Source organism: Homalodisca vitripennis, chromosome 5 (genome assembly GCF_021130785.1).
Source record: "Homalodisca vitripennis isolate AUS2020 chromosome 5, UT_GWSS_2.1, whole genome shotgun sequence".
NCBI lineage: Eukaryota > Metazoa > Arthropoda > Insecta > Hemiptera > Cicadellidae > Homalodisca > Homalodisca vitripennis.
In genome coordinates, this window is record NC_060211.1 from 85,969,386 (window position 1) to 86,041,474 (window position 72,089).

At 32.8% G+C, this 72,089-nt stretch overlaps 4 protein-coding genes across 8 annotated transcripts; all 4 read right to left on the reverse strand.

The window, feature by feature from the left end:
• Nucleotides 1-2,450: 2,450 nt before the first annotated feature.
• On the reverse strand, nt 2,451-17,882 carry LOC124362465 (rhodanese domain-containing protein CG4456-like). Of its 3 annotated transcripts, none has more exons than XM_046816988.1 (4): nt 17,734-17,882; nt 13,391-13,564; nt 8,836-8,995; nt 2,451-2,751 (listed from the first exon to the last, which is right to left on the reverse strand). In XM_046816988.1, exons 2-4 carry the CDS (start codon nt 13,536-13,538, stop codon nt 2,691-2,693), a joined length of 369 nt encoding a protein of 122 aa, XP_046672944.1. In that variant the 5' UTR covers nt 13,539-13,564; nt 17,734-17,882; the 3' UTR covers nt 2,451-2,690. The 3 variants fall into 3 exon arrangements, with proteins under 3 accessions (XP_046672944.1, XP_046672945.1, XP_046672943.1); XM_046816989.1 differs by having other exon boundaries at nt 17,663-17,824; XM_046816987.1 differs by having other exon boundaries at nt 17,500-17,823.
• A 5,597-nt stretch (nt 17,883-23,479) lies between these two features.
• On the reverse strand, nt 23,480-28,232 carry LOC124362464 (thiosulfate sulfurtransferase/rhodanese-like domain-containing protein 3). 3 transcript variants are annotated; one of them, XM_046816984.1, is made up of 4 exons: nt 27,894-28,232; nt 26,299-26,490; nt 25,241-25,400; nt 23,480-23,650 (listed from the first exon to the last, which is right to left on the reverse strand). In XM_046816984.1, exons 1-4 carry the CDS (start codon nt 28,069-28,071, stop codon nt 23,533-23,535), a joined length of 648 nt encoding a protein of 215 aa, XP_046672940.1. In that variant the 5' UTR covers nt 28,072-28,232; the 3' UTR covers nt 23,480-23,532. The 3 variants fall into 3 exon arrangements, with proteins under 3 accessions (XP_046672940.1, XP_046672941.1, XP_046672942.1); XM_046816985.1 differs by having other exon boundaries at nt 26,317-26,490; nt 27,894-28,227; XM_046816986.1 differs by lacking the exon at nt 25,241-25,400 and having other exon boundaries at nt 26,317-26,490; nt 27,894-28,230.
• Nucleotides 28,233-37,144: 8,912 nt separating this feature from the next.
• On the reverse strand, nt 37,145-44,503 carry LOC124363541. Its single transcript, XM_046818790.1, has 4 exons — nt 44,345-44,503; nt 40,065-40,261; nt 39,189-39,296; nt 37,145-37,316 (listed from the first exon to the last, which is right to left on the reverse strand). The coding sequence occupies exons 1-4, from the start codon at nt 44,501-44,503 to the stop codon at nt 37,145-37,147; spliced, it is 636 nt and encodes a 211-aa protein (XP_046674746.1).
• A 1,215-nt stretch (nt 44,504-45,718) lies between these two features.
• On the reverse strand, nt 45,719-52,382 carry LOC124363542. Its single transcript, XM_046818791.1, has 4 exons — nt 52,251-52,382; nt 50,061-50,257; nt 48,293-48,400; nt 45,719-45,890 (listed from the first exon to the last, which is right to left on the reverse strand). The coding sequence occupies exons 1-4, from the start codon at nt 52,380-52,382 to the stop codon at nt 45,719-45,721; spliced, it is 609 nt and encodes a 202-aa protein (XP_046674747.1).
• Nucleotides 52,383-72,089: the final 19,707 nt, after the last annotated feature.

Sequence of the window (72,089 nt, forward strand, 5' to 3'; positions counted from 1 at the left end):
ATTAGTACACTGGCTTGAATCCAACAACATGAAAGCTGCAGGGATGAGACGCTTAAAATACTGACAGTAGCTGGTCTTTATATTTGTGAGAGTTCTTGTCTCAACCAAGCAACAACAAAGATTTTACAACATACATAACCACAACACCAGAAATGTACCGTCTTCTGAGACATCATCTCAACACTGTATGAAAAAACCAACATTAATCAGATATACAATATGCAACTGCCTCCCCGGATTTGAGATCCAAGAAAGAATTAGGACTAAAGACAACACTGAATTCTTGGCTGTTGATTATCCCTTTTATAAAATTCGTGAATTCCTGCAAGGGACAATATAATAAATGTACTTATATCATTTTACAATTTGTATTTTGTAAATTATACAGTTTGTTCTTATGATTGAAACTATAACTATTCATAATGAATAAGTCAATAGTGATGGTTTTACTTTGAATCTATTTCCATTATATGGGGAAGGGCGAAAAATCTTTAGGCTAAGTTCATGCAATATTTCAAAATGATAGTTAATAATAAGTTTTGTATCATGAAAGTCTTGTTTTATTTTCTTTCTATAGTCTGGAAAAGAATGGTTCATAAGAACATGTTAGTGTCCATTCCACTGTTTTATTTCTCTTAAGACGCTAAAAATACTATATCACAATGTTAAGGAAGCCAACCAGTTTCAAGTACCTTATGTGCTAACACTCACAGCTTTGTTAGCAGGTGAGTTTATAACAGTGTTTAAATAGTACCAATGTATTTAATGGTTTAAATTCGTCTTTAGCGCAATCCATAGTAAAAGTTATATTAGTAACTTTGTCTTTAGTATCAGCATTACATACTTAATATTTTTTTAAATTTAAATGTAAACAAAAGTTTTAGCTTCTTTCACAAACTTTAGCGGAAAATGTAAACAGCTGTTTAGTGCCAGTTAAACTTGGATTATGTTTCATGAATATTACCGCTATTCATCCTAATTCAAAAATATTACAGGAAATTTTTCTCTCTAAAATTATTTTCCTTGAACTTCAAAAAAATTATCAAAAAAAGGATTAGCCAAATCGGTCCAGCCGTTTTTGAGATTAGTACTTAGAAAGCCATTTAGTGGTTCATTTTTATTATATAAATAGCCTTTATATAATGATATAATGTAAAGACCTAAGTGTAGTAATTAATTTTGTACTATTAATCATTATTTGCGTTATGGCCATAATTCATCTATTATTTCTAGATACGATTTAATGATGACAGTTTTTCACAGTGCTACATTACGTAAGTTTTAAGAAAGTTATCAGATTCAAAGATCTAGGTCACCTCTTGAAAAAAGGGGTCTCTTTGTTTATTTCACAGAATAACTTTTTATAGTGTTTAGTTACATTTCTTTGTAAAAATGTAACTTATACACTTTACAAAAATTTAAACTAGGGTTAAAAAATAATACTTAAATTTTGTCTGCACAATTATAAATGGCCAATTTGAAAATAATTTTACTGAGAAAATTGTATTCTACTGTCATTTTTAATTTTCCCCCATTTTTATACACTAAAATCTGTGAACCTTCTATATATATATATTTCAATAATTTTTAACATGTTGATGTGCTACACCTATTCCTTTAATTATATTTTGTCACATTTTAAAGTAATAAAAAAACTTATTTTTCACACATTAATAATTAATTTGAAAACTTTTTAATATTTAAACATAATAAAAATAGAATAAATATATGAATATAAATTTATGTTTTCCATTTCCACGTTTAAAATATTTTTATATAATTATATGATCATAATGATTAATGAATATTATCACTACTTTTCAAATTCAGAAATATATTGGCAAAATAGCCAAAGAGTGTTAAGACCTTGGGCTTAGGGTTAAGCAAATGCTCAAGCACAGAGCCATGTGTCTGAGATGCTTTAAAAGCTCTATTTAATCTATTTGTATCTTTGTGTTCAAAAAGTGATCAAGAAGATCAAAATTCTGTTACTCAGGAAATAATTTATTAGCCATTAAAAACTATCAATAACAAACTGTCATATATTTAGTTTTGATAGGAGATAAATAAATTATATAAACAATAACAAATATAAATATATTTCACACTTATTCTCATTACAATAAATCTACATAACAAATCTGTTCTTTATAAACAAAGCTATCATTCATTTTCATTTTGGTAAAAGTAATAACCTTCCATTAAAAATATTTATCATTCAAATAATTAAATATAACACGTATACATTTTTAGAGGATTTGTTTAAATATTATTTAAATATCAAACAAACGAAATTGCTGAACTAGTGAAGTCTCAACATAACAAAAGAATTTTTTTAAGTTCATTATTAACAATAGATAATTTGAAAGATAAGTTAAAACTCATATATATATATATATATATATATATATATATATATATATATATATATATATATATATATATATATTTGTTGCTTTTGATAGAAAGTTGCATTACACAGACAGTGAAATGCCCTTTAACACTTCTGTAACACATTTTATTAAAAAATGTTCAAAAGACTTAAAACAATATAATACCTTATAATATTGTTTATAAGGTATTATGAGGTATACACAGTAAAAATAATAAAATTATAATGATACAATTTTTAACCTTTTTGAATGCTTGCTTTTCCTTTTTATCCCACATTACCTTTAAATAAATAACGATTAGTTGGTCCCAGATGTATTTTTCTCCCAGTCAAGGAAACCTCCTTTGTAATGCCTCGCACTAAACAAAAAAGCATAAAAATTGTAATGGATCAAAAATGTAAATGACACCATAACACCAAATAAAACTAACTGACACACTTACCTAATCAAAGTTACAAACAATATGAACGAATTTTAAATAATATGAATTAGGCAGTCATAATTTAAAAAAATTAAATCAAATATAATTATCCCAGAATTAGATTAGTTTTATATCTAATTCTTAGGTAATTAATAGTGTTCTCTAAATAAAATACTGATTTAAGAGTTAGTGGTTTAGCTTCGTGGTTGGAGGTAACGTAGGCTGATGCATTAGACTAAGTTATGGTAGTGGCTTGCCAGCCTGTCTCTAAAGCTCATTTTATCAATCAGTGCTTATTAGGGTGAAAGATATAACAATTTGGAGGTGCCCTCATAGGAAATTTGGGTTCCTCCACCATCTTATTCTCTCACTGATTATCCCCTACAGCAGGTTAGGGTTAATGGTGGGTTAGGTTGGTTTAACTGTTCACATCCCCACAGCTTACTCGTATAACAAGTTAAATACAGTAGAACCTCTCATATCCGACCTTCCCACATCCAACTCCTCCCGATATCCAACCTAGTGTCCGACTGTCTGTGTGTTTCGGCCATACTCCGTTGACGAGCCTGTTCAGACTTGAAAGAGTGACTCATCTACACTACAATATTCTTTGTTTTCGTACAACAAACGTCATTTTAGTCGTGGTTGTTGATGTAGAATAGTATTCTGACTGCAATCTTGTACTGTTCTATATTTGTTAACATCAATACTATTTGTGTTTTTCCCCATTATACTGTTTGTGTTTTTCCCCGTTTATACTGTTTGTGTTTTTCCCCAATTCATGACTATGGATTATGAAGTATTTATGTGAGATTGTGTGTGTGTGTGTGACAATGGCAACTCAAAACGTAACCGTGTTTGTGTTTCCCTGCAACAAAAACTTAAAGTGTTGCAAAGATTAGACAATGGGGAGTCTGTTATTAAGCTAGCTTCTGAGTTGGGTGTAGGGGTGACTACGGTAAAGGACTGGAAGAAAAGCTGTAAAGGTTTGGAAGCATATCCAAAGACAGTTGAGACAGATGATGCGTTAACATATTCACTGCAGGTGATGAGCATGCTCGTCATGCGAAAATGGTGCACCGGGCAGTGGACGAACGAGCTCGGCATATGGCAGCTGCTTTCAAATTGCCTCAGTGTGAGCTGAGCAGTTGCCCGGGAAGGCTGTAACACTCATAGCGAGGTGTGCCTGTTTTGGTGAGTCAGTTGGTGCGATTCATCACTGGTTCACCATTTTCGTTTGTTGTGTATGCTTTGCGATATTGTGTGAGTGGATTATAGTGTCTGTTGACTGTGTAAGTGTATGTACTCATAATGGAGGAAGACGATAATGTTATTGACGATAATTTTTCATCTGACGAAGACAATGGGTAGAGTTCGAACAGTTCTAGGGACGGTGAAGGCGGCGTCCCCCACCCCCAGTGAGCCAACCCACCCCAATACGTGTAATTGATGTACTATCTACATGTCATTCATGTACTATATACGTGTAATTCGGCCAACGAAGCTTCCGGGATACCTTGGACAACCCTTTCGGCTATCCTGACTCAGTTTTGGGTAATAAAAAACCAAAAAATTTCCCAAATTTCCCGCATTTTCTGTCGCCCGCAGTGAATGTGTTAAAAAGAAAAAAAATGTTGAAAAAACCAAAACTGGAACTTGTTTATGATGCCTTATGGATTTGGTTTTGTCTGGAAAGGTGCAAAGGAACACCATTGTCAGGCCCTATTGTAAAAGAAAAAGCCATAAAATTGCGTCACAAGTTGGGAGATGGTCTACAAAGGTTTAGTGCTAGTGAAGGGTGGCTACATAAATGGAAATTGCGTCATGGCAAACAACATTGTTATAATTGCGGGAAAAAAACTTTCAGCTAATGATAATACTGCTAGATAATTTAAAGAAAAATTTGAAAAGTTGGTCATAGAACAGAAACTTGTACCTGAAGTCTACAATGTAGATGACACTGGCCTAAATTACAAAATGCTTCCAAAAACCACTCTTGCTGCTAAAAATGAGCCTGTGTTAGGAATAAAACTTGCTAAAGATAGACTCACAATTACAACTTGTAGCAATGCTGCAGCAAGTCACAAAATGCCGTTGTTCGTCATAGGAAAATCTAAGAAGCCAAGAGCGTTTAAAAAGCTAAACATGGCAACACTTCCAGTTTTATATTGTAATTAATCATCTGCTTGGATGGATAATCATTTATTTAAGGAATGGTTTTTTTGACAAATTTGTAAAAAAAACCCTCAATAAAAAAAAACATTTAAAGTCTAAAAACTTAACTGCTCATGCTGTTTTGCTCTTAGATAAGGCTCTCAGTCACCCCTCTGAATCTGAACTAAAAAAAAAGAAACATCAAGGCCTCATTTCTACCGCTCCACGTTACACCTTTAATACAACCTATGGATCAGGCGTCATTGAGTGACTAAAGAGAAGATACAGAAGAAAATATGTCGGCTCGCTCATGGAAAAAAACAGAAGAAGGAACCTTTTTGAGGCAATGAAAAGTTTAAATATATTAGATGCTATCTATATCGTTGCTACAGCTTGGGATGAAATTTAACAAACCACCCTTCAGAAGGCTTGGAAAAAGATTTGGCCATAATTGAAACAAGAAGAACCTGAGCTGAGACTGAACATGAGCCAACTTTGACAGAAGCAGATGTTGAAACAGACAAAACAGATACATTACAAAATCTACAATTCTTTGTTTGAAGTTTATTTTTGACAATGGAGGGATTGTGAAGGAAACAGGATTTTTCCGGACATTTGCCATCGTTCAGTGAAACAAAAAAATCAGTAACACTACGTTTTGAGATCTGCAATCTGATCTCTTCTTCAGGTAAATAACTAACCTAATACATAATATTACAAACTAGGTTAAAATAAACAAATCATACCAAAGCGTTGTGGCATGCCTAATGGTGGTTGTCATTCCTGACTTACCACCTGGGAAAGTTGTTCTTTGCTCCTTCCAATATCCGAACTTTTGGGGTCATTCCAACCATGGCTCGGTCCGGTCATGGTCTGATATGAGAGGTTCTACTGTATCTAAATTGCCCAAGAATCACACGATTACTAAAGCGCATCCAGATGAGATGTAAAAGGTCTGTGCCAAAAGTTCTAAAGTCTCAATGTTTTATGGAAGTTATGTTTTACGGTATTGGAAGAGCCTATTACTGCACTGAACAACCGGTTCAGATTAACATGTAACAACCAAAGAATCAAAATGTAACTGTAGAATATAGTCAGAGGTTTCATCACACAATTTGTAGGATTATGTATACCCACTTTAAGGACATCAAACAAATTAGAACACCTTACACCACCAAAAATAGCCTTAAACCAGATATGATGATTGAAACTGGAGTGTATTAGTAGCCAGATGGTCATTAAAGAGCAGCTGGTAAAGTAGTTAAATAATCTAAAAATAATGCTTGACAAATATTACTAATATTTAATTTGATTTAACACAAGGTTGTTTAATTTATAAGCTCTTGCTTTCATAATGTGTTAACAATCATAAAAATGTTCAGTTCTCACAAATAACTTTCAATGAAATTGTTGTTTACTGTGATATTAAGTTAGATTTAAAGTTGTTATGTGACTCTGCCTATTGTATCTCATGTTAAATGGCAATAAAGAATGTCTATGTCTGTCTAAGAATAATGTTCTTAATATATTTAACCAAACGGGTAAACATGAACAACACTAATAAACTCAAATAAGATGTTGATTTAAAAACCACATACTTCTCTGGGCAACCATTAACTCTTCCCTTTACAGATTAACATCAATCTTAGATCTTCCAAAGTTCAAGCTCGTTTTGGTCCTTCGTACCTGGGAATGAATTTGAATATTTTTATTCCTCTCATCAGGACACACTCTTCGTAAATCTTGTGGAAATTATTCAATTGAATTTCAGACATTAAACTTGTTAAGAGCTATGGAGACATGAGCAGAATTAGCTATAGTGAGTATAACAGGTGGAGGGATCCAAATTCATGATGAAGATATCTTCAAAATGTTATTTTCTTTTATCTTACAATAGAACTGACTGATTAAAGAAGATGACTGCCCTCACTAGGCTCTTCAATGAGGTGGAAACTATCTGCGGCTTATACACTATCTGCTACACAACCACAGTGGCCAAGGGACCTCAGCAAACAACCAGACATTGTAATTGACAGATTCTGCTAGAAGATGAGGAGGGGAATTCATGCAGCTTTCTCAGCCATCAGGCAGCCACAGCTGGCAAACTACTACTGACCCACGCATTAAGTGCATTTCAGTTGAATATGCACTGAAAGTCTAACGCAGTCTGAACTTTTGACTCTATCAACGATACAGAGTACATTACAACATGGTTGTACTATACTTAATTTTTATAGTATGGTTGTAATACTGATGTTACTTAATTTTTATCCGCAAAGATGTAAATTGGATTTGACATATACTTTAGGTTTTTGTTCCAAACCTTTAGCAGCAGTGTGGCAAACCAAACCTCGCTTTTTACCTCTACTACCAACGTTCATCTACAAACAGCATATTATTCCTAGCTCAAACACATCTTGATCTGGACTTTGTGTAATAATGTAGCTATTGTAGGATGCCAAAATCGGACTTTTGCTTGCCAAACATCCAGATACAGATTCTTACTCACACACATACTTCATTCAGAATAAAAGTTAATATGTATTGAGTAAGATTCTTGTCTGCTGTAACATAGTGTGCACTGGTGTTTTAGTTCAATCATTACATAATATGAGGGGAAGTTTGTTGCCTGCTCCTATCTTGTGCTTTAAATGTCTTTCTTAAGATTGATTATAACTTTCTAAAATGACAAGTAAACTGGTTTTGAATTTCTATGGTTCATTACTTATCCAATCTGATTTAATTAGAACTGTGAGAATTCTTCAAACTACTTCATTTTAAAAATAATTCCATTGGTGTGCCATAGATAAGAGACATACCGTTAAAGATATGTGCTTGATACAAAAGATTTAAGATATTTGAAAAATATATTCACTCTCTAAAAAAAACAATCTTTTTAATGATGCTCTCATTTTTAGAACCTATATCCAAGATTACATAAGTTTAAGAGGAAAAACACCACTTTTTCTGCAAACAATCATTCTCTTACATTTCTCAGCAGTTTGCTTGATTCTGAAAAAGGATTGTCATGGCCTATAAAGAACCCAATTATGTTTTGGGTATCCTGCAAGTCTTTTTAAACTCAATTGTCATACCATCTCAGTACTGATTAAATCTAAATGAATTAGATTTTGATTCATCTCAAAGAAGTTTAAAAGGGCTCACAAGACATCTACCCTGTGGTGATAAAGCGACAAACCCTTTGCACTGTTGCCTCACTTAAGGATATGTAATCAGAGATTACCCCAAAACATGATTCACTGCTATTATTTTGGTGGCAGTCCACTCCTGCATGTTACACCTGAAGAAGAGGGTAAATTTCAATCCTCTAAATGTAGTGTTAAATATTTTGTAACACATAATGATGGTAAAGGTCAGAAATCCTTGATAGAGGTCAAACTGCATTAAATTTTCAGTTCATGATTAACCCCCCTCTCCCTATTGTGCCCTGAATTAGCATAATGCACAAGTCTACATTGCCTGAAATCATGAAGTTCAAACACTCTACAACATGAAGTGGTTACTATGAAGTGAAAATAATGAGACAAGCACCAGAAGTGTTGTCCATGTTGCTGTAGACTATGTTTAGACAAGACTGGCCCATATCAAAACTTTTATAACTAGAAAATTCGTCATATTGTGGTTTTAATTTTATTAAGTAATCACAATATTATAACTGAACCTGATATACTGATATAAATGCTATGGTCATCCAATTTGTTAAAGCCACACACAAAGCAACAGGCTTTACTTCCATAATTTACAGTAGACTATATAAGAACATAAAAAGCGAACTTTGTGCAGGCTTGAGGCACTTCTACCTATTGTATTAATAATCATAATAAAACAAAATCCCAGAATACTTGCTTTGAATATCCATTTGCCAGAGCCACTTCTAAAGCAGCTAGACTCCGCTTTCCTGATCTACAAGAGAATATCACATTCGAGTCTTGTGCGGGCTTGGAAAATTTGTACATTTTCTTAAATTCCTCATCTGGGGTTGCTAGTGCTTTGGCCACTTCACCCACTGCAAAAACAAATAAATAAATATGACTGATTTAAAACAGAACAAATATAACCTTACTTACAACATAACTAATTAATAATGTTAAGAAAGACACCACCAAGTAGTAACAAAAATAATTTGTTTAGAAATAGATGATCTAACTGAGTGCTCCAGTATAATAAGATTGTTCTTTGGTACTTGTCAGAATTGTATTTGAAGATTCCTAAAAATCCATACAAAATATCCATGAGATACCGCAAAATTATATTTCAATCATTGCCACATAGTATTAGACAGTGTCATTGCATATGATAATGCATAACACTCATTGCTCGTGGATATATTACCAGCAATTATTTAGATTGATCAATTAATAACTGATAAGGAAAAGGTTACGAATATTAGAGTTATCCACATTCTTATAGATCCATTACCACTGGGACATTACTGATTTGAATCTCATTCATTTGAATGCTGTAATAAACAGTAATTTTCCTACAAGAAATATTTTCTTTCATGCTGTTTTATTTCTACGATTTAAAGAATTTAATAAAAATTCCTTGCAAGTTCAAACTGATTTGATCACGAGACAAACAATTAAGCATGTGCTAATACAAATTTACACAAATAATGCTGTAATCTACTTTCTGAGTGCACATGTACATTGTGAACTTGATGCAATGTATGTGCAGAGTTGTATGAGAGAGTGCCATTTGAAGTTTTGGGAACGAATATCCAGGATAAAGATAGAATTGAAAAATGAATGAATATTCTACAAAACACTAAATTGACTAAAATTGCTTCTTGGGAAAGAAAAGTAGTACTAAAGTAGTAAGTGTCTCTCATGCCAAAACGGATGCCTCACTTAGCTCCATTTCTAAAGAATGTCAAAATATATGAACTTAAAATTTGGCCAAGTGGTTCCATCAGCTCTACATGTCCAATTCAAATGGATTTAAAAACAATTGCATTAAACGTATTAAGAAGGTAAAATGGAATAAAAATGCAAGAGGCTCATCTTAAAGACCAACTTGAGGCACAGGAATTTACTGACTTACTTCTTAAAATAGGAGATGGAAGAGTGTCAGCAAAGACAATGGTTAAGTAAACATTCCAAACACTATTCCAACATTAAGCACATTAAAAGAAAATATTCTTGAATAGCTAAAAGAAAGAGCTATTTCTACTAAAAAAAGCACATGGTGGCAAGAATTAATGATTCTTCATAGGGTTAATTTCCAACTGAGATAGTAAAATATTAATCTGTGAACTCTGTTGAGGAGATGGAGGACACAGTTAACTACCTTGTAGAGTTTCTCCATACATTGCATCCACTGGAGATTTCACCTTACAATCCACAGTTCATAGTTGGGTGTTCCAATAATGCTTCTGTATAATGTAGTGTGCTGCTTCTTTGAAATTCAGTAGTGGTATTTAACTGTAAGTTAAAGCCTTACACATAAACTTTATTGAAGCAACCATCTCCACAAGTTGTGAACACATTTTTCTATCTAGAATCCCCTTGATTCAATCTAACTACCACTTTCAGATTATAACGGCTGCAGTCTCCTATTAACCCTTTCCACTCGGAGCGGTAATGTTAGAATATCCACAGAGATCGGATGGGCAGCAGTGTTGGCCACCGCCATTTCCTCTAGCGTGCGCATTTATTTTTAGAGTTGCCGTCCTCAGAGATCGGATGGTCAGCTGTGCTGTCCGTTGAATAATCCTACTAGCGCTCGGATGGACAGCAGCGTTGACCACAAGTTGTAAACTCTTTTTTTTTATTCTGACGTAATTTTTTATAATACAATGCATTAAGATCAATCAGCTGTTTCATTACAAAGCTTGGAAATTGATAATCTGGTCAATATTGCATTCTAGGCTTTCGTTTCAGTGCGCTTTTAACCACACTGATATACGAAAATAACGAAAATTGATATTTGATATATAATATTTTATTATTTATATATTTATTTGTTAAAACTTAATATATTTATGCTTGTTAATTTTTTACCTCGTTTTTGTGAGATGGTTCTTGTTAAAATATGGATTGTATAAGTAGTAAATTAAGTATATGTTATAGACTGATTTTAAGAATATAGTATTTATGCACCATGGTGGAAGAAAACATAAAAATAAGAAAAAAAACATTGAATTGCCAACTGCATGTATATTTTATTTAATGTATTGCATTATATTGTAATAATAAGTCACACATGCTTCCAAGCACCTGACTCTGTAAATTTATGTACATTTTTGAAATAAAGGTTATTGTAAACTCTGTAAACATTGTCACTAGTGAGTTAACCTACACGCATTATTAGAACGGATTGTTTATTATTCTTAGTATTGTGCAATTTTATTAAATATTAGTTTAAATGAAGTATTGTAGATATCAGTGTAAATATAACTGTAAATAAAAGTGTAAATATATCAGTATTAATACCTGGTTTTACTGGTATTATTATTAATGACTGGTATTAGAGTTTGTTGGCGATGTAAGGAACACAAATAAAAAAGGAAGACCATGGTGGGGACGCAACAATGACATGGCTGCTGTGTGCATGCAGACGCTATAGTGGACAGCACCGCTGCCCATCCGATCTGAATGGACAGTACGCGCTAAAATAATACGAGCCTATGAGAAGCCATATTTGGTCAGCACTGCTGCCCATCCGAGCCGAAAGGGTTAAGATATGTTTCACCATGACAAGAAACAAAGGTTAAGGTCAGTGACAGGAGAGGATTTAAGAAGTAAATGTTTCTCCCATGACCAATTGTACACTGCCTGCTTATGTGTACATTGGGTACAAATGCAACTTGAGGGATGAACAAAACACATTGTTTATCAGAAAGGAGGTTCTATGAAAATCTGTGTTTTTGTTTATCATTTCACATTGCTAGAAGTTTCCTGGAGGTGTAGACAAAAGCATTATTTTATTTCCTCAAATCAAATAAATTAACTAATCAAACACATGATTTGTACATTCGTTATTACTGTAGCAAATTATAAGTACTTTCAGCTAGTTTAGCAGTACTAGTATATTTTTTTTATTAATGATTTAAGTGTTTCTAAAGACAATATCCAAAACTGCAATATTCTAAAAAAAGTTTTGTTACTGCAACAACTAAAAACTAATTGTAAACTTTTATTTTAAAACTAATTTTTTATCATTTTTTCATTCAAATTCAAACTAAGGCAGGGTGCACACTGAAGAAAGCTGTTTCAGGAAACCGTTTTCATGAAATTGGTTTCAAGAAAACCATTTAATTTAAATATGCACACAGCAGAAACGGGTTTCCATCAGTTTTGTGATGGATTCGGATGATGATGATGTGGTTATTTTGTGGTGGCTAAAGAAAAAGAAAAGAAGAAAGTATTGGGTTCACCCGTTGATCAGGGATCGTAAACACAGTACTTACGTTGTAGCTCTTCTTTTTTGCCAAAATTTAAGGGCAGTGATAACAATGTATGTCATCGTATTGTTGACAAAAATTTGAAAATAGCAAAGGCTATCAGGAATTATCTTAAAACATATATTTTGATTCCAGGGATAGCAATTCCGCCACAATGGGAGTTGACACATGAAAACAGGGATTAGGTGCAGGCCATATTGTTGTTGCATTGAAGTATGTGCAAAGGCTTAACTGCTTTATTCAATAATGTATATGTCTTTTAAAGTCGACATATTGTTTATCGTGTTATACTTAATGCCGATTGCCATGCTCCTTGTACTTTATCCCTATTGCTGTATTCCTTTAGGTGGAAATCATAGAGGCAAGGATGGTTTTCGACAGCTTCTGCTAACTTCCCTTAGAAATAAATTTCTGCCATACTAAAACAGCAAATTCTTTTCGATATATTAGGTTAGAGATGTGTCATTAAAAACGTTACACAATTTTAATGAATATAAGTATCAATGGTATTGGTACCGAAAATTGAAAAAATAAGTATCGACACTATAGTATTACTTTTATACTGTGGAAAGCACTTTTAATAATTTATTTAAGTCATACATGGTATTAAAATCACTTGAAACATGAAACTAAAGCCATTATGAAATCTGTTTTTTGGGTTGCGTGTAAACCAGTTTCAAGAAATCAATGAAACTACAGTTTCATGAAACGCAGTGTGCACAGTCCTTCGTTAATCTAACCTATCTGTTGCAAGCAACTAAAGTTTCTCGTTTCATGAAATCGGTTTCCTGAAACAGGTTTCTTCAGTGTGCACCCTGCCTTAATATAATGAAATTTTAATACCTACCTAGACCAGATATTTCTGACATACTAACTAGTCCTCATGTAAGTTTACAAGACACTCCATGTAACTAAGTTAAAGATTAAATAAACATTGTAAAAATCATTTAATTCTAAAAATTAAATTAGGCCAGTTAATTCTTAAACATTGTTCACCTGGAATATGATGAGCTCCAGGGATGGTACCAGTTTCAGCCAACTCTTCATTCTCTCTCACATCAATCAGAATAGTATCCTGTTTCTTTCTAGCCTCATTCAGCTGATCAAAGTCCAAATGGCGAAACTCTTCATTCACACTACTCATGTTTGTACTTAAATTTCGGGATGTGTCTGAAATATAAGCTAGAATTATTGAATGAAGAATGATTTATTGCTGTCCCACTTTACAAAAGTATTAACAATGTCATTATATATGCTAGGTATAGGTACTATTTAGACTACTAGTTACATCATTTTGAAGCATTTCGCTATAACTAGTTTAAAGTTTTCTTACAACTACTTTAAAATTTCCTCATTAAAGACTAGATAATATTTTCCTTATAACTAGTTCAAAATTACTTGTATTTTAAAATTAAAAATGTATTTAAAATAATTTAAGTACCCTTCTTTATTTGAATAGAAGGCTTTCATTTTTAACCACTAAAACCATGTTATCAATATAACTGTAATTATTGTTAATAAATACAACTTTCTTAGTTTAAAATTTGTTTTTAACGGCGATATCATTATGAAGGTATCAGGACTTTTTTGACGTTTGTTAAGTGCTACAAGAAATCAGTAATCACATGTTTTTCGTTTGACACCAGCAGTAAGATGCTGACTGCCTTGGTGCCCACAAGAAAATGTATCCATTACATGAGATGAATAACATTCAAGAAAGTCTTGTCACGAATGGGTCTGGAATGTGATCTAAATGAAAAAATACCTCAGGATAATAACTATCAGTTAAATAATAAACATTCTTAATGATGTGACCATGAATGCACTTATTGATATTTCATTCAAGGCCATTGGTCACATTTATAATGATTAAGGGAGATCTGATATATCTGACATCATTTCTCAATAAAACAACAGTCAAATTTCTGAAGAAAACTTTTAAGCTAAAAGATAAAATTATTCTTTTCATTCCTGCAATTAAAATATACATTTAATATTTACTAAGCTATTTAAGTAACACACTTCATCTCTTTCACTACAAACTGATGTTTTCCTGGACATCCAAAACCCAATATTATTATGTATCAACTTAATGATTGTGGACCGAATATTGAGTAGAATCTTCAATAGTCTCTTCAAAGTCAAATAAAAAAAGTATTAAAAGCTTTATTTTATGTTATAATGTATAAAACATTTTAAAATAATGTTTCTACGGTTCTTTAGAAAAACATTAAAACATTTTAGCTCTAATCATTAATAACAAAATTCATTAACTAAAACCACTGCAAAATGTCTAAAACTGGGCTGGCAGTTTTGTAACAGAGTGTAAGCAAATTGTATTGCAACAAGAAGGTTAAAGGTGATAACAAAATTATAAAGAAGTAACCTATCTACTTAAAGTAGTTATAAACTAAATTTGTATGGTTTTGTTGAAACTTATTAGAATAATTATTCAATCAAAGATGACGAGTAACACATATTAAAATACAAGATGTTCTGTGTTCCCTCCGACTAAGTAAAAAAATAAAAATAATTCATCATTTTACAGTAAGATATTAAAAATTAAACAAAGCTGACGTTGATTTAGAAAACACGTTATTGATATTGTGAGGAAGTGGCACATTTTTGTTGAAAAGTATTGTAAATTTGTATAAAAATTGTATCAGAATATTTCTTTTTAACACTTTCACTGTTTATCTTTATTGAGTGGTGTTAACTATTCTCATAAGACAAGCAAGCGCACTAGAGCGTCTGCCGCAGCCAATGTGTTAAAGGAAATAAAAATAACAAACATATTCAAATCTTAATAAGGTCAGTCATTTCTAATAGTTTTATTTTGTTCTCTTAGGACAAGAAGCTGAGAAATTGTACTTAGTCCTAAAAGGACCTTTACGTTTCTGGAGTGACAGGATATTCTGGATGGGTAAGGTTGGTGGTAGGGATATTCTGCATGAGTAAGTTTGGAGGTTGAGGCCACCTCCTGTTGAGATCCACGAGAAGGAATTTTGGGCATTAATATCAATCATGACTCCTTGGAGGAAGGGGAGACCAGCTCTGTAACAGCCTCTCTGGCCAAAGGGGGCAGGAGATGGCATGCCCTTATGTCTAGGCTAATAACAGCCTTTAACATGTAGGGAGCCCCACTAATGCCAACAGTCATCCCAGCAGTAGACTAGACCAACCTACTGTCTTGTATCTAGATCTACCCTTGTGCCCCAATATCTCGATATTTGCAGTTAATTCATACTTTAGTATGACTATCAGACACTCTTTAGAACGTTTTAAACATGAAAAATAAATGTTGAAAGCCATCACTAACGTTGTCAAGCGATAAGAAGGTTCATTTTCCATGTGCCACGATGCTTCTTATTTTGTTCAATCTGACAAGAAGTAGAGGCACTTACATCATCTGTGTTTTATCTACCAACAGTGTGGGGATGGCCAGGGAAACTTGTGATCTGTTCTTGGTTTTTTCCCGTGATCAGATCACTTGAATGATTTGTCACGAGAAAGTCTTGTTTACAAATGCCACTGGCCATCAGTGTGGATATGGTAGCAGCCTTTGACAACACCCTGCACTGCTGGCTCAAATAGAAAAATATCCCTCGAGATAGTAGCCAAATTCAACCTCAGACCACATTAGGACTCCAATCTAGGTGAGTAATGCATCGATTAATTAAATAAGACTTCTAAGGATAAAAATAAACTTAATCCATTTATAATATGTATCAGGCTCACCATCACACACACAGGACTGATTTGACTGTCTTCAACTTACCAGTGGTAACAAGTGGACTCTGACTCTTCTTATCACATAGCAATGTTAACAATGGCTTTCTAATACTTAATTTTCATGTTTCATACTTTCTAAGAACTATCTTATTGTCATATTAAAATAAGAAGTAACCATAAATTAAATTACATTCATACCTACAGTACTAAACTGGCAGGTTCTAGAGTAACCAAATTAGTTTGGTTCAGTTGAAACATAGCCTAAGTAGCATAAATCGAATAACATGATTTTCTATTTTTCTTATTCCCTACTTACAATTTGTCAGGGTAGCAGATTGTATTGATTATATTCGATTTTCAGCAATATTTTTGTTTATTACCTTTAAAGGAAGTGTAGACGAAGCTAACTCAAATTTATTTAAATTTTCCTGGGTGGAGTACGATAAGCGGACCCGGTTTTTTTATATCGAAATTATAAAACTATATTTATTTATTATACATATCGATATAATGAACCGAATTCAATGAAAAAACAACTCTTTAATTACAAAATTACAACGATTATCAATTGTTAATGGGTCAGATTCCGTTATAATTATGCCCCCAACGCTTAAACTTTTTTCAATGAACTTAGAACGTTATAAAACGATGTAGTTGAGTAACGGAACTAACATTCCATCAATCAACAAGCATTTCCAGGTATTGTAATCGGTATTGTTGTCGCTGTTATCTTATCTTTCACGAGAATCCCGATTTCGGCAGGCCGCGCGGCATCACATAATTATTTCAGTTTTTTGCACGGTACATAATTGCCTTTCCATTACAATTCAATTTATATTTCTGATCAGCCCCTCTAGAATTTGATATTTTACTGATAGGTACCTACTATCTCGAGGGATGTTTTTCTTTTGTTGACCTACCCGCTTATCGTACCCTACTTTATCGTTTGATTACTGGTTATGGTTCCTTTAGTATTTAAGACATTACAAAATTATTTAAACTATTTCTATTACACGTGACTTTAATTTAATATTATAGATTCATTGATAGTTCTGTTATTCGATATATAAGTATCGATGATTGTAATAAGCGAGATAAAAACCGGGTTCGCTTATCCTACTCTGCCCATTCTCCTTTTAAGCTCCTAGGCCTAAATAACAAGAGTACACCTAGCCTATGGGTACAAATAATAATTGACAAGAATACATAATTCCTTGGTTAAAAGAAACAAGGGTTATCATAAATTGGTAGCTTATTACAGGGACCTATCAATATCCACTAGTTTAATTTGTTAGAAGATTGAAAACGTTTTCAGTTTATCAGTAAGAAATTAGTAATAAATTAGAATAGTCTGACTCAACAAATTTTCTTACATTGAACTATTAAACTTGAGAAATTAATCTTGTCAAGATTATTCTTGTAAGATATCAACTGAGTGTGTAGATAACTCGGGTTTTTAAGGTTAGAGGCCGTCATACTTGAAAGATAGATGCGATCATACATTGGGATATGACTGGTTGAAATCGTTCTTGTCACCTTTAGAAGTCCGGACATCCAATGACTAACTCGATTATACATAATATTCATAATTGCAAATTTTCACTAACCTTAACCAACTGAAAATGGTTATAAATTGCCTAAAGTTTGTTTTCGTACCGAACTTGAAAAACAAAACAAACCCGTCAAGAAGAAGACAAGACACGATATATAGGCAGCTGTGAACAGTAAGGACAGTTAAATAAATTATTATAGGACAATCAACCATTGCTACCACTGACGCTGTTTACAGAAAAAAAATTTAGGAAATTCCTGGCATAACAATATTAATTAATTTTTATTTACGCCAAATAAAATATAAAAATATGGTAATTTGAACATTTATGCCTACTGCAACTTCAGCAAGTACAGCAAAGTAAGTTACCGCCGTTACCGGTTAGCACGTCGCAGACCTACATTTGCAAATAACAACGGCTGCTACAAATATATAAATATTACTGTTTATCACTATTTTATTGCTACTTTTTTATTAGTATTATGGTAAATATTACATTTACCAACTACCCTCTTGTATCAACAATTTTTGACGTGACAACGTCTTAAATTAGGTTGCGGCTCGGAGTCACTCATGAAAAAGTGTAACGCCCGGTAACGTTACGATGCCCGTCCAGTGGGTCCGCCGCACGGGATCCGCACGGGATCCGCACGGGATAAAGCAGATAACTGTGGGTCCGCCGCACGGGATAAAGCAGATAACTGTGGGTCCGCCGCACGGGATAAAGCAGATAACTATGTTTATTCGTGAAAATGTGGAGTGCTTAGATTCGTCATTTACAACAACTACAACAATAAAGGTAAATAATTGTACACTGATATTTCATTATCGTAAACTATGATTGATTGATTAATTGTTAGATTGACACAAAAGTTGAGAAACTGAGTTTATAGGTTATGTCATACTATTGACAAATGTTGATAGTGTTAAGTAAATTATTAGTTTAAATCACTCTGCAATCAATCGTAATTCAGTCGATTGAGAAGAAACAGCGCGTATTGCTAGTCAAACATTTAAAATAACAAATTATAACCTCTAACCTGTCATAACAGTGCGACCAAACAAACGAACTAAACCGACCAATCACCACGCGCGGAGTTAGAATTTAACTGTGTTTAGCAAGAATTTCAAGTTCCAATTTTAGTAAATGTTTTATTCAACTTTACCATTTACAATAACAAATTTTAATTAATTTCAAATTATGTACAATGTTTTAGTAAACAAAATATATTTCTATAGTTAAAATTTGTGCAATTCTTATTTTCATTCAATTCCTTGTTCCTATTGTGCAATTTAATAATATTCATATCAATAAATATTCTACTAAGAAAAAGACGTCACGTAAAATCTTCGCCCGTAAAACCGACTTTACAGGCAACCATAATTTTTTATATGAGTTCGATATACAATTTTAGGAAACTTTTTTATTGTGTTTCAACGTGGCTCTAAAATTTGTACTGGTTGTTTGGTCTTCTATCTACGAGAAGAATAATCGTCAAAATACGGGAAGAATGATACAATATTAAGGTTCGGTTTGTTTGGCTATACGAAATAAACATCATAGGTCTTAAGACGGACGAAAAATATTTCTCAAGTAATGGTATTTATCAAATTACATGTAACAATCTCAAGGGGTTTAATTTTAAGTACAACCAGCAGGGCAAGGTAAAAGTACTCCACACCATTTATCGCGTAACAGGCCTTTGTTAGAGTTGGATGCAATCTTGCTCATTTCCTTTTTGAGGTATTCTGCAGAATAAATGACATAGAGATTACAGAGTTCAGACAATCGTGGAGAAAACATGTTACGTATCGGTCCTCGCAACATACTAAACGTAATATGAAACTACTAAAACTATCGATATATCAATTTCACTAAAATAACCAAACAACACATTATTAGTTTCTTATTAAAACTCAATATTAAATGTACCGTTTACTTCTGTTTTTCAACAACTATTAAATGAAAATATCAAAATAAGTTAAATAGTTATCAAGTCACTAAACAAAATAACCACACGAATTAAAAATATTTAAATTCTAGTAGTTCTGTTCAGATTATTCAAACGTTTTAAAAATATAACAATAATTAAATAAGTTATTGTTTTCCAATAGTTATATTTAACAAATAAGAAGAATGTTTGTATATTAAATTGACGGTTTTATGTTTTGTATCGAATGTAGTCATCGATAATTATATCTCAATATTGTTCTCGATTGTTTTATTGGTCCTACATGGAAATGCAGCTCTTTTTTACTTTCTACCTGTAGACGAAAGAGAAATTTTACCAACCTAGTGAGTGTGCAGGTTTCAGTGGCATTCAGTCAATTCCTATGGAATGACATATGTTGTAATCGAACTCGATGTTTCCTATATAGAAAAGGAGATCCATGGAAAAAGTCAAGTCTATATGTAATTTTGTTCTCAAGATATCTTGCGGACAGACATACAGAAATTAAAGTTTTCCAGCTCCTTGGGTTTGCTGAGGTTACATATAAAATTTCAGGTTTATATCTCATTTCATTATGTTAGTTAATCTGCATGTGTTATTATGTTACATGAATTACGTATGATGTTTACATAAGTACATTTTTACTAATTTATTTATTCTGCAACATTCTCGTTTCCATGATGATTACCCTCTAATTAGGGTCTCTAACGCTCAGCCAAAAAACTTGTATAAATTGTAATCAAAACTTTTACCCTATGCCAGTTCATATTCCTTCTTTTCAACTCAATGCACATTTTTAGTCCATCTAAGATACAGAAAAAGTAATTTAATTACCCTAAAACCAGTTCACCCCGCAAGAATGTGTAGCTTACCTCTTTCTCTCGTTTTAATATGTCTACTACCTACATTTAAAAAATAAAGAAAATCAAGTACGATATAAGCAAATGGGCGTTTGAGAAACCACGCTATTTTCTTTTTCACAAGTAGTTTAGTTAGTATGTGAGTCTGCACCTAAAGTCAGCAGGATTCTAGCCAATTCCACTAGTTCAAATTGATTGAAATGCTCTTTCTTGATTTTCCATTCAGTTCCTTGACTTCTTTTTTATTTCTTGTTTGTTTATTTTTTTCCATCTCCTGTGTAAAAAAATAATGTATTGGTGATCGCTTAGATTGCTTCACTACTAAGAAATCACCAATCCTTGATTCTTGTAGCAGCTGTAGCACTACTCAGTGTCAGATCTATGAATGAAAACCTTGATCCCTTATAGTGAAAAGTTTTAGTGTTTCCTAACAACACTTGTGGACAAACAGAGAATCATTTGACATCCATTCCATAACAGTTTCCCCTCTCTGATTTGTTGTTTTAGGACTCTAAAGTGGAGATTTTACATTAAAATCCCCTGTTACTACGATACTTGTGTTACTATTCCGCTTAAAACTCTGCAACAATGTCTAATATAGGTAATATATTAACAAGATATTGAATGTGATGTGTAACACCAGTAGATCACCAAATCGTTAATCTCCATCCAGAAAAATCCTGAACTCTTTCCTTTTTATATGGTCACTCAACTCGCCATAGAGTGGTTTGTACCTACCATGGTTCTTTATTTGCCAGTCTCATATTTTATTCGCAGTCTTTATTTACGTAGTCACAGACTGATTTACTAACTATTTTTATTCAATATGTTCTTTATTATAGATAAACCGCTAGCAAAGAAACCTGCGCAGAAGCAAATATCAGAGCAGCAACGCGCAGGAGGCCCTCCTCTCCAGTGGTGATCGTCCAGAGATCTCATCGTCTCTGTTTTATCAGCTGTGTGGATCGTGTCTCGCTCGCGCCATTTTGTTTACACTACAGCTACTTACCATTATCTATATCTATATTGTATTATGTAAGTGTAGGCATATACAAGCGTACAATATTAATTGGACAGACTAATGTAGCCATAGACATATCCAGGGAGCTTGCGTTTTGGTGTGAGGTTAGCCACTAAGTGGCAGTGTCCAGGTCAAAGAATAGAGTGCCGAGCAGTGGTAGGATACTGAGTGAGACATGGCGGCATCACAGCGGCGGAGGGGTATTTACCCCACCCTGCGTGAACTAAAATCGCAACGGGTCTTTTTGTAAGCGGTTTACCTATAGTCAGTATCATATTATTTGGTTCTAGTGTTACAGTCATTGAAGCGGTATGTTTTGATTCATCAGATCCTTAGTAGCAGTACACCTTTTTAGGTCTAACATTATTAACTTAATTAGTATTAGTGTGATTGATAATTTACTTCTACTATCAATCCGAACAATAAGTTTGTTTTTCCCTAAGGCATTTGAGTTTGCAATACTGTTTTTCCGTACGGCCTTCATCTTTACATTTGAAGACTACTTTACTAAGGTCTGGTTCCTTACATGTGTTGGCACGATGACCAGCTTCCAACGTCTGATGCATCTTGTTTCCTTTTTCTGATAACAAACCGACCAAACTAACCGATGTGAGTTGCCTTTTCTTTTCAAGCTTTGATGTGTCAAGCATTTGTTGTATGCCCATAAGCAGGCCTCCTAGATGGCACTTTGACGTCTGTCATACTTCCAAATCTTTTGACTCCTCTAATGCTCCTCTTTAACAGCTTTGAGAACTTTTGCTTCAGTAGTATCACTGTCGATATATTTGAGATGCGCTCTTAAACTACTGACTTTCAATCTCATGACAGATCCTATTTTTATTAGTGACAGCTGATCTGAGAGCATTTTTCGCTGAATCACATCATTTAATACATACTTCTAGTTTTAATACTCATCTGAGATATGAGCATTGGTGTTATGCATTCCCATATTCATCAAATACACTCCATACTTCTAATAAGTGGTGTAATTTCTTTATATTTTCTAACGACTGCAATGTTAATTTCTTTCATTCCCTTAAAGGATTCCCAGCCTTCACTTTATCATTTATGAATGTTTATTTGGCCATTTATTCTCTGACGAATCTTGGTACCCCTATTTTAGACCTGATCCTCTTTTATATCAAAAACATCCCAGGTGGTATTTATTTCTATTTCCACAATAATCTCTCTCTGCATCTTACACACACTTCTTTAACCTCGTTCTGCCTACTTATAGGTATGGCCAGAGTATATTGTTCATGTATGCTAACATTTAAGGAATCTGTGTTAGTCTACATATAATACCTCTTGACTCTTCATCTTACTTTGTTAAGATATTCAGGAATCGTTCCTCTGCTGCTACAAGTCTTGCTTTTAAGAACATGGGGTTTTGCTGACTGATGTTTAAATTTATCTCTTTGTGTTACGATTGACTTTCAACAAAGAAAAGAGTATAGATGATTCTGATCGAATATTGTCAAGCATTTGCTTGACGCTTGTCCTCTCTTTTTGGGTTCATAGATACTAACTCGTATCCTCTTTATTGTTTGCATAGATGGATCATTCATTGTACAAACGTTTGGTTTAGGTTATATTCTGTGAGGAATTATTCGTGTTTTGAAATAGATTTTGAAGTGACTTTCATCTAATCCCCGGTCCATGCATTTGCTATGAAAACACTACCGAAAGGATTGGCCTGGTTACCCACCACCACTTTCTTCCCCATCCCCCGTGTGCAGAAGTTATCCTGTTGAAATTCAATATTTTCAACGAGTTATATGCTACATTTTAAGGGACAGGTAAAATAATGATTTATAATAGGGAAGAATGACTCTTTCGATATAAATATATATAAAATATATTCTCAATTCCATAACCATTTTATTGCGCCTTTAACACTGAAACCCAAATGATGCGTGCTATTAACAATGGCAATTAACAATATTGTTATAAATAAAATACCACTATTTTAGTTGATAAAATTTTAAGAGTTTGTCCATTTATTCAGAAAAATACAAGTTTCAATTATTTTTATTAGCTGTCTTATCACATGTTCCTGTATTTTTAGCTGCTTTGATCTCTCTCTTTATTCGTTCTTGATCAAACCAACTTATAAATCCCCCTTTGTAGGCTTTAGCACTGAAAAATAAACAACGTTTTTTTTCAAAATAGATACAACTTAATGTTTATTTTTACGTATTTTGATACATATAGCATAATATTATTTCGTTCTGAGTAAAATGTTACAACATTAGTACTGCATTAGTAGTAGTATTGCATTATTATGAAATATAGTATGTGAATTAACACCTAGCCATGTAAAAATTAAATACATAGAATTGTTTATAATTTTGAACTATATTTTGCATTATTTTGTTCTAGGTCCAATAAACGTACTCTTCCGATATAATATACAGAATGTTTCCGTGAGATGCTGTCTCAACTTTGAAAAATAAACAAAGCTACTTGAGATGTGGTATTTAAAATACCGGTACTGAACTGTCAACTCCCTCTCATGGGATGGAAAAACTGCAACTTTTCAAAAGTCCCACAGCTCTGTTGGCCTTGTATTCAACATAGAACACTTATATACCTAGCTACCTTAGCTACCTAGGGTCCTGGAGACAGCTGAATTTAGTAACAAGCGGATGTGCACAAAGAAAACGCGATGTTATTAACTGTCACTATTGTGCTTTCAATCTTGACAGTCAGCCTTATTCAAAGACTGGTTACTCCGATAATTAGCTACCTACGTGAAGTATAAACACCTTACCACATGACGTCACTCGTTCCACTACCGAACTATTATTACCCATAATACAATAATACTTTAGTTTTCACTTGCAGAAGATATCGGGTTTACAGCGGTCTCACGCAACAAAGACCAAACAGGCCGGAGTGCTGCCCCCTCCCACCGCCAGTTGCTAAGTCACACTATCCATCCGGACAAGGGCATCTATCACTCGTTACGTATTTATAACAGCTAATTAATTATAAGCGTGCTTATCATCTGTTATTACTTGCCTGATTCAAACTTCTTTGTTGTATGAAGCTTTAAAAAGTATGTATGCCACTTTAAAAACTATTGGAAAAAATATAACGTATAATAAAAACAAACTACTTTTAAAAAGTCAAAATGGCCTCTAGCAAGTATGACATTTAATTATAAAAATATCAAGAAAAAAGTATTATGAAGCCAGACGCATACTTATTCTCAGTGAATGTTGCGGAGCTGTGGGACGGGTCTTGTGACGTCAAAGTATCAAAAATCCGCCTCAACAGTGTCAAACTCTGTTCTTGTGCCACAGCTTGGGCAAAATAGAATAAACACACCTTGATATATCGCATACAGCGTTATGACAATAATGCGCCCACATTTTTTCTTTTGCGGCTTTGTAGATGTTATTGTTATGTAGATTGTTATTATGTAGGTAGCAGTCTCCAATATATCACATCTGTCACGGCAATGGATTTCAAATGTTATTTTCCCCTTTGAAGTTCCTATTTTTGTCGGGACAAATGTGATTCGAACATGGGCAAATTCCAAGGTGATCGCCTCGGAGTAGCGGTTATGAATCTTTGCCGTCGACCCCACAGCTTTTAGACAACTAGCATAGGACTTAAACTAGGGTATACTTTTTTTGAACTTTAATTATGATTTTATACTCAGATGAAAAGGTTTGGCTTGTTGAAGTTTAATCATAACTTTAAAACTTGCGATAGACTTACTTTTTAAACCCCATCTTTCTTGCTTGTAGAGTTATTTTGTAACTTCTAGGTCCTCTGCGACATATGAACACAACATTATCGAAAGTATTGGGCTTAGCTCTGCAGTAAGTTTTTTTAAACTTTTCTGGAGTCATATTGATGGCGGATTTAACTTCATTTGCTAAAGAGAGAGAGAAAAAACAAAGATCAGCCTACTTGTCCGCATTTACAGGCGAAACAGGTATCAATTGATATACGAAAAATTCTTTCTACATTGTTGGTAGAATATATTTTTCAAGTGTATTGTTTAGTATTTAGTATTATTCTGTTTGGTAAAGTATCATCATAGGGACCTTTAAAAGTACCGTATTTGCTCTATTATATGTCCTGGAATCCCATTTACAAATCAGATCTTATTTTCGTAGCATGACGAGTAATTTATCCACCTTTAAAAAGACACGTGCTAAGTAGTTAGGACAGCCCGCACCAAAAAAATCTAATGACGTTGAGGCAGTGTTGCCAAATGACTACTGTTATCAGCCGTGATCTCATATTTCCACTATGAGATTGGTATGGTTACATAAGTTTTGCTTGATTTACATGCTGTCTGCAAAACAGATGGCTGGAATCAAATGTACATTATTTTGTAAGATAACAGTTGTTGATATTTGTTTATTGCAAGAGGTGTTGAGACTTTCTCGAGAACAGATTAGTAATTTTTCATGCGGGATGCTGTTGTGACTTTTATTTCACTCTGCACTGAGCAAGTTATGTCAACGCAAAAATATAAACAAACAAATCTAAATTTGTATTGTACCTAGGCATGCTACACAGGTAAGACCTTATTTGTATAAAGGCGTTCAGGTTATATAATAGTTCAAATACGGCCTTTACATAAACCTTTTTGTTATGATTTTACCAAATAGAATAAAATACGAGCATTAGTTCATGCTCTTCAGCAGACATTATTAAAAATTAAAGTATGCTATCATACCATAAAACATTATTTCAAATATATGGTTTTAAAATATTCAAAGGACCAAATAAGATTATCTACAACACCATTATTCAGACGTTACCTAGTGTTATATGACTACCTGGGATACAAAGGCTGCCAGGAATTGTGCCTGTTCTCCATGTTTCACCATGATTTCGGACATCTATCAGTAACACTTTGTTCGATTTCCTCAGTTTCCTCAACTCATTGTAGCACACCAAAAAGTCTTTGTCACTTGAAGAAAGTCTCACAGGAAAAAGTAGTAGTTTATTTTCTGCATAACAAGAGTAGTGACATATAGGTAACAGAAGTTTCATCACTTAACAGAAATACGCATAGTTGTAACGTTGTTGATTAGCCATAATGTTAGAAAGTAACATACCGACGTCTAACACCGTGTAGGATGGCTCGTTTGAATTGCTCAGAGCAATATTGTTATATTGTATGTCTGTTGTGAAAAAATATAGTTTAAATAAAACCATTACAATATGACTCATACAATAGTGTTTATATGTTGTCAGGCGAGGAATTCCTATTTATTTGATTCATTTATTAACTCTGATACAAACATTAAATCAGATTAATTCATTATACCCCTGTTTTCTGAGCCATATTAACATGGTAATGGGCTTGTTTGTTTCCGTGGCATATCACAATTATACAGACTGGATAAATAGATAATATAGATAATGGAAATTACAGATAAATATATTTAAAGACGTGACAAGAAAGAAATTTCTGTAGTTCTTATTTTAAAGGAATGCAGGTCATGTTATGTTCGGTAAAGTAAAATTACGCTGAATTTTTCGGAAAGGGCTTATTCTTATTCTTCTATGGGGCCAACTGCCATGCACTTAAGCTTCAAGGGCCTTTTGCGCACCCCGGAAGCACACCATGAGGCCTATCAGTTTATGATTTCAGCAGTTCCACAAACCGCCGAAAACAACCTATCAGGTCCTCCTGGGGAAATTCACCACCCTTGTCCAAACTACCAAAGATGGCATACCACTCTCTTGATATTGAAGGGCGACCAAAGAGCAAGTGTTCAGCAGTTTCCTCCTGCTCATCACACACTCTACAAACTGGATTCTCGCGAAGGATACGAACTCTGTGAAAATGCTTCCTCAGGTGACCATGTTCCGTAATCATATCCATAACCCGAGAAGACACCGATCTTAGTGAGAGGTCAGATGCCACCCTAGGGGAAGGTGACTGTAGAACCACTCTGCTCATTCTCAGACCTGGATGCAGCTTCCACCTTTTCTCATATTTAGCACGAACCCATTTTGAGGAAAGGACTTCCATAAGGGCGATTGAAACAGGTTGATTTTGTTTACAAACTCTACCTAAAAGATTAAATCTCAGACTAACTTTAATAAAAATGTATCTGAATTAAATTGATGTGTTCTATGTTTCTGTATTAATTATTTACGGTGTTAACTACGTCTTTTATAGCAATGCTTCTCTAGTTAACATGGTATTAACCATTCTTTAGAACCTGTGTTAGCAGTCTATTACTAGTTATAAATTACTACTACTAGGTGCGAAAGTGAAAAGATAAAATTTACCTTTTATTTGAAATAGTGATAACTTATTTTTACGTATATTTCATATCATTTCATTTACTTGCCTGTTTTCTTCTTACCTAATATTTAATCATCATCAGTACGTTCTTACCATGGCTGTGTAGAACACTGTGTGAGGCGTTCAGATGGAGTGGAGTTTGAATTCGACTAGAAAACCCGCTTACAAGTGCGTTATGTATAGAAAAATTGGCTTTGGTACATCGGCTTGTCTTTCGAGAGAATTGATGAAAAGTATAATTTACCGACTGTTTTAATATTAGTGAATACATTGTTGTCAAATAGATGTAATAAATTTAAAAACTGACTTGATAATTTGGCATGTAAACCCATGTTATTGAACTTGATGTATAACCTTACACACTCTTTGTCAATAAATAAAGATTGTTTTATATGACACAAGAGTAGAATTATGAAGTTAACATATGACATTAATTACTGTTATTGTATGACGATGGTATTTTTTGTAATTTGTACATTTCCAATTTTTGTAAATTTACAGCTGATTATAGTAACATATACACACTGAGAATAAGTTAATAATATATTTAACAACATTTAAGATGCTTGAATTATGAAATACGGTCATATAAATCCTTAAACTCAAAAAATGTTCCGAGATACATGATAATAAAATTAACATTAAGGCATTTACTTTTCAAATAATTTTAATCGTCTAAATAAATAAAAGGCCATTATTGATATTTGTCAGTGATTTGAATGATTTGAGTGAATTGATTAAATTTTAAATCCATACAAGTATAGAATAGAATAGAATAGAATATATTTATTTTTCGAAAGTAATTACAATCCATCACAACTAAAATAATCTGGTGCAAAATTATCAAAAAAGATGGTAATAATATTAATTCACATATAGTCTTAAATTAATGACTGCAATAATTAAACTACACAATATCACAAATTATCATAATTAAACTAATAAAAATACTATATATAAGTTTAAATGCAACACACATATTCTAGTATATATCCAATATATATTTACTTTCAAAAACATAGGGCCTCTAAGGCAAAGCCTGTGTAGAGGTTCCTTCTCTAAGATTAAACATTTTGCGCTACAAAGATTTTTATATTTTTATTTAACCACATAAAGTCCCTCTACATAAATGCAATTGTGGCAAAATAACTTCAACAAACCTAGCCGATTAGAATATTGTTTGTTTCTTTACGATATAGATTTAACACAAATTAAGCTTGTATATTAATAAGGTGATCAATATTATCTTTTTTTAAAAGCCAAAACTTCAATTTTTTTGCAAACAACTTAGCATTTGTACAATTTGCAATGCTTTTCGGAATAATATTAAAAATTCTAGGACCCATAAAACAATAACTTTTTATAAAAAATGTCAAATTTGGCTTGGGTACTTACAAACGTTCTTTATACCTCAATTTTTCTTTGTAACAATTATTTAATTCATTCAAATTCCCACTTTTTATGAAAAAATTTTTAATACTTTATATACGAACATATATTTTAAAGGGAGAATTCTTAAATCTACAAATAAAGGCCAAGATGGTTCAAATTTACTTTTTCGTTTAATTAATCTAATAATTTTCTTTTGCTGTGTAAAAACTGGTTTCAAATTGTTGTCAAAAGTCCCACCCCAACAGAAAATACCATATTCCAGTCTACTGTTTACTAATGAAAAATACAACATTCTTAAGACATCTTCCGTGCACATGTTTTTCAAAAAATAGAAACATCTTAGTGTATTGTATAACTTTTTCTTTAAACTTTCAATGTGTTTCTTCCAATTTACCTCCCTGTCTAAAATTACTCCCAAATATTTCAAACTATAAGTCTGTGATACAATTGCACATCTATTATCGCAATGGGTATTTTTAAGCAAACAGTCTATACATTTATATATAATTTCATTATCAAATTCTTGCTCACTTCTTAAATTGAAATTTATGTATTTTGTTTTTTCCGGACTTAAAAGCATACAATTGCTTGTAAACCACCATTGAATAGCGTTCAAGTCTGAATTCATGGCTTGCTATATTTCAGTCCAACTATTTTTTACGTAACACAAAGCTAAAGTATCCAGACGCTGAAAACACCACAGCCACAGCGTGAAATGTTTATTAACGTGTAACAAATCTCAATTCTCAAGTAATTCATGTATTCAAACATAAAAAGAAACAAAATGGTTTGTAAATAATAAATAGTTTTATAACAAATTAAATTAAACTTCAGAAAAAACCAACAATAGCCACCGATTGTTTACGAAATATTGATAGAAGTGCCCAAATATGGCACATAAATTATTAAAATCATATGAAAATTTGCAACGGTAGTATAATTTTACAGTGTAAATAAACGTAATTCTATTTATAGTTCCTGAAGTATGAATATGCAATATAAAAAGCAATTTCCCCAGTAAACTATGGATGTGATGTGAAAAATAAGCATCACACATTTGCTCTACCTGGATAAATTTGTATGCCTTATAAACGTTAAGAAATATGATTAATTTTGTGAAGTATCACATTAATGTTTTTAAAACAGCTGCCATTATAAAACCAGGTAAGAAGTTTTTACTGTGTTTAATATTAAGATAAATCTTAATCAGAGGCAGTCATAAAATATAACTAAGCTATGATAACTACGGGAAAATACATCATTAATTATTATTTAAAGAAGCAGATTTTCAAGTTCTTTTATAACTTTGAGGATAAAAAAGGAATAATAGGAAGAGCACTGATATCCACAGTTTTGATTTCTGCACAGCTAGGAATGAGTTCTATGATGGTGCATGTCCAACCATGGAATTTGACAGAGCTGCCACTCACTAGGCGAACAGAAGTTCACTTCTGTCTGCCGGATGGATATAAAAATTCCTTTTCTGTATAAATATCTATCTGTCTGCCTGTCAGACGACATGAAAAATCGAAAGTGAAATATGCTATACACCAGAAATGTTGTATACTCCCCAGTGAAGCCTGTTACGCGACATGTGGTTTTGCGTACTCCTACCTTGTCCCTATGTTCATTGTGGCATTTAAAACACTGGGACAGCTTCCTTGAACAAGCCAAGTGATGCTTCATTTAAGCAGCCATGATTTAACTTTGATAGCATCCAAATTAATAAAACTAAAATAGGTGCTTTAAGACGACTAATTTCGTCTTCGGGTAGATGTGCACGAAGAAAAGGCTTCGAAGACCAGCTAGCTTATTTTCTTAGCGTGCTAACTATTCATCGCAGGAACCTAACTTAACAGCTGGGCATTAATAAATTACAGATAGTATCATTCTTCACAGACCATATAGGGCTTATGGCCTCCTTCTTCGTTGTCGAATAAATAATCTTGAACTACTGTCCCAGCGATATATATAGAGAAAGCGACTGCTACTGGGTGGCATCATGGTAATTAATGCTGGCATCATAGTAATTAATGCTACCATCACGCGTTCTGTGCGTGCGCAGTATCCACCGATACATGGTTTCAGATAGTAGTTATCTTTACCTTACGATTTACATGTTTGTAAGAAAACAGGTGAGTATGAAATAATCCTGACCTTGCATTTGGGTGTAGGATTCATTCTAAGATCAAAACCATCTGTCCAGTTGTGAGCATCGTGCTCTGGCACATAAATATTCCGTAGGTACTTAGAAAATAGTTGCTCTCCACTTTCCTGAGTGCACATTTCGAGCACAAGTTATTTGCTACTCAACCTGCATGGAGCAAGAAACTGCAGTAACAGTTGAGGATGGGTAATTTAAACAAGATTTGTAGTCCACCAACAGTTTTGTAGCCTTATCTTTGTGCAGTCGAACCGAAGTACAAACAGAAATATGCAACTATCTGAGCTTTCCCATCGTTACTTTACCAAACATGAAACTATTGTAAAGACAGCGAAGGAAAACCTCTGCAAAATCTTTAAGTTCTACTGAAACTTTAAACTAGTCTTGGGTAAAGATAAAAGTTCGGGTCCTTAACCACTTTCGGTGGTCACGATCTAACCCATAAGTTTGGTCTTCACAGACGTACGTCTGGGAGTTAAAATACTCTCTCTAAAATTATCGCAGTAGTTTTTAGTAGCTTAAGGTTGGTACACTTCAACACCAGTTAAAGCTAAAAATTTGTTTTTTTAGAAAAAAGACAGGCCGATTCCTTTTTAAGCCTTATTCTGCTCCTCCTCATGGGTCGCTTGTCTATACGTGGATCTTATCAAACAGGTCGATGGTACTTATAAAACGTGTTACAGTCACAGACAGGTTTTGAATATGCGCTCAGATCCTAAGTCCGTTGTCTTAGACCGCTCGGCATCGGCACTCCAATCAATCAATCAATCATATTTTTATTGCTTTCAAACATTTTACATTACATTTGCAAACGTCAATAAATAAAGCTAAAATGCCTACAGTTTACTATTCTAAGATTCATTATTGCACGCATACATACATTAAATCAAATTCTCTCTCTCTCTTTCATACATGGCTTCAGTATCGATACTAATTTACAAAAATTAGTGGTCCCAACGGAGTAACATGAACTCATCTACAGAGTAAAACACTTCTGACACTCAAAGGTCCATTAATCGAGCTTAAACAGTGTGGGGATGCTGACATTTTTTATGCTCTGAGGGAGATTTATTAATTAATCTGATACCAGGTAGTGAAGGAAGTTGTTCAAATGCAAGTGTTCTATGATGTTGCATCCTGTAGCTGTCCCCACCTCGGAATCGGAATCGGTGATACAGGGCTACATCCAAGATATAGAGGCAGGATAAAGTCAGAAAACCATGCTCCCTGAAGGCATCGCGGCACGACTCTCTTGGTTTCAAAGCCGAACAACATATGTTAAATCTTATATGTTGGTTCTTTCTATGTATACATAACTATGAAATACGTAAATATATGAATTAAGTAACATGTACACTCGTACCTTTTGAAGTTTATATTTTTTGTATTCACAGCGGAACATCATACTAGCGGAACCATCCATGACGACGGGTCACGCGCCGGCTTTCTTTGTATGTGAAATAGTTTTCATCATTGGAATTATCACCACTTTATTCATTAATAAAAACCTGAGATAAAGATTCATATGAGATATTTCCATGTGCCATTCTATTTCATCACTAATCACCAATTCCTCCATAATCATTACTAACGATCCGTAATATATTCACGTCCTTCAACTATGTAAAAATTAGTAGATTTAATTTAATTTAAAAACAAATAAGAGATTTTAGCATCAATAAAGAATCAGGTTACTGTTTTGACTGTTTCACTGTTACACGCAAATAACAAGCTGTAGTGAATCAGCAAGAACAGATAAACTGAAAAGAAATGAGAAGATACGTCACTGCACTCTATGGGGTACAACTGAAACTATGTGAAAGTGTTTTTACTATTCACCGCTAGATAGCGTATACGTTCAGTTGAACCCATGATTATTAATCCTTCTGATCGCAAATTTTCACTGATTTTAACCTTTTACGAATAGTGGTTGTTTGTTACGATCACGATCCCCACTATCGTAAATACTTAGCGATAGTGTCCGTTGTTGATACTAGAAAATATGTGATGCTGAAACGGACAAGCTTTTTCTATCCATTCGGATCCAATCAGATGAGTGTAGAACATGAGTTTAAGTTCCCACCTCTCGACAGCTTTCAGATTTTAAGGAAGCTCAAGAGAAAGGCGTTACGAGTATTAATACTTTTGACAAAATAGTTCTCCCTTTCCACCAAGAAAATTTTACTAACAAAAGTTTAATTCAAACGGATCCCCTAAATTGACCCTAAAGCATCTGTCATTATCAATTATTTGTACCCTGTAAAAATACAGGGTTTTCCTAAAAAAGAGAATCCAATATTAGACTTTAAATAATTTCAAATACAAACATGTCATGTACACAATTTTAAAGGCCTTTTGACGATGAAAACATTGTATTGCCTCTAATCGTTCGTGGCAATATAAAACACAGAAAATAGTGTTTCTTATAAACTTTAGACCTCGTTTTAAAACGGATGGATATAATAAATTAATTTCTACCGCTAAAATGTTTAGGGTTCTTAATGCATAAACCATTAAAAAATGACGTGTTTGCATTTGAAATGTTTGAGATACGAACATGGGATCCTATGTTTACATTTTACAGTTATTCGGCTGTAATTTTTATAATTAAAAGTGTAATTTAATTTCTTTTTATCAAAGTGTTTCGACTAAAAAATATTAAAAATATGTAATGCATACAATTTTATATATTCACATTTTATACACTTCAGAATAAAGTCCCAGACGTACGAAATTGGCCACATCCTGTAGTTAAAAATTCTTGAGAATATTTTAAGACTGTTCTCGAGGGTTGATTTTGTGGAATTAGTTTAGTCCACTATTCTACGATGTTAAGTTCCGTATATAAATTGTACAACTAAAATGTAATAATGAGAAACACTTATTAGGACATTTTTACAAATTTAGACACTGACCAGTTATATTTTTGGAACCGTAGTATAATTTTAACATACATTCTCAATAAAATTCTCTAAAACTGCTCAAACGCAACTGTTAAAACTACTATTTTACAGGGGGTGGAAAAGAAAAAAAATGTATAATTTAAAATAATAACTGTAGAAACTAAATAACTGACAATAATGGCACGTGTTTATCATACACACATAATTGGACTTTTATATTATCAGAATGGTGTGTTAGTATTATCATGAAATAAGTTATCATTTTTATTTATCTCCAGCTTTCTAAAGAAAGATCTTGCAGGGAATGAAGGATCAAGGAGCTGAGCTCGAGCCAGTCTTCGTTCTTCGCTAATGGCATCTTTCCCCGATACTGGCTCCATCATACTACTTACCACGTAGTAATACCTGTTGTTAATGTGGTAGAGAGTGCAGGTCTCTCTGAATCCAGGACACTTAGGAATTCTGTCCAAATTAATATTTTTCACAAACAATCATGACGCTATTAATATTTGAGGAGCGAGAGCTTTTCGCTTATAGTGGGTGCAAAGTAGACTGTAGGGCATCTGCTCAGGTCCACTTACGTTCCTTTTTCCAGTCGAAAAGAGGGAACGGGCTTAGGGAAGAGAACAAACACTTATCTGTTGCTAGCACATAGAATTGCATGTCATATATAAACTTTCAGACAACTGGTGTCTAATGTTCTACAAATTAACTTTTGTGAACAGATAAGATAACGACTAACAACGATTGCTTGTCAAAGCCTTCTGCTCTAACGCTCTGGCTGATATGGTAACAACAAACTAACTCTCCTCCTCTTCTATACAAGCATTCTTTTCTGATCTCTGCTACATACGAGATATATAATCTTATTTGACTTGTTAAGAAATGCTCAAGGTACATTATAAAAATTTAAATAAATTTAATAATCATGCTTCTTAAAAAAATTAATTTCTAAATTATCTTAAGATAGAAAAGTTACTCTTTTCGTGGTGATTAGAACTGTAACGTAATTGGGACAGTTATATTTCATAAAGGCTTTGTGATTTGAATTTTTGTACCTATTCTCTTGTCTTTAATGCCTACGAAACATATTCTTCTCTAAGTTTAAATAATTTTTATCTGAGATTTATTTAAAAGTAAGAATACAATGTTAACATTTAAGCTTTGAAATTCTGTGCTCCGGACTACACTACACAATATATATTTGCACTATATACTTGAGTATATACCGTAGAATGTTCCATACTTCAGTTTAATTTCCCAGTTTTCAGATCATGAACATGTTCTATAAACTGTAAACGCCTATTGTTTTCTGCTTATATGGTAAACTCGATTTTGGGATATTATAAGGTAAGTTACGAACGTCTGATATATAGTATTGTAACGTATTTCTTCTGGCTGGTTTATACCTTTCAGTTGAACTTACCACTGGGCACAGCAAAAACCGATGTGTCACTTAAATCTGGGCAACCTTATAGTCCAGGAGCAGCACACCACTAACCGCAAATGTCGAGATTCTGGGGTGCAAGGGCAAGGGTGGTTGATAGGTCTAGTCTACTGCGGGAGATGGCTGTTAGAGTTCGGTGGGGTTCGTTCCCTAACTATCAGCGGTTCTTGCTAGCCTCAACAAAGGTGTGCCGTGCCACCCCCTGCCTGCATTGACTGGAGAGGCTGGTTCTGAGCTGGCCTTCCCTTCTTCCGGGGGGACATGACTTTGAGATTAGTGTCCTAATTCTTTATTTGTTCTAACCTTACCCATCCTGAATATTCTGTCACTTCAGAAGCAGCACTAAGATTCATATAGGACTAAATGCAATTTATAAGCTTATTGTCTGTAAAAACGTATTTCTTTGTTTGTAAAATAAACATTTGCTATTCTCTCAATGTTTAGGAACCTCTGAATTAATATGGGATTTTATACTAAAGTGGTACTTTTCCTATGTGAGGACATTACATGGAAAACATCGAATCTTAGGTTCACTGTACATAGCATATAAAACAATAATACCCTTATTTTTTCTTCATATGTAATTTCACATCGTGGACCCCAGCTAGTTTATTTAGTTAGGTATCACTATATTAAGCTTCTTTCTTGCAGTAAAAAACTAGTCAGTCATCTGACATTACCTATAACAAATATATTGTTGAAATTATTTTCAGCTAAAATGTACCACAGAATTGCTCATATTTATATGCAAATAAAATGATATATGACATTTAGAATATATAAACTAAAGGTAAATGATCTATTATTTGTTTGAATAAACTGAGACAACAGAGTAGCGAAAGATTGTTGGGTCTACGTAACCGAAAAATTTTAAGCTCACATACAGACAGACAGAAGGACTACTCTTTGACCTTTTAAACCCAAAATCAATAATTCTTTCTTGGACGAAGAAGAACCCATGTTCAAAACTTCAAGAGTTCAGGACTTTTCTGTCAACAGTTATTGCACAGATGGGAAGACGGACAAACAAACAGACCTTTGGCTTTTTGACCCCAGAACCAATATGGCCCTTTCGTAGATCAAGAGAAATCTATTGTTAACTAGATGTTAACTAAATGTCTCTAAGACATTTATATAAACAGCTATTGCACAGCTTACTAGACGGACAGACAGACAGTCGTCTGTCATTAATCTTTTAAACCCAAAATCAATACCGTACTTTCTTGCCTAATAAGAATCAATGTACCAAGCTTAAAAGCCTAATATCTTTATATCAAGAGTTAACGTACAACAAGGCCCTGTCGGGTCCTCAATAATTTATTATCTATTTTTATAGGGTATTGGGATAAGCGAACTAACACATTGTCCATACACATCAGCCTTAAAGTATTAGAGAACAAATCACACCAGAAAAACTATACTGAATATATTTTATAATTTAATTTAACACTAAACTCGCAGGTTTCATATCCATGACAATAGAGAGAAGTGACAGGGGACATCTAGGGTAGAGTTTCTGACAGTCAAGATTGTAAGTTCCACTGCTGTAGGCTGTACTGTACTGCCAGTGTTCGTGTGGTTCGTCTCTGCTCATCTGCTCCACTGGCATCCTGCACATAAGAATATTTAATTAGGATGTATAGAAACCCAATCCGCATCCGCGTTTTTAAAGGACAATCCCGCGCTTAATATATAAGTACCACCTTTTAATTACCCCGAGCACCCCCTAGAGGTGGTTTCAACTAACGAGGATCGGCCCCCTTGCACGAAAGTGATATCAGCATGCAAGTAAAAGAAAAACTGCTACATTGTAACTTACAATCAACAACCCATGATTGATGGAAAGTACCTCCCAAGCCCTCAAATAGGCTTCTGAAAACAAAGAGAGATTTTTTGTATTTATATTTTTAAGGAGTTTTTTTCTGAACAGGATATAGCTGATAAGAAATATATAGAGCAGAAGCACAGAAGAATACTTCTCAGGCAGATAAAGACCCAGAGAAGAGAAGATTCTGTACTCCCTTTTGTGTCGACTTCCACACCACGGGGGGATAAGTCGGGATTATCCAGAAGGCGCCTATATCCCGATCACACGGCCCCCAATCAATTTTGTTTATTGGGACAGGTTGACAATGGAACTAGCATCAGCGTACTTGAGGAAATTCAACATTATAATTCCCATTAGAATGGTACATTTGTTGGAGTTTTTGAGCTTCAGAGACTGCTGCAGTGGATTAAGAATAATTACACAATCAGTTGGGGATTTATTCAAATGAAAATGATTAGTGACACATGTTTGAGGATTACAATCACGTAGGATTGATGATACTGTGAAAAGTTATAAGCTCCACATACTGGTGAAGTTTATACAGAATATTACAATATTTGATAGTACTTTTTAATGTGTTTTTACATGGCTGATTAATTAATCAACCACTTCCGGTAGTGTTGACATCCGTTGGACAAATTGCCCTGGAAACCTAAATTCGGGCATGAAGTGGAATATACTTTAAAAGAATATTTTTATTTAGAAAATTTGTTGGGGTAATTTGTTATTTTAAGAAGAGTGTGTTCAGGATTAGGTCTGTAGAACAATGTTTTAGAGGCAGTCTAATTTGAAAGTATATTCGTCCCAGACAAAATGCCAGTTTCTAACCGAGTGTGTATGCTTATGACAATGAGAGTGATAAGGATTATTACCAGTTCTGAAGGCTAAGATTTATTTATTAGTGTACACCTCTCTGTACTCTGTACTGCGGTATAAGTGGAACAGGATTGATTGTGCAGGTGGCGAGCATTTCTCCCTTTGAGAATTACATACCTCAGGGGGACATTTGGCGTTGGGAATATCGAGCCATAAAGGCTGTTTGATTGGTCGTGCCTGTCTCGGCACAAATGATCTATTCTGATGGTGCAAAAAGTATTAGAAATATTTTCTTATAGTTTCCTCTTGGCGACAAGACCAGACAAGAATATCATTATAAGTTTATGCCTGCGTGACACTATCCATTTGTAATAGTAATACTCTTCTAATGTATGAAATATCACATATAGGTTAAGTATACATATTATGGAATCCTAAACCTCTCAAGCCTCGTGATAACAGACACTTATAACTAGGACTTATTAACATTATAAGTAACGGTTAAATGTAAACCACATTTTAAACTTTACTTCCTTCCTTTTACCATCGTTATTTAATTACTAGTCTGGTCCATGACAAATACTATAGGCTCGTCAAGCAGAACCGAAATCGTGACCGTAATATTCTAATTTCAAACCGGAAACGCTACCACTGTGTGTAACCAACAAGGCCCATGCTTGGGGTAAGTCTGTGAGAGGCTTCACAACACGTGATAATAGTTATATGAAAGGTTCTTACTTGAACAAGATCCGTACAATCTCCTCCAGTAGGCCGATACCGGGGGTCAGTCTCTGGGAGGCTTCAAAAAACGTGATAATAGTTATATGAAAGTTCTTACTTGAACAAGATCCGTACAATCTCCTCCAGTAGGCCGATGCCGGGGGTCAGTCTCTGGGAGGCTTCACAAACCGCCAGAAGCACACAGGATCTACCGTCCAGTCCTGCCCTGTAATAACAATAATAAACCACATATTTTTTAGCGATTTAAACACCATTTCCCTCCATTTTAACCGAGAACTTGTGGCAGGTTACAACAGAACGTGAGTTTACTAATAAAATTGTTTTTCCATATTTCAAGTCTTACCCTAGTATAGTTATACTTATGTTTAATAAAGTAATAATATAACAATAACATTGTTCTTACATATTTGAAGTCTTATCCAAATATAGTTATGCTTATGTTTAGTGAAGAATAACTTTTTAGCAGGTGCAAATTTCTTGAAATATAACTTTGGCGAATGGCATTTTTATATTTTGTATATTTTTTACATCTAATATGTATTTCACTAAAAAACTGAAATCAAACATTTTTTTTACAGGCTTGCCATATTTTCAAGACAGGAATTGTCTGACTAAGATTAATAATTAAAGTTACGGGCTAAACAAAATATCTACTTCTAAAATAATTTAAATAAGTGTTAAGTTGTTTGTATTAATTATCATCATATTATTTAAAGTGCAAACAAGAAAACGACACCTATGTAACCCTGATAGTGTAGTGCAATATTCTAAAACCAAATATTGTATCAGTATTTCAAATTTACAATGAGTATTTAACTTGTTTAAACTACAACTTTGAACACTAATATGTCATACAAACGATGTGTGGTTTTGAAATGGCATCAAATAATATTTAAATACATTCTGTATAAAAAAAAACATTGAGTCTGATAGATATAAAGGATCCATAATCTTATATATGTTAATAACTCACAAATTTAGTATTCTCTCTACGTTGCTGTAAAGGTCTCTACGATGCCTCCGCTGAAGAATAGGTGCTGGAGGGATGGGCTTGGACGTGAACAGTAACTCCGGCTTTGATGGGAGATCGTAGTTAGCGGACACAGCCACTCCCTCCGTGAAAATATCAATGTCTTGAGTCACAGTCTTCAACTCCATGCAGAAAGCGAACTGAGGGATGAGAGTCCCATGTCAAGATGGCCATTATTATTAACTAAATTTCAGCTGCGTTATTAGTTTATGTACTAAGTTTTATAATAGTTCAAATTCCACCTGAAACCCTCTATTTACGATATTCTTCCTAAAGATATTGCTCTTAATGATTGGGGCACGTTCTAATATGTAGAGGTAATTTTTGAATTTGTTCTAAATATATCTATATATCATGTTTTTTAGTTTCAACAAGGCATCTATATACACTGCTTAAATTACAAATGGCAGGGTGAATTTAAAAACCTTTCATACTTTACAATTGACATGTTCCGCTTTGTCAATTTTAAAGATCACTCATATTATCTACTAGTCTCAAAAGATGAACCTTAAATTATGCACACAGTAACATTAAATGTGTTTTGATGCGTAACACAATAGCAAAAATTTAACTACAGAAACAACTAACTGTCGATTTGTCGACGTAAATCTTTTAACAGAACATTGGAATAAGGTCATAATTAAATGATTATTTTAGAATTTAGCAGTTCTATTAATTTTTTGTTTAAAACTTATTATTGCACAAGAAGATTGTTGGACATCATAACAGGATTTTGGATACTTGCTATCATTATATGTTAAAACGTGGGAACACTAATTCGAGGATAATTATTCTATCCTCTTGTAAAGGGTTTAACAATTGCCATAATGTTAAGTAAACAAAAACTAATATATGGCGATCTACTCTCGAAAATCAAACTTGACTTTAAAAAGGGTTGTATGTAAAGAAAACAAGGTTAGACCAAAGCGTCCAGGGCGGATATAAGAAGCACTACACATTTCACAACACACGAACGTTTTACAAAACATGCTGTAAGCACTGGAGAATGTGAGAGACTGAAGTTAAAAGGTATATCCTTGCATTTGTTAATAATAGAATGTTCGGTTGTCAGACCTCGCCTTGTTCGCCGATGATACGCGTAATTATTTTTTGGTTGCTTAGCCTTATGGCTTAAGATTTTTCATTACAACTGCAAAAGAATATAGTTTCCAATTCTCGAAATGTAATGTTCTCTTTTTGTATCACATAACGATACAAATGTTCAAAATCCTGTTAACCTTTTGGTTCCATTAAATTCCATTGATTAAATTGTAGAAAATTAATATTGTTAAATAATATAAACATAGCATTAAGTTAACTAACAGTATTCTATAGTTCCGTTGATAAGAAAATGATAGTTTAATTTATCCGCTAAAATAGGATTTAAATAATATTTTTTAAATTGAATTATATTGATCTTAATCTAAATCCAAGCTTATGAAGAGGTTCTTGATAACCTGATTTTTAAACGAATTATTGACGTATCTACTTTTCACATAGTTTTAACTTCCATTATAGCTCACATAGCTACTGTTACACTGTGCTACTTATTTGAGCTACTAAAAGCCTGAATTTACATCGATATATGGTACTATCTATTAAATTATGCCAGACATACTTAGCCTAATATGAAAAAGTACTGTGGGGAAAGTTTTCAAAGTAACCCAATAAATTATCAATTTTTGAAAATGGAGGTATATAGGAATGTTTGTTGACAGGTCTATAAAAAATAACATTTTTCACATTTCAATTTTATATTTTTCTGCACAGAGCGTAGAATAATATTCTTGTACTATTCGCTAATTCTAAAGGACTCGTAATTTTTTAAATAATAAATGTAACATCACAATTTAGTCTTTCTGGCATAGTTTTAAGTATAAAAATAAGTCAAAAAAATATCGAATCAAAGAACTTTAAGTATTTGTGGTGTATAAAATTAAACATATAAATTAAATATATTTTTTATTTTATAGATATTCCTAAATCAATATAGTACAAAACAGTGTTTTAAGTATGGAAAAAATACAAGTCCATATTTCATATTGTATCAAAATTCCAATACAATTTTTACAGATAAATGAAGGTGTATGAAACTTGTATAAGATAAGTAAAAGGTAATTTGATTCCTTTGCCATGTTTGCAATATTGTACTGGAGGATGGGTGGTCCGTTAGTTCAATTCCAATATTCTTACAGATAAATAAAAGGTGTATGTAAACTTGTATAAAATAAGTAAAAAGTAATTTGATTCCTTTGCCATATTTGCAATATTGTACTGGAGGATGAGTGGTCCGTTAGTTTCAAATTCCAATATTTTTACAGAATAAATAAAGGTGTATGAAACTTGTATAAGATAAGTAAAAAGGTAATTTGATTCCCTTTGCCATGTTTTGCATATTGTACTGGAGGATGGGTGGTCGGTTAGTTTCAATTCCAATATTCTTACAGATAAATAAAGGTGTATGAAACTTGTATAAGATAAGTAAAAGGTAATTTGATTCCTTTGCATATTTGCAATATTGTACTGGAGGATGGGTGGTCCGTTAGTTCAATTCCAATATTTTTTCTTACAGATTAAATAAAGGTGTATGAAACTTGTATAAAATAAGTAAAGGTAATTTGATTCCTTTGCCATATTTTGCAATATTGTACTGGAGGATGGGGTGGTCCGTTAGTTCAATTCCAATATTCTTACAGATAAATAAAGGTGTATGAAACTTGTATAAGATAAGTAAAAGGTAATTTTGATTCCTTTGCCATATTTGCAATATTGTACTGGAGGATGAGTGTCCTTAGATTCAATTCCAATAAATTCTTACAGATAAATAAAGGTGTATGAAACTTGTATAAGATAAGTAAAAGGTAATTTGATTCCTTTGCCATGTTTGCAATATTGTAGTGGAGGATGGGTGATCCGTTAGTATCAATTCCAATATTCTTACAGATAAAAAAAGGTGTATGAAACTTGTATAAGATAAGTAAAAAGGGTAATTTGATATCCTTTGCCCATATTTGCAATATTGTAACCTGAGGGATGGGTGGTCCGTTAGTTCAATTCCAATATTCTTACAGATAAATAAAGGTGTATGAAACTTGTATAAGATAAGTAAAAGGTAATTTGATTCCTTTGCCATATTTTGCAATATTGTACTGGAGGATGGGTGGTCCGCGTAGTTCAATGCCAATATTTTTACAGATAATAGCTGTAACGAAATTTGTATGACTAGTAATCCTAGTCCTTAATGCATGAGTATTATTTGCATAACAATTTTATCTTAAAAAAGGTCAAATGATCTCAAAAAGTAAAAGGGCACTTTCAATACATTCAATTAATATAAATTTACGGTACAAGGTAAAAGTTTTATGATGAAATTTATAAATGTGAATAAACAAAATTTATCTAATTTTATTATAAAAATTTTGTTTATGATAAAACCAAGAACCGAGGCCTACTAACCAAGAGTATGGTTTGGACCTATCCCATTGCTTTCCACCTGTTAGGGATTGAAAAAAATATTGAGGTTACGTTATAGTAACAGTTGTAAGTTAAAGAATATCATTCCGTTTCTATTATAACAGATGAAAAAGATTGGGTCCTGTCTTAATTTTAAAATATTGAGATTATTCTACACTCAATTATAAACCCTACTAACAATAATTAAAAATAATAATTTAGTTACAAACTTAAACATACAAAAAATGCTTTTTGGTAAATTTTCAAATTTAAATATGTTAAATAAATTTACAGATCTATTCTCATTGAGCATTTTGCCACAAGCAAAAGTTAATTGCCTCTAACCGTACTTACAGAGTGTACCAAAATGATTTCATATAGGCCTTTAAAATTAAGTACAATACTCGTATAAGCAAAACTAAATATAGAAAGTAAATAAGTTTAGTGGCCTAAACTTTTCATAGCATTTAATAAAAAAAATGGTCAAACTTAAAGAATAAAAAATAGCCCGAGATGAAAAAAATTTCATTTTTTAGCATCGTGTAATAAATTATGTATCAAATAAAAGATCTTTTTAAAATAATAACTATATATATGCTCTAAAGATTGGTAATGTATGACGCATAATCTCTTGAATCCTGATGTGTCTAGTAGTATAGAGAGTAAAGGAACTTAATACTATACAAATAACAACTTGCAATGATTACTACAACATTTTAATGTTTTAAATTCACAAGGAAGTTGTAAGTTTTCAGATTAAAACAACTTACAGAGTAGGTACTGCCCTCTGGGAAGGTGAGGTACCGCTTTCGACGGGAAAGGAGGGCCTCGGTTTCATTAGCGGCCTCGGTTGAGACCAGTAGACACAGTAGACCGAGCACAGTTATGAGGTTCATGGTGAACTGACGGGACGAATCAGGGAGGGTCATTGTCACACAGTTAGCTTTGTTAGCGCCTCGTTATGAGGAAACGGCTCAACGCATGGATATACAACATAAGTACACTCGCATGCACTCCTGTTTCCATCCATGTACAGTCAGTGTGAAGATAACGGACGATTAGTAACGTTACATGGATTTCATCGTCTTATTCAGGTATACGATAATATTAAAAATTAATACATATATACTAATTCATGAGAAACTATTCAAACATTTCAAATTTCACTTGATATATTTACTCAAAAGATAATATATTTAATTAATTATAAACATGTGAGACTAATAAAAATACGTAGTTGCTTAGTTATTACATAAAATAATTATCTTATTAAACGATATATTTATTATATTATGTTTGTCTATAATTACATAATTACAGTCATGATTTTTATTTACTCCTATATTTATGTTCTAGAGAAAATATTCTTTACTGCATTAAAATACTCGTACATCTAAACGTCACTTGTGATAAATAAACTTGGACAGGATATATTCTATAATTGTTTCCCAGTGTTATGTTTAGAAGTACAGAATTTCTTGGTGGAATACAAAGAAATTTCTCCCAATTGTCATCGGAACCATTGACGTAAATAGAAGAATCTTGACTTTTTGAAAATCAAATTTTCACTTCAAAATAGTTTTCATAACTCTTGAATAAAACACTATAAACGTGTTAAAAGGTTCACTTAAATACTTTTATTTATACATCCATATGAATAGTATGTAAATGCCACGGTGTCAAACTTATTAAACTAAATTTGACGTGGATATAATAATTACACACTCCTTAGACAAGGTTGTATTTGTATAAACATTTTATCTCAGTAGGCTAATTGTTGAAAGTAGACCAAAAACGTAAAATATCAAAATATATTTGATATTTTTACAAAATCATGGCTTATGAATATGGTTCTCAATAAAAAAACCCGTAAATTCCATTATGAGAGAGATTACAATAGGTCTATGCAATACAAATGAAAACATAAATAGATTATCTTGACACAAATGATTCCTGTGCGTGTATATTTCTTAATAATGGTTAATTGCGACTTAATAATGTAGTGTCCAGATTATGCCATCAGAGAATCAATACATTTCCCCTTTTTCTAGTGTGTCACTTCTCACTAACAAAGCTTTAACATATTTATACATAAATTATAGGTAAAAACCTATGCCGTTGATCTTGCACCTCATAAAAAGAAGTCATAAAAATTGTAGAGGGGCAGGTTTCATATCCATGACAATAGAGAGAAGTGATAGGGGACATCTAGGATAGAGTTTCTGACAGTCAAGATTGTAAGTTCCACTGCTGTAGGCTGTACTGTACTGCCAGTGTTCGTGTGGTTCGTCTCTGCTCATCTGCTCCACTGGCATCCTGTACATAAGAATATTTATTCATGGCATATAGAAATTCAAAGCAAAACAAAAAAACACTGAAAGTAAAGATTATGAGTTCTACTTTTGTAGGCTGTACAGTATTGCTACTTTTCTTTAAGTTCGTCTTCACCGGCCTACATCAATAAAAACTTTTTGTCTAGTACTATTAGCTGGGGGTACAAAAGTCGTAGTTACACTTTTTAAAATGAAAGATATACAGGTTACCTTTAGTAGAGTTGGTTAAACAGTTTAGATTGTTAGATTCATAGTTGTTCGCGGTAAATAATTGATTGGCATGCGACCCACTAATCATCTGGATACTGAAACCTTTACCTCTGTATCGAAATTCAAATCAAATAAATTGTGTCATCCACCTAAGTTTAAGAGATGGAATATCACGGAATATCAAGAACGTGAGCTCTTCAGCTGTATTTGTACTGAACTGCCAGTGTTCATATGTCTCGGATCTCCTACCCTAGGATCATAATACCGGAATATTGATAAATATTATGCATTGATAACATTGATGAATATGTTTCTAAAACAACATGCACTTTTTTAATAACTGCTTGACAAGCAATAACACTGAGAATACTTAGCCAGGATGTACAAATATCCAAGATAAGAAAGTATTAAAAAGAGTAAGAAAGTGGCTGAGAACTTCTAGGGTAGAGTTGCTGGCAGTCAATATTTTGTTATGTTCTCAAAGTGATAAATTGTTTCATCTTTGTATGTATTTGACCGTTGACTCAGTTATATCACAGTTCAGTGAAGTACTAAACAGATCGCACAGCCTGCTGGAATTTGATAGCGTTTGTCCTCTGGAATAGGTTGTCTATCCTGTGTTTGTCGATTGTTCTCTCAATCGGTCTATTTTATCTTTTTTTTAACATGTTGTAATTACTGATCCTTTTTTTCTGCAATATTATTTGTGTGATGATTATATAGATTTATTTATTTAGTTCTTTCCTGTGTATCATCATGTCTTATTACTAATTAGCGCACTATGAATTATAGCTGTTGCCAACCTTTAACGGTCGACATTTTTGTATGGGATAAAATGCTTTAAGAATCACTCTATCAAAGTAAATAAAGCTTTTGAAGTGTGGCTTGAGGGATTATGCCTTAATAATATATTATTCCTTTTACATGATATACATATTTATCTAGGTTGGCATTTAGGCTTTCCATAACATTCTCAGTGGACGTCCACCCAATGTAGGCGTGTAATGGTTTTTGCATAAGAAAGTAGTTAAAATAGCAGTATAATATTGTGCGTAGTTTGCAAATTTTATCTGCGAAAGTTTAAAGTGTTTCTATACATTATTTTACACACCTTATACAGTTACTTTAGGAAATAGCTACATAATAAATGCTATAGAATTTACCATTGGCGAATAGGTTGTTCAATAATACTTAGCTTGCTATCCATAGTGGTAGATGTATAACATACAGGTTAGTTTAAGAATTAAATTACAAGTACAGATCTTCTGAACCTTTTATAATACTAATAAAAAAATAATAAATAATTAATACCAAAAACAACTTTTTTTATTAGAAATGTATCGGAATCGTCAAATGTTGAAAGCTGAAAATTTTCCTTCATTCTGCCAATCGAGGGCCTCCCAATTGAACGCCATAAACTCGTCGGTGTTTATGTAAAAAGCGTTTGCGACTAAAGTTGATTTCAGACGAGCTTTAAATGCCTTCGGCATTGGGGCATATTTTTGCAAATTTGGCAATCTGTTTAGAAAGCGAACTCCTGCCTGAGAAGGCAAAAGTTCAAACGGTACAGTCCTGTATGCTCCAGTTCGGTAATGGTTCCTGCGCTGCGTCTAGTTACATCGAGTGTATGTCACTACCTCTTATGACATTGCATTTATATTTAAGAAAAGACAGTTCTCTAAAATACAGAGACAGGGTAATTTCAACAGTTTTAGGCCTTTAAAAGCTTGACTACTGCACAGTTTGGCAATTATTCGGATCGCTTTTGTTTCAAGAATAAAGATTCTTGAGAAATTTGAATTTAAGCAACCTCCTACAAAGATTCCCAGATGCAATCTATATATTTCATGCCTATCAGCTGGTAAGATAAAAATAATTGCATATTCTAACTTGCTGGCCTTATGCATATCGCAAATCTTATAATGTATACTATCATCAAAAGTACGAGATTGCGTGAAGAGATAAGCTTGGTATAGTTTAAAAGGCCTGGCCTCAATCATTTTATATTCTACCGTTATTGTTTGTAGATGTTGGTGAATAAACATATGCACTGTATTTCTTCGAAGTGTGCAGAGTTTGAGTGTTAACGAAGGCCAAATGAAAATATTCGATATCGATATTGGCGCTTTTTATGTAGAAACTGTCATGTGGTAATAGTTAAATATATATGCTTACTTGAACAAGATCCGTACAATCTCCTCCAGCAGGCCGATGCCGGGGGTCAGTCTCTGGGAGGCTTCACAAACCGCCAGAAGCACACAGGATCTACCGTCCAGTCCAGCCCTGCATTGAATCTAATGTTACAAAATACTTAATAACAGCTTATGCTGTAAAATCTAAGCTTTTGTCAAGGTAATTAAAACTATTTCTTATTTAATGCAGAATGCACATATTGCCATAATTTTTACGCACAGTGTCAGCATAATAACCATTACTCAATCTGAAATCAGCTGCTCTGGGACTTAACTTGTCAATGAATTCAATAATGAGATACTGAGGACCAGTTTACAGTTAAACCCAAATTAATTGTAATGATTTAAACCTCATTTAAACCTCATTTGATCCACACAAGTTCACTATCGCGAGTGTCTCGTTTGTGAATTATTTGGCTTCGTATTGATAATCTACAGATATTTTGTGAAAATATGATATTGACCCATGATGATGTCCCAATACAGCAATAGTTATCCGCAATGAACAAAAAACATAAGTTTGCATTGATCCTTTTGAATCCACTTAAATTTTATTTACTGTATTGAAATAAATTTAATACTATATCCCGTAAGCCCTAGGGCACTTAGAATTTTGAAATGCATGCATTGTAAAACAACAATTAATTAGTTTAATTTGTATTTGTATTCATTTATCATCAGTTGAATAGATAGGGGCCCAAATGAGAAGAACCCTGTGGTACTCCAATTGTTAAAATGAATTCATCGGAAAATGTTGATTCATACCCGACGAAGAGCCTTCTGCTAGTAAGATACGCGAAGTAGCCTTCGACTCCATAGCCTCTTAGCTTTTTTAGGAGAACTGTATGGTCCACTTTGTCGAAGACTTTGAAGAAGCCAATGTGTCGACTTGATTAGTCCTCAACAATAAATTCCACAATTCCTGGATGTAGGAACCAGGAAATAAACATTATGTTTATTATGTATGCAGGATATATTAAGAAAGTATTGATATATAAACTTCAAATATTTGTTGAACCTTTATTTCTATATTATCGGTAAGTTTAATGTTTTTTGCATATCGGTCTGGTCTTGGCCGAGCTTCAGTTAAACCTTTTAAAGAGAAGAATATCTCAATAACCAATTGAGCTATATAAACATAAATGATGAATCATGTCCAGTCATCATGTCCCCCACCTGGTCAGAGTACCGTCAGTATACGTCTATGAAATCCAAACAGCGGGATCTACTAGTAGGGATCCCCCAAGCCCCGGTATGGTTGTAGGCTACATTTTAGTACATTTTGGAGGTATGTAGGTCATGATAGCTTTGAGAACCACAAGACGAACCATATCTCACCAGAAAGGTGTCGAGAAAACGCCCAAAGCCTTGTAACGTTACGAAGCATAAGTTTCATTCCTAAACAAGGATTCGGTTATATGGACTATCTTCTTTCAGTTTATACATGATCTAAATTAAGTATCATAGTATTTTTAGAACATAAAATAGTGAAATTTCTCTTTTTGTGTTTCGTTGGGTGAATATTTTATATTTAAAGGTATTTCCGTAATACATCAAGTTTTAGTACATTTGCTCACTTCTTTTATATGTTTCTTGCTTCGTTAGACATAGAGATAAGTATTTTGGCATTAATAAATGAAGGACAATGCAGGTTATGAGTTACATTCGTCAGGGTTACATAAAAAGTCCAACGTGGTGTTCAATCTAATGAAATCTCTTACTAAGGCAAAAAAGACCGCAAATGTACTTACAAATTAAGGATGTTCTCGACCCTGCTGTAAAGACTACGCCGTTGTCTGCGGTGTATGATAGGCGCGGGAGGGATGGGCCTGGAGGTGAAGAGAAGGCTCGGCTTGGATGGCAGGTCGTAGTTGGCGGCGATGGCCAGCGCCTCTGTGAAGATGTCGATATCTTGTGTCACAGCCTTCATTTGCATACAGAAAGCAAACTGGAACAGGTAATTCATTAATCTATAATCCTTGCTATCGAAAGGCCTCACAAAAATAAAAGTTGGTTTTATGTTTTAATGTAATTAAGTTATTAGTGACCAATATAAGCTCCATCTAAGCATTTCAACATGACCCTCAAGTCTGCAGAGCTAAAATAATAAACTTCACAAATTGAAACAAAAAGTAAGATTAATTGATTATGATATTCGTTTAAAAAAAAATTATAAACGTATTAAAGTATTTCCAAATTTATCAAAATAAACATACCTATTAAAACACGACAACTAATAAGGTTCTTAATAATTTAATTGTATTTACACACTACGCCACACAGGACAAATTAATATTAAATCACATATGTTTCACTATTATTAAAAATCAAATTTACTTTTTGTATTTACTTTTGTGATATGTCTGAAGAAGATAGCCTTGCTATCGAAAGGCCTCACAAAAAATTAAAAGTATTAAATATTGGTTTTATGTTTTAATGTAATTAAGTTACTAGTGACCAATATAAGCTCCATCTACAGCATTTCAACAGCAACAACTTTATTGTCTAAGAAAATAAAACTAGGAAATTAATAATTTATAAGCGTACTAAAATATATGTGGTAAGAATTGAAAGAACTTTACCAACAATGAAAACTGAAAATTTGCAAAGAGCTATTAGATAACAACGTTTTGGATTCTAAAATGTAAAATATGTTATTAATGACTTGTTTGTAGGTAGATGAAATTAAATTAATCCATACTTTATTTTCAAATATAGTCCAAAATTGCTATTCAAGAAGCTCTAATAAATCACATATAGGTAGTATAAAAGTATTCTTTAATTTACGATTTAACAATGACTTTTTACCATGGATTTTCTTCAATGAAACACAATTTTGCGTTTATTATACATCCATACTCTTTACACCTGCGGCTTCGCGACCTGTCTCCCAAAAGAAATTTTGCAGGTTTATTATTTAGTTAATCACGATTCTCATTTCGTAAGTTGTCTGAAACTTGTAGTGCTATTTTTATCCTCTATAGCCACACCGCATAAGACTACAACTCTACCATTTGTTGGTGATAAATGTCTGAAGACGAGGTTCTAATTTGAATTTAAGTATTTACGTCGACTTTAACAAAATTAATTCACAAATTTCCACAAATTGTGTGTTACATTATTTAATTTAAACGGATCAAACGAATGAAATGTATGAGGACTAAATAATATAAAACTTATAATTGTTTTGCTCATAATTGTTTTAATGAGAGCTCGAATTATGTTATCATTTTACACGGATACAAATTACAGTGTGCACTCTTTTGAACAATAAAAACTATATCAAATATACCATCTTTATATGTTATAAAATGTATGAAATGTAAAAACATATAACGATTGCAAATGTCCCAACCTATTTTCCTTTCAAACCTTAAATCGTTAATAACAAACTTTTAACAAATTCTAAATCAAATTTTATAACAATCTGTATAATAAAATGATTAGTCGAAGCTGCTCCGTTTCGAGTTTATATCTTTCTATTATGAATAATATAAAATCTAAATTAAGAAAAATATCATTGTATGGCCTTGTTCATTGAATTACAAAAATAAGACCTTGTAAAAATGTCTCCACCAAGATTTTGAATTTTGACGGAATAATTTGGTAAGTGAACTATTCTACAGGAATTAGTATAGAGAACAACAAATAATTTTCTATAAAATATAACGCGTGAGTTGGCGTATAAACGGTGAGTAATAAGAATCGAAAATTTGGTGTTGTATTAATCCCATAAATTGAAACAGCTTGGATGAATCTTTTTTTGCTTGCAGGCGAATTTATTTCAAAATAACTCTTTTCTTTTTCTTACCTGACCTCTTAGAGTACCTGCTGGAATTCTGCAGGGTCAAATATATTTTTCCCTATTAAAATTAAATAGTTGCCTATTATGAAGAAATAAACATGATGGTCATTATAGTTTTGATAAAATATGGACTCACCGAGAATGTACTTCCCTCAGGGAAGGTAAGGTAACGTTTGTGGCGTGAGAGGGGAGCCTCAGTCCTACTGGATGCCTCGACTGCAGGAAGTACGAGTATACCCATCAGACCGAGCACGGGTGTGAGGTCCATGGTCGACTAGGGTCAGTCCGGTCAGGTCAGGCCAGCCCTCAACAGTTAGCTCTTGTTAGCAGAGTATTATTAGATATGATCATGTGGAGATTTCGGCACAAGTTACGTAACTGGGGAGGAAGCAGTTGGAGTGTACTGTGGTTTCTACGAGGAGAAGCTAAGAGGAATGAATGGAATAAAAGGTTAAAACCATTACGTGCTTAAGAGTCAAATCCACCTTGGTGTGCAAGAGTTTGACTTTAACAACTATTTCACACAGTGTAATTGTACACTTTTGTATTGTATAATTTTTATTGTATACAGATCACTCTGATTTATAAAATATGCTTAAAGAAATTTTAAAATGTTGAGCCTCTACGATCTGTATAACAACAAACTTTATCAAGTGTTACAAGTGAAACTAAACCGATAAAGGTATAAATCTTGAATAATCTCATAATATTTAGAATGAATATATATAGTTCCATATAATTAATAAAGGTAATTAGTACATTTCTTACATTATTTTGTATGTTGAGACGTTTTTAAATATATTAATACACAAGAAATAATTACATTTTATGGTGTACATTTTTTAACATTTGGTTATTAAATGTTTCAATAATAAATGATACTACTAGTATAAAACCTCAGTGTAGCAAACTTTGTAATTGTATTTACAACATTTTACATTTTTACAGCATTTACTATTTTATTTTGGATATAAATATATATTTATAAATTAATTTGTATTAATACGCTTTTGCGTTCTGTGTCAACAAATCCAGTTCACGAAAGGCCAGTTGTATTTTGTTATTTAAAAAAAATAGTAGATTCCATTTAATACAACAATGGTACATACTATATAGATACATTTCGAAACCTAATAGTTTATAATCAATCTTCCTATCCACAAAATTTGAAATTTTGAATTATGATACATATATAAGAAAATAAATTTACTATGTCGTTACTTTTTTTAATAAAAGAGCATTTTTAAGGCAGTGGCTGTTTTTAATTGATTGTATTAAACGTTTTTAAGATATAGAGGTGTTATCATTATGCTACGTTGAATATCAATACTATTTAGGTCATTACTTTATCCAATATTTGAAACCTTGTTATATTCTGTTGTACATTAAAATAATATAATTAATAAAGTCGAATACTTAACATTTAATAACTAATATTTAATTGTAATTCACAAAATACAACTTGAACATTTTAAACAGAACTTCAGCTCAATGTATCGTACCTTCGATGACGGACTATGGTCCACACTAACGCTCTGCGAACTGACCAACGTACCTCAACTCTGGGATTTCCTGTAAGTTTCCAAGAAGGTTCTAGCGTTCTAACAGCCAGTCACAAGAGTGTGCTAAACGCACAGTTAGCTGTAAATATTTTAAGTGAATAACTGTTTCAGATAAAAAATTATCATCTAAAAGTTCGTAGCTATGTTCAAATTCATAAACGCCTATACTGCCATAAATTTAAACTCAATAAATATTATCTTTCACAATAAGGTTAATTCTTTGACGTCCACATTGGAAAAAATAATAATAAAAAGTCGTTTCGGCTCAGTGGGAAGAAAACAAATTCGTTATAATAGACATTCAACATATTTCATCGGATATGCAATATATCAGCTATCGGATTTATGTATAATAAATATATCAAAAATGGTTTGAGATACAAAAATATTGTTTAACTTTTAAAACTAAAAAAAAAATTGTATACGCATTTCAGAGCATTTTATTATGCTACGTCCATAAACTTCGGAGTTTGAAATTTTTGACGCTTTAATCGGCCGCCATATTGAAATGAAATGGCGTACCAAGCTGGCCAACGAACGTAGCCGATACATTCATAAGATTAATTTTTGTACCAACTTGTTTTGTCTTTTTGAGACGATTATAGTTTCCACAAGCCGCATTACACACTATATCTACCTAAAGGGCGTTAGATTGTTTGGTCGTCGAATGTTTTTTAAACTAACGAAATGAAAATTTACTGGACCAGCTTAATTGGTGTTACCATTCATATATTCAACATATATGAATTTCTAACGTATTGTAAGATACAATTTGGGAATATTATAGTATTTTTGTAAATTATGAAATAGGTTAACAAATATCATTATAAATGTGTTGAGTGAGAGATAGACTATTACAACTATAACAACTATGAAACTAATAGTTAAATCTCGTATTCAAGAATTTATCACGGGATGTCTAATTATCTCATTTAAAATAAAATGTGAGGTTGTCAGTGCAGAACATACATACCGACAAGTTGTGCTATGTCATGTGAAACTCATACAGGTACACAACACACGCTCTAGGCGAGATGTGTATGGTACAGTATGCCGTGACATACATGGAGGTCAGACTGTCATATATGTCAGGACATGTCAGGATGGGACTGGCCCCCAGCGACTGACTACACGTTATATAATCCTGCTGACTGACTGTGTATACTATTGTACATATTACACAGAGTGAGGTAAAAATGAACTGCTCTAATCGAAAAAAAGTAACGAGGCTTATGGTTATTGTTACGGAATTTTTGGCTGGATATAAGCGAAGGAGGTTGGTCGTTAAGCTAGGCATTAGTTTAGCCGCACGATTGAACTAACTGAACTTGAAACTCGGGTGAATTCAACCGAAAGGAGTCTAAACGGCCTAAAAGTCTAAAAGTATAAGAAACCAATAATGTATATTTTTTAGATTTTATCAATCATATTTGCATTTTATCAGTCGATTTAAAAACTCAGATTATACCATATTAAAACTTATATAGAAAAAAGTGGTTTATCTTTGCAACAAGCATTAATTACAAAATCGGGTTGTAATCACTGTAAATGTCAAATAAGCACGGATTTACTCCATATATAATAGAAATCAGTACTGTATCCAAACGAATCAGGAACTTTCATTCTTATATAGATACAATATTAAATTCTAGAGGAACTACTTATAAAGTGCCAATCTCCTATATGCACTCTTACAGAATAATATCAAACTAGTATTACATTATAAGCTTTTTTGGGATGGATCGTTACAATTTCGTATGTTAAAAACTGTGTTAATAAACTCAAAAATAGGATCAAACTGCTAATGAACATATTGTATTACCTAATGTCAAGAAATATTTGATGGATATTAGGATAGGATTTTCGTAGCTCAGTAAAGTCAGAAATGAAAGTACAAAGAGTTTGCGATTAACATTTGTTTTGTTAAGAAAAATATATAAAAATCGCTTTCTGTAAAAATGAAATAATTAAAAATATATTCTGGTATAGTGATGCCAATATGATACTGCTCTGATATATGTTTAGGAAGTTTACTTGTTATCCTAGGAAAAGAAAGTTACAATTACTTAATGGTTCAGTAAGTCATTCATACGAATATCAAATGGTTCTACTGCTGAAAAGTTATCTGATCAAATCTTGCAATCATCTAGAGCTTCTCCTTTTGCAAGCTCGCAAAACAGCTGTCGTCAAGGTTTTTGTGATACAATGCCTCCCTCACCAAGTAAAGGGGTGGGGGAGGAGGTGCGTTTGCAGCTTGCTTCATAAATGTAACTCTTTTTAACGCTGTTTATTTCATAAGGCAATAACAAATTAAAATATTACAATACATATAAATTTTAAAGTAACTTAGTAATACAATGATATTTATTTTATGAATTAGTAAAATATACGTAAAACACGCATTAAATTCTAATACGTGACCAAAGAAAGCTGCATTAATTAACCGTTATAGTGTAATAATGTTAATGCCTACATCGACTACTGACACATCAGAAAGGCTAGTTCGTAATTACTAGCTGATTGACGGTTATGGTTATCCCCCTTCACTCAGCCGGACGACTACAAGGGATTTTCTCCGTCATTAGAGCTAATCCGCAGAGGGTGGAATCCTCTGACTAGCTTTTTAAATAATTTATGTACTTACTTACTCATTACATTTAGAAGAGATTGTATGAATCGTTGTATGAAAATGTTTAGCTAAACAACTTTAATATTTATATATAGCTAACTCTTTTATATTTAAAATAAATTTTCCTTTCCAAATGAATGGCATTTTCGGATTAGGCTCTTAGGCGATAAACTATACGGACAAGAAATACTACGATACCAGAGGACACATTGAGCTGCTTGAGATTTATATTTCATTATTATAATAATTAATTGTTCAGTAAGTTTCAACTTATGGATAAAAATTTGTCCTTCCATCACGCACAGACTACTGAATCTGAAATGTTACATACGTCATTAAACACTAAAATAATTGGATGAGCGTTAATGAAACCTATTACTAAGATATTCGCTAACATTTCTTTATACATTTCTGTCTCTCTGTTAGTACCCAGAACATCTCGAGAACAAATTGAGCTCAAATTTCGGTAATTGTATGGACTTATAAAATTATTGTATAACATAATACAATGTTAAGCAGATTTTCCGGCTGTTTTCAAAATTAATAATATATCATGAGTATGGTTTATTATGTTAGTTTATAGCTTTGTTTTAGGCTATGTTATATTAAATTTTGGTGTATTTTAGAAGTATTTTGTGTAAAACTTATAATTTTTTTGTTAAATTTTTATAACGATCGTACCAATTGTAACAAATTTAGGTATGTCCCACCACTTTTCAAAAATAAAATATTTACAAATGGGTTTTATTTGTTTTGTAAAGCATATAATTCTCTAAATTTTTGTAACCATAGCAACAAATGTAGTCATTGATGTACTATTTGCAATTTTTGAAAAATATAAATAATTTTTCTGCGACTAGGTCTTGGATTTAATTATACATTTTATGAAACTGGATAAAATAAAGAATAAGTGGACTATCTCAGATTATAATATTTATATTATTATCACACTTTACCAGGAGCAGTCCCACCACTTTTCAAAAAAGAGAAAAAAATTAAGTAATCTTTTGTATGGTTCATGCACGATGTTTTTATACCATAATTACCTCCTGAAAAATACCATTTTGCTGAAAAAATAATATAGGTTTACAGTAAAAATAATTTTTTGTTACAAAATGTTCCATGTACAGGTACAAAACATTCAAAAATGGCCTGCTACCTTAGAAAAATTACTGCCAGTTTGAGGGTTGAAAGGAACTTGAAAGTAAGAAATACTTTGTGTTTTTACTATATAAAGTATAAAGATTTCTACGTCCAATATACTGTATATTAAAACTTAGACAAGGCCTGTTAAAATTGTCCTTGTCCCTTTAAATAATATATAAATAAACTTTATGGAGGCTATTACAGAAAGTAAATATCTCCATTTTAATTTCTTTAAATTATTTATGACATAACAACTATGATTTACACACTCGATAATACAGTGGAATACTCGACTAGGCTTTGTTTTTGTTGAAAATTCAGACCTGGACTAAATGAAATTCTTCTGAATACTCACACCCAAGATATGTAGGATTTCACAATAGGCTCTATTCGTTTGAAAGTCTAGAAAGGTACAATTATATTTAAAACTAATAAAAGTAGCATTCAAGTATATAATTTTCTTTAAAATAAACTTTACTTTGACACACAAGAGAATTGTACAGGATGTGAAGGATGAGGTGTATATTGGCAAGATTATCACTGATACACACCGTAGTAGGGAGGGACGTGTTATTGGCAGGATTACGCTCAGTCACGAGTAGAGTCGGTTGGTCACCGCGATATATCGCCGCGCTGTCGTCGCGTCGCTGTGATTCCCGATAAATGAATGTTTCCAAATCAATAAATGTTATGTAGGTTATATAGTATAGTAATATCCAGCAAGCTAATGTGCATCTTGATTCTGCTTCATTCCAGTAATTTCTGTATTTAACAATTGTATAGATACTCATGTTTTTCCTTTCATTGGAAAACATGGAATTATTATGGAATTTAGTTCTGCATTCCTTAGAATATAAATAAAACGTAGGAGTAAACTAGGAGTCATTAAAGTTGCATGTGAAATTTCAAGTCTGTAGATAATTGAAAAAAGAAAGAAAGAAATGAAAAGATGTTAAAGCTCCCAGACAGAATGAATAGACAATTTACTAGTCTACTGAGAGAAGTGCTACAGTTACGCTTAGCCATATTCAACAAATAGACATGCATCACAATCTAACTCGTTCTGTTCAATGCATAAATAAGTTTAGGCAAAATTTAAAGTCTACAGAGAAATCGTTCTCAGGATATCTTGCGGATAGTTAGGCTACGTAAACATTCAGAAAAATGTAGATACGGATGTGCTCATTATCAAAATTAGTGTTGTCGAAGACCGTAATACTTTTATCAGATGTAGTGAAGTGGCAAAATATACAAGAGTAAAGCTACTAAACATGACTGTATGTCGCCATTAGATATTCCCTTTCAATGTTTGAGCCGACTGAGGTGTACTGAGAGGTTACCGCGCCACTTACTCTCTGATAACTATAACGTTTTTACACATTCAAATAAATGCCATTATTATCTTATTAACAGTTACCCGCTTCTTCACTCGTAATTTCTTTGGTTTACACCTATATGAGCAATTCTGGTTCGAGTTAATTATAGTTCTGACACTAATGTTGACCTTCTTCCCATGACCAAGAAAATATGATCAAAATTGTATATTTATGGTGATTTTAATTTACTCCGGTCTTAGTATTTTTTGTCCAAAGTTGATTTTGCCTCTCTTCCGATCAAGAAAATATATAAAAATACAGAGCTCTGAGAAGCCTACTTTTGTAAAAAGATGACTTAGATAGGTTTCATAACAGTCCTTAAATGAATAGTAAAACTTAGATTACATTGTATCTTATGTCTGCACTGCTAGAAGTTACTCGTTTCTTTGCACACGATTTAGTAGTATGCGTTGCAAGTTTTTGGCCACTGCAGGTTTGAGTGAGTTATATTTCCGACGCCAAATTTTGAGTTTGCCTTGTTGCCTATATCAAGAAAATATGTTAAAAAGTTTATAATTATGGCCATTGTAAATTACTTCGTTCTTAATGTTTTTACTCCATAGTTTTATTTTTGTTTACCAAGAAAATATATATCACATATCATAGAAGCCTACTTCTCTTAAAAGAGAACTAAAATGGGTTTGTATCAGTCTTTAAATTTATAGTAATTTTTTTAAATATTTTAACAAATTTAGACCTGGAATTGGTAAATTAATTCAAAGAACTGTTAGCGAAATTTCATGTAACATAGTTCTTTTCGATTGCTTCACAGGGAGTCTTCGGAGTCAAATTCTGACCTTCTTATGTTTAAGGACAATTTATAAAGTAGTTTAGTACTATCTAGTTGCTGAAATCTAAATTAGTAACTCATTATAAAATATATATTCTTTATAAAATTTACTCACTGTAAATGTAAACAAATTGAAAATAATAAGCAATGTTTACATACAGAACAGTTAATTACATTTGACAGTGTCATTCAATTAATATTACACAACTTTAAAGAACAAGATGGCATTTCTCGATACTTTAACGAACAGTGAAGATTATGGGCCTATTTTCATTCTAGGAATCGTAAGAATATCCATGTAAAATTTCAGTACAATCGGTTGAGCAGTTTAAGCGTGAAACTAAACCAAACAAACAAAAGCACTTTGGCAATTATAATATTATTAGGATGTAGTGAGATGGCGAAACATTCAAGAAAATACAGCTACTAAAGATGAGTGTATGTTTCTGTTAGATATTCCCTTTCCTTGTTTGATCCAAGTGAGGAATATCGACAGATTATTGTCCCATTTACTCTCTGATAACTATAACGATGTTTCACGCCTGAGTATAGACGGCTTTATTCCCGGATGTGTAGAGTCGCGAGGTACTCAAGAGAGTACAGCTACTAAAGATGAGTGTATGTTTCTGTTAGATATTATCCCTTTCCTTGTTTGATCCAAGTGAGGAATATCGACAGATTATTGTCCCATTTACTCTCTGATAACTATAACGATGTTTCACGCCTGAGTATAGACGGCTTTATTCCCGGATGTGTAGAGTCGCGAGGTACTCAAGAGAGTACAGCTACTAAAGATGAGTGTATGTTTCTGTTAGATATTCCCTTTCCTTGTTTGATCCAAGTGAGGAATATCGACAGATTATTGTCCCATTTACTCTCTGATAACTATAACGATGTTTCACGCCTGAGTATAGACGGCTTTATTCCCGGATGTGTAGAGTTCGCGAGGTACTCAAGAGAGTACAGCTACTAAAGATGAGTGTATGTTTCTGTTAAATATTCCCTTTCCTTGTTTGATCCAAGTGAGGAATATCGACAGATTATTGTCCCATTTACTCTCTGATAACTATAACGATGTTTCACGCCTGAGTATAGACGGCTTTATTCCCGGATGTGTAGAGTCGCGAGGTGCTCAAGAGAGTACAGCTACTAAAGATGAGTGTATGTTTCTGTTAGATATTCCCTTTCCTTGTTTGATCCAAGTGAGGAATATCGACAGATTATTGTCCCATTTACTCTCTGATAACTATAACGATGTTTCACGCCTGAGTATAGACGGCTTTATTCCCGATTGTGTAGAGTTGCGAGGTACTCAAGAGAGTACAGCTACTAAAGATGAGTGTATGTTTCTGTGATATTCCCTTTCCTTGTTTGATCCAAGTTTGATTGTGATAACTATATTCCCACCGAATGTGTAGAGTTTTGTACAGCTACAGATAGATATGTCCCGACAGATTATTGACTCTCTGATAACTCTCTAACTTAACCTGACGCCGGACGGTTCATGCGTAGAGTGTTCGCGAGTACTCAAGAGAGAGTACAGCTACTAAAGATGAGTGTATGATTCTGTTAGACATTACCTTTCTAGGTTTAGCCAAACTGAGGTATATTGACAGATTGCTGCCATACTACTATATGATAACTAAAACGCTGTTACACTCCCAAAAGTAAAGATGTCATTATTATCGGATTTAAGGAATTAGTGTTGTAGTCAAGAGCATACAGCTTTTGAATACAAATGTATGTTGCTATTAGATATTTCCTTTCAATGTTTGATTAAACTGATGAGAACTAACAGATTTCCGGGACATTTCCAGCTGGTACTTTCAAATACATGCCATCATTTCCTGCGGATAGGGAAATGGCGATGTAGTTCAGTGAGTAACTGCAAAATACTTAAAAGTTGTTTTGCAAAATTACTTTAATGATTGAGCACACTGAGAAGTACCGACAGGTTAAAACCTGATTTACTTCTGATTACTATAACACTGTTACACATAACAGTATAGTCGCAATTATTCCCTGATTTATTGAAATGGCGATGAAGTCATTAGAGTACGGGTTCTAAGGACGAGTGTATGTTGCCATTAGATATTCCCTTTCACTGTTTAAGCCGACTGAGGGAAACCGACAGATTACCGCCCCATTTACTCTTCGCTAATTACAACGCTGTTACACTCAAGTGGACGCCATTACTCAAACAAACGTTCATATTTTTCCATTCCTGCATGTTTCTTCGCTCTTACGAGAGTTCTGGATAGGACCATATAGAATATAAAACTTTTTCGAATGTTGAAATAAATAATAAATTGCTCAATAACATAACAGTACATTAATTGACCGATGATTGATGTTGACCAATAATACCTTCTAGGATATCTACCTCTTAATACGATACTATGTGTTTTTTTATATTGATCCGTTACATTTAACAACTATTACTGTACTGATTTTTTAAACTGATATTTTGTATATACGCAGATTGATATGAATGTATTTGTAATTATATAAATTTCTCTGTTTTAAGATATCCGGACCAACAACAATTAACAATTAACACTTATAACAATAACAACATAACAATAAACAATTACAATTAGATCAATAATAACAATTAGAACTTACGTAATTTTCACAACTATTTATTGTAAGTGAAGTAAAACATTCTATTGGATTTTCGCATCTAAAAATCATATTTTGCTGCTGTTTTACGTGATAATTAGTGATTGAATTCAATTTTTAGTTTATTTTTAACTAATAAATACAATTACTATTCGATGTTTACATAGAGTTTAACACTATTGAATAATATTTTTACACTGCTCTATTAAGTTAGTTACACGATCCTTTATAATAGTTGAATTTAACTTAATTGAGACAGAAAATAATTAATTTTGCTATAATTTAAACTTTTTTGGTATTTAAGCGTATGAAAATACCTTGCATTAAATTAAAATGCTTAGTGAAAGAATACAATTATTAATTGCTTTCCAAAATAATATAATTAAGAGCCAAAACAATTTAAAATTTACATCTAAACATTTAAACATTTTGAACACGTCAATATTCTAATTAATTTCCAAAACAGACCGTAAACGTGGTGTGGACACAAAGTCCCTATTATAATAAAATCCCTGAATCATTTCCCCTTGAAAACACGCTGAACTCAACATTTGAACATTAAGAACAATTTGGATAGTTCTATAAATGGTACCCATTATTACAGGTCGTTTTATAGCCCCTTTCACTAGTTTTGTTTTTTGTTTTTCACATCTTTATTTTAGTGGAGGAATTCCTAAAAAAGTTTTCCCCTCCTATTTAAATGAAAACCTCCCATACTCTCTCTTCACAGTAAATTGTATGGGCATATGAAACATAACAATTATTACTTTGATAAACAACTATTTATTTGTACTTCCACAAGAAACATGATATTGATATAACAATATAAGTTTCAATTTACAAGGTAAAGAAGTCGTGACTGGTAAGAGAAAAGTAGTTATGTCCGTGGGTGAGATGGATGAACTTGCATTTTCTCAACTACTGTAGTTTGCTTAAAATGGTTGCGGGTTGAAAATACTTTTTCCCACAAGTATGTTACCGAAAAAGGCAAATATCATCTATGAGATTCCTGTCATACACTGGATACAATCTGAAAAATTTGATACAAAATGACATCCATTTTGTCAAAACCATATTTGGCAGAGTAATATTGGTTTATTTTCAAACCTTATTGTGAATTGGTTCTGGTAGGGAGTCTATGTTGGTATAAAATTGGTCAGTTGGCAATCTGTAAATCGAAGTGTGTTTTTTTCTGAGATTAAATTACTTTGGTGACGGGAGAGGTCTCCAAGTTGCAGTTTATCAATATTCAGAGTGTCCCGTAACTCTCTGGACCAAGGTATACCACGTTATTGCACATATCAAGTCAAACATGCTTCACCATATGTACATGGACTTTCGATGCTTAGTGTACGATCTCTGTGTGTTTTTATAAAAACATTAATATTTTAAAAGTAATAAATTAAATTATATAAAATTTGACTCAAAGTTTTATAATAACAATGCCATTAACTTAAAAAATATGATATTATCCTTATTATTTTCAAAATGGTTCCCATTAAAAATATTTAACTTTGAATACCTTAAAAATTAGCAATATTTCTCAAGAATTGTAAGAAGAATAACACTCCGAGAAGCTGGCTACTTGATCTCGGAGCTCAAATAATCTTGTTAGGCAGCGTATTTATGTATGAAATAGCATTGTCTTGTGATAACTTCCAAAATCTTCACACAGGGTTTGAAACAGTAGAGTCATATATGTACTGTTTTTAAGTAATTTATTACTTTAAAACACCACTGAGTTCATTTCAACGAGTTTTGGCTACCAAGGCTTTTGATGATGCATAAAACAAAAAATCCCCGTAACATCAGCATTTTTGTCTCTTGTCAATTGCACGATGTCTCAGCGAGAAACAAGCATTAAAAGGGTACCTATGTGAATACGCCAATCAGTTTTTGCCATGAGAGTACACATTTTTCAAAAAGGCTGACACGACTGATTGTTTTATATTCTAAGTATGATGGTAAGACCTTGTCTATCATCACGTACTCCGGTTTTGGGAGCTCATATACGAATATTATTGTTTCAAATTTAGAGAATGGTGGATTGTTTTTTATTCTAAGGATAACACCTAGCATTGGTCTGTTTCATGAATATTATCTTTTTTTTACTTTTTTCAATGAGAGAATGAAAGATAATCACTGCAATTTTTAACCAGGAGCTTTAAGAACGCCTCTTTAAAACGTGAAAAATACACTTAAATCTGATACCAGAAATTAAAAAAATCTCGTATAAAATGATGAATTAAAAAAACTTTCTACACCATTTGGATAGTGAGTTTCTTATTCAATCAGAAGTAAATTTATTACTTCTATTTTTTATTAGGACACAAGTAAAAGGAAGCCTTACTACTAGTTATAACAACAGTGGGGCAAAAACAGTCCGATAACATCTGCTAGAGCTAAGCGAGCTCTGCCATAATCTGGCTGTTGACAGCACCTACTAAAATAAACCTCAAAGAGAATAACTAACGGATAAATGTATAATTCACACTTTATCTGGCAAAATTCTCTCCGCGTGATGGGAACGTATAATACTCGTATTATAAATAGAAACAGTTCATGCAACCATAAAATTAAGAACGGCGAGGTTCGTATTTATTGGTGGTTTATATAATCAATTTTAAATTAAAGGTTCTTAAAAGTGAGGTTCTACAGTTTTATATGGATAATTTTATAAAAACTATTATATATATATATATATATATATATATATGTTCTATGTCAAATATTAAAACACAAATTTTTACATTAATATTAGTACTGTAATTCTTTTTTCGCGTGCATTGGATCATGTTACATTCGTACGAGCCTTCGACTTTCCTGTCTCAAATGCTATGGAGGATTAAACGCTAGTGTCTTATAGAATACTGGGTTATCTATCTTTACTTGCTCTAACATTTTAGATAGGCACTGAATCCTAGTTACATGCTGAAATAATTTTATGGGGGTGGTCACCATATTTCAGTACACCGGAGAAAAAATGGTTTGTTTGATTTAGAAAAGAAATTGTTTTAGCGTGATACTCTGCTTTTGTATGGTAGAAATGATTTTAAGTGTACAAATCTTACAGTACATTTATCAACTTAATCATGGATTTCCAGTATTTTATTCGTGTATTACTTGTATCATTGTTAGTGAATTTGAAAATCTACACAGTTAATTTTTATACCGACGTTAGAGAGGAGATTTATTGACGTTTTCATTTTAATAGAGTTTTATAGTTAAATTAAAGTCAAATATAAAGGTACTGTACATTTTTAGCCATTTCCAGATTTACTCATATTACTCAATTAATAAATCATGTAGAGGGTCTGAATTAACATGATCTGCAGATTAAATTGTAATTGAAACTTTAATGAGCCCTGTGAGGGAGCCGGGGAGCACGATAACATGCAATCATTGCCCTGTATCCCGCTTACTCTGCTTTAAAAACCGTAACTGTAACGTCAGTTTGCATAATACTCAGCTTATACCACACTGTTTCCAGAAATGCTCTACACACATCAACTAACTGGCCAGAACTCTCCTATTCTCACTGTGATTTGTGCCAAACATATCTTAGAAGGTATTTAAAGTTATAAACTTACAACCCTTATACTTATCGAGGAATGGAAATAATGATTACGAAAACAGTAGGTTACTTTTCTTTTATGATATTTTCATTAATTAATAAAAAGATTAAACACAGTAAAATTTAATTCAGGCGCAGCTTTAATTATTTGTATCATCCTCTGACTGTATCTTCTATTGTTAAATATAACGTATACGCGAGCGAATACTATGCAATTAATACGCTAATAAACTTTATCCTTGAAACAAATATTATTTCTCTTTTTCAGTACAATTTCCAAATTTGTATTGTTTCTTTTAAAAGAATTATTCTCAAGACTATTGACGATTTAATTTAATTCTCAACTAAATAATAATTTAATAATACAACCGATTACTATGTATTATACTGTATTATTTAAACTTAAGAGTTAAAGTGTTTAGTAATATTATTCATACCTACAACTTTAAATTAGTATCATGAGCCTTTTTTTATCTTGTATTGCCTTCAGAGCAATCCTATGATAAACCATATGGAGACTGGGTAATCATCAAACTCAAGTATACGCTTTGTGTGGAGCATGTTTTTTTATCTAAATTTATAATTTACTAGTAATGTAGTATTGATATGAGGTGTCCATAATTTCTTTTATAAACCGTGTGATTTGTTCACAGTATCAATTGTCTAATAAATTTGCGAATTCTGTAGAGTAATTTATGGACACCCTGTGGGGAATCTTCAAAATGTATTTCCGTAGCAACGAATAATGTATGAATGTGTTTCATGCATTTTTTGCGGTGTATAAAGGACAAGTTATTTATTAATATAATACAAAAATGTAACTAAAAACAGTTGAATTAAGAACGTGTTGACTATTATGGAATTTGTAATTGTTTATTTAGCGATGTTTCCTCGGTACATCCACCATTTTTAAGTAATACGGTCCTATAAGTTTAATTTAAATAGCTGAATTTTAATTTCAATACGTATATTATAACACCTTGACGTTCTACAGTTCATTGTAAACGTACTGATACTGAACATAATAAATTTAGGTTTACGAAAAACAAAGATAGGTTATACATTTCATACAAAACCTATTCCAAAAATAGACTGGTTCGAGGAATAGAATAAGGTAAATAGTCTCTTTATACAAAAAATAATAATCGTAGCCGAGATCTGTTAATAATATCTATTCACTCAAAAACAAACACACCCACACAAACCGACGTAAGAGTTCACGCTTTAAGACAAAGGTTTTATGGTGCTACTTTTTAAGTAAATAATTAAAAAAAATCCCTTACAAAGTAAACGATTAAATGTAAAAGTTAATAAATGATCAGTTTATCTAACTACCTACAAGGAAAAAATGGAACAGTAATATTACCAGCACAATATATAACCAGTAGTGGCGGCGGAATGTGGGTTAAAACGGATAATTTAATAACGTAAGTACACTTCAAAACTATTTAACGCCGTATACCCACTGCGCAAGTAAACTTCGCTTAACATTTGACTCCCTGTTGTTTTATGTGCACTTTTAATTAATTAAAACTATAATATTGCTTTAATAACGTGTTTGGACGATAAAACGCATTAACATGGACATAATAGATTCAATTTTTGGACATTTCTAAACGTGACAATGGAGAATACGTATTTCAATATCAAACTAGTTCGGAACCTACATAATATCAGTGACTAAGAGAATAGATCTCAGTCCGTCGTAGATTACCTGGTTGAAGTATAATAAAGCAATTGCACTACTCTGTGACTATTTAAAGATAGTGCTACCATACGTAATCTAATTTGAGATAATCATTAAAATATCAAATTAATTGTATTTTAATCAAATGTATAGCAATCAACTATATGTATGTCAAGTTTCGCCTTTCAAGGATAACGAGAAGTTGAAAAACAATGTTTTATCGTTCTAGAACGTCGGGTAGTTTGAAAAATAAAACTTTTTCCAGAGGTTGCGACTCCATTTCACCTCTAAGGATGGATGAAAATTTCATTTTTATTTTGAGAGTATAAGACACATGTATATCAAACTTCAGCTTAGTATGACAACAAAGAGTTGGTGCATTACAGTTGTTCTTGGAGTTGCAACCCCGTTTAACAATTGGTCTTTGTTCTTTATGGACATTCTTAAGTTTTTATATTTATGTCTTGCTCATAGATGTGCCAAATTCAACACTCTCAGATATCGGTAAGTGGGAGAATTAGTGATTGGTGGCTTTACTTTATATATATATATATATATATATATATATATATATATATATATATATATATATATATATATATATACACATATATATATACACACACACACACACACACACACACACACACACACACACACACACACACACACACACACACACACACACACACACACACACACACACACACACACACACACGTATATTAGAAGTATTAAACTTCTTGATATAAAAAACAAAGTTTCTATATTTCGTGGGATTGTATACCCACAATTTCAGGAAGCAAAATAAAAATATCAAAAGAACAAGAAATAAAAAAAAATAATAAGAAAATAACCATAAATGTAAATAAACAACTAAAATATTCAAAGACCTAGCTGTTATATCATTAATGCCACAGAAGGAAATTTGGAAAAGTTACTTCATCTTAAATTTAAACCAGTTGTGTATTTAGATTTTAGAATTAATTGACGGGCTTGTTCAAGACTTTAACCTACTGAAAACTTTAACCTATTAAAATTGTATTCAGGACAAGGGAGGACCTTATTAACCCCTTTAAGATCATAACACTCTTCAATTTTGTGCTCAGCAGCATGTTTGGCCAATGGCTTCTCCTTGTCTTCAAGAAAAACATCAAATCTGTGCCCTGTTATTCTGAATCTAAGCCCAATGTACTAGTTGTTACAAAATTTACAATTAATTTGATAAATTACATTTTTAGAGTCACAGTTTATTTTGCCAATGATGAAATATGTTAAATCAGTCACGCTTCTTTTGAATTCCCTAGAGTTTTTCATAACTTTGCAAGAAACGCAACGTGGTTTGTTGCACGGTTCACATCTATTAGTAACAGGTTGGTGTACTTTAGGTAGTTTAGGTTGGACAAGTTTGTTTTTCAAATTCGGAGGTTTGCAAAATATTACTCTAGGTGTTTTAGAAATAAAATTTTGGTTGTCTGGAGAGGAAAGTAAGACATTATGGGAAATTTTCATAATATTGCTAATTTTGTGTAGTCCAGGAAAAATTGTGTAATAAACTTTGGTTTTGTTTTATAATTGAAGCTACTTGGTGGATGGGGTATGTTTATTTGAATTTTTAAATTGTTTTTCTGGGTAATTTAAATTTTTGAAAGTGTTTGCTTAAATTTTCAATGTAATTTAAGAAGTCTATATCATTTTCATTTTTTTGCTGCCAAGCTTCTTGGCTCGTAAAGATAAACCTTTTGGAATAGACCTTTTCTATATGCATTGAATGGCAACTTAAAAGATTTAGATAGTTCATTGTGTTTGCTGTTTTAACATGCAGTTTGTTTTTATGTAGTTTGATTTAAAAAAGTCTAAATATAAAAAAATTGATCATTACTTCAGAATAGTTCCATGTAAATTTACAAGGAGAGAACTCTTAAAGATTTTTCAAAAACTATTGCAAAGATTCCATCCCACGATGCCACATGAAAAATATGTAAACAAACTAGCAGTTACCCGCGCTTTTGAAAGTGACACAAGACGATATTCAGATCTCTTTATCTACTTTTGAATAGTTTGATGTTTAAGTAGAAATGTTTTAGGCCCTGAAGTTGAAGAGTAAAACAATTTTTATCAGTACCAATGGACTACACAAATATTTCTGCCACATTCCATAAGTATTTGAATGAATAGTTCCAACAATTTTAGAAGCACTAAAATCATCTTAAGCCAGAGTGGAGAAATGCAATCTTATGCAATAGAAATGCAACAGATAAGTCCGTAGCAAATTTAATGAGAACAATTATAATGTAAAGTAATGAAGTTCTAGATTATTTTAAATCTGAGGTAGGCATGTTTTAGGCACATATTGTTACAAGAGGTATTAATTTAACAATATTGTCAGTGCCTCAGGTTTAGAGAAGCCTTCTTCGGGGAAAAGTGACTACATCCAATCATTGTAATCTACTTCCGGTATAATGTACTTCCTGTACCGGCAGTCTGATGGGTGAAAAATAGACATACGTATCACATTTCCTCATATTAAGACAGCGGATAGTTGAAAAACAAAATATACTTTTTCTAGGGCTCTCTAACCCATTTCAGCCACTATAAAACCAAACTACGGGGTTTCTTGGTGTTGCAATCGTTTTAAAACCCTTATGGGTAGTTGATCTTCGTATAAATGTTTTTTTTCTGTACGTGACGAAGCACGTAAATGTAAAACTTCAAATTTATGGAACATTGGGAATTAAAAAAAATTCTTTAGTGGCTCTAATTACCTTACAGCTGTAATGGGTTGATCTTCGTGAAAACTCTTTTTTATTTGTCTGTTGAGACTCTAAGACACGTGTCTGTCTAATTTCATCGTTGTAATGATCATTCTCCGCATAAATAATTTTCAAGACAATGATTGCTATTTTCATTAAGTACGTTTGTATTAAATTTCGCCTTTATAGGACACAAGTAGTTTGAAGAATCAAAAATATAGTTGTTTTAGGGTCGCAACCCTATCTATAACTCTATGCGAGGTTGATCTTCATTAAAGATCTATTTTATCTGTAGAGAGGACAAGAAACGTCTTTGTCAACATTGAATTTCGTAAGACATCGAGAAATTTAAGAAATAAAGTATAGTTCTTCTAGGGTTTGTAACTCCAATAAAACCCCATGTAGAGCTTCGATCTATATAAAAATGCATTAGCTTTTCTATATGTAATGAGGCATAGGTTTGACAAATTTAAACTTTCTTCAGTATAATGGGAAGACAGAGAATTAGAGATGAGTGAGTGAGATATAATACTGTAGCCGCAACACACACAACAATATCGTATTTATAGAACATTAACTTAATATAGTTTAAATTACTTGATAACGCATGTCAACACAGACAGACGAAATGCAACTTGCTCACTATACCCCTAAATACCCTATACATTGTATGGTAAGGAACAGTTTGGGTGTAAGGACCACATTAGTAGTTGTGTAAGCAGCTGTAAGTCGTCATATACCACATTGTCTCCTCCAGCCCGGATTATACCAATATGGTAATTACCAGACTCCTGTGAGCAATCTCGGGTAGTTACTCTCGTATTATGAATTCTCCAAAAAACATTTACGAGTACAGGTTCTCGCCTATCAGGAGTTTAGGTTGTAAGGACCACACTGACGTAATATACATTTTTAGCCTGTATTGTACCTACCCGAAAAAAGGCTCGTGGGAACAATCTCGGGTAATTACTATGGTAAATATATGGACTCTGCAACGAATTGTTTAAGTGTACAAGCGTCTTCACCTTTCTGTACGTTTGGATGTAAGGACCACACTAAGTAGTTGTAAGACGTCATATAACAAATGTTCTCTCCTAGCCCAGATTGTACCGGTCCGGTTGAAAGTAAGCTCATGGGGGCAATCTCGAGTAATTACTCCCGTAAATATATGAACTCTGCAACGAACTGTATACATGTACAAGCGTCCGCTTTTCTGCATGCTTGATTACAATAACCTCACTAAGTAGCTGTAAGCGGTTATATAACAGGTTTTCTCTCCCAGCCCGGTTTGTACCGGTCCGGTTGAAAGTAGGCTCATGAGAGCAATTTCGAGTAATTACTCCTGTAAATATATGTACTCTGCAACGATCTGTTTACGTGTACAAACGTCTTCACCTTTCTGCATGTTTAGTTGCAAGAACGTCACTAAGTAGCTGTAAGCGGTTATATAACACATTTTCTCTCCTAGCCCGGATTGTACCGGTCCGGTTAAAAGTAGGCTCATGGGAGCAATCTCGATTAATTACTCATGGAAATATATGAACTCTGCAACGAACTGTTTACGTGTACAGGCATATCGGTTTTAAAGAGATTGGGTTGTAAGGACTACAACAAATAGCTAAGTCGTCATATATAAAATGTTCTATCCTAGACCGGATTGTACCGGTCTCGCAGAAACCAGACTCGTGAGGGACATCTAGTGCAATTTCTCTCGTACATACGTGTACTCCTTCATTGAAATGCGTTACGAAGGTATTCGTCTAAAAATTTCGTATCACTTCGTAGAAATATAAAAGGAGTTTTTTAACAAAATAATATTTATTATTATAATAATTA

Coding starts and splice junctions, on each gene's coding strand:
- LOC124362464 (XM_046816984.1), bottom strand. CDS start 28,071: ATGTATTCACTAATATTAAAACAGTCGGTAAATTATACTTTTCATCAA. Junction 26,491..27,893: donor CAGTGTTCTACACAGCCATG/GTAAGAACGTAC, acceptor CTTGTTATGCAG/AAAATAAACTACTACTTTTT. Junction 25,401..26,298: donor AGGTAGTCATATAACACTAG/GTAACGTCTGAA, acceptor CTCTCTCTTTAG/CAAATGAAGTTAAATCCGCC.
- LOC124363542 (XM_046818791.1), bottom strand. CDS start 52,382: ATGGACCTCACACCCGTGCTCGGTCTGATGGGTATACTCGTACTTCCT. Junction 48,401..50,060: donor GTCGAGAACATCCTTAATTT/GTAAGTACATTT, acceptor GATTCAATGCAG/GGCTGGACTGGACGGTAGAT. Junction 45,891..48,292: donor ATTGTACGGATCTTGTTCAA/GTAAGCATATAT, acceptor TCTTATGTACAG/GATGCCAGTGGAGCAGATGA.
- LOC124363541 (XM_046818790.1), bottom strand. CDS start 44,503: ATGACCCTCCCTGATTCGTCCCGTCAGTTCACCATGAACCTCATAACT. Junction 40,262..44,344: donor CAGAGGGCAGTACCTACTCT/GTAAGTTGTTTT, acceptor CTCATCCCTCAG/TTCGCTTTCTGCATGGAGTT. Junction 39,297..40,064: donor GTAGAGAGAATACTAAATTT/GTGAGTTATTAA, acceptor TTGTTATTACAG/GGCAGGACTGGACGGTAGAT.
- LOC124362465 (XM_046816987.1), bottom strand. CDS start 17,713: ATGAATATTATGTATAATCGAGTTAGTCATTGGATGTCCGGACTTCTA. Junction 8,996..13,390: donor TGGAGCTCATCATATTCCAG/GTGAACAATGTT, acceptor TTGTTTTTGCAG/TGGGTGAAGTGGCCAAAGCA. Junction 2,752..8,835: donor CTGGCAAATGGATATTCAAA/GCAAGTATTCTG, acceptor TTTTTTGTTTAG/TGCGAGGCATTACAAAGGAG.